The following is a 72,089-nucleotide window of genomic DNA, read 5'->3' as shown; positions in this document are numbered from 1 at the left end:
CTTGTGGATGCTGTGAAAAAAGGGGACTGGAAAAGCTTGTGTCATTCCCTGCTTTGGCAGAAGTGAGGCCTTAGGCAGCCAGAAGTTCTGAACCTGATGTTCTGGGGAGAGTGGTAGATGAGGCTCTGTTCCATGACTTAAAAGTGATTTTAGCAAAAGGGAGCAAGAGCCAACAGCCACAGCTAGAATCAGGAACAGATACCAAAACCCTGAGGAGGCCAGGAACGACGGGCACTTGAGCCCTGAGTTTTTATACTGTTTAAATAAACATGTTCCTGGGCAAAATGGATATGGAAAGAATACCAGTTTTGACTCATCAGAAATCTAAATGGACTGGGATTGCTGTGCTAGCAGTGCAGATCACCACCTGATCATACTTAAAATGCAGACGAATCATTAAAAACAATTCTTGAATATCAGATGAGCTGTTTCTGCACTGAAGACTGTTTGCAATCCAGCATGCAGAGAAAGTGCGTGACCAGCAATCTTCAAGTCCAAAATTCTCATGACTGCACATAAAAATGATAATCTGTCTCTCCCTAGTCAGCAGTTCCTGATATCAGCTCAGGACAAAAATTAGTGAGCATAAGAAATGATGGATGAAAATGTCATTGCATCAAGGAATCTTTCTCAGCCTGGTGCCTTCCAGATGTGTTGCACTAAAATTCCTATCATCTCCAGCCAGCGTGAACATATTGGCTATTGCATTCATGTCCTGCTTGTGGGCTTCCCATAGTGTGTTGCTGGCCACTGTGATGATGCAGATGGAACCCTATTGTGAGGAAATTAGCTTAGTTCTCTTGGTGGCTGAATCTGAGGACTCCATTTCTTAAAGCTAGGCTGCAGACATGAGTGGGTGGGTAGCCCAGCCTGATCTTGTGAGTGTCAAGAGGTCGAGATGTGGGGATTAAGTACTTCGGAGACCCTACCACTGTTGGGAAGGAAAAAGAAAGTGTTTGGGCTGAGCCTGTAAAAGTGGGGAGGAAAGGAAGGATTTGAGGAGGTTTGTCCTACATGGTCACAATAACAAAAGGGGTTGGGGGAAGGAGGTTACCTACAGCTCCAGACACATTCACTCCAGTAGTGCTTTGTGCACTTCCTCTTGTGTCCTCTTCCAGGAGCTTACTGTGCAGAACACGGCTCAGAAACACATTGCGTGTCAAGACAACTTCTCTGGGAGAATTTCTCTTGATACCAATGGAGTGAAATGGAAACAAGGCGTGAGCTTGCCAATGGAAATACGAGACCTGGCCACGAGTCGTCCCACTAGTTGGCCAGGCAAGGCTGCACCACATGGCTCAGGCTCTGACCAAATGAAGTCCAAAATCAGATTGAATTTTTACACACACACACACACACACACACACACCATAGAAAAGAGGGTGCAGACAGGAGACTACGAACTGTAGAAGAGCCTCCAGAAAATAGGACAGAAATTCAAAGATACCCCCTTAGTCTGTGTGACCTGTTTCTTTAGCTGATGTTTGGGGTACACTGAAATACCTGGAGCTCAGCAGACGAAGGAAACATCTGACCATTTAAAGAGGCTTGCAGTGGAACTCAGCCCATGGCTAGGCAAGAACCTAAGCAGCCAGAGTCAGATGAGATGGGCAAAACATAGCAGAGAAGCCACAGTGTCCTGTGCCCCGGTTCTCTCTGGGCTTCCCCATGGGATTCCAGAGTTTGTCCTACTCCAAACAAGCCACTGATGTTCCTTCCAAAAGTGGGTTGGCAAGGAGACCAAGGTGGGTTTTGGTAGCATGGAGCCAGATGCTACTGGTCCAACAGTTACAAATGAGACCGATCCATATAGCTGGTCTGGTCTACAGTCCACCAAGGGCTTGGAGGCCCGGGTTCTTGTACCCATGGGACAAACATTTCAAAGGAACAGAAGGACATCATATCTGGCATAACAGCAAAACGGAGAGGTGAGGCAGCAATGTCCCGATGGCCTCAATATCCATTCTGGACTACAATGGTGGGCTTGAGACAACTCCTAGCTAGAGTCACCTTGCATGCAAAGAGAGCAGGAGGCGGAGGAGGAGTGCTCAGTGAAGAGGGTGCCGAGCCTGCAGCTACCCAGGGACTGAGTTCTTTTGCAGCAGTGAAAATCTTTCAGTCTATACCTGCATATTGGTTGGTTATGCACCGGGAAACCTCTTCAGGCTGGCACATGCCTATATCGTTACATTAGCATTTCACTTATTTCAAGGCTATTGAATATTTGCAGTTCTGGTTAGATTGGTACTGCTAGACTGGACCTTGGGTACATGACCAGCTGAGCCATTCTGCAAGGTTGCTCTGATGCCCCTCTTCCTGCTTTGGCCTCGGCAAGGAATTCTTAAAATTCTTAACCATCTCTCTCTCTCTTTTCAAGCGTCTACAGTACTTGCCCTATGAAGAGCAACCTGCTAACAACCCCACTTATGCTTAGCTTGCACATTTGTAACAGTATCACAGAAGACTACAGATATGCTCAGGAAACCACAGACCAGATACTGAAGCACTCTATGAGGAAATGGAACAGACTTGCTTCTAATAAGTAATCTGTATAAATAAATGTTTGTATGTATGTCCTCGATGGACTCAAAACCCGTACATCCGATTGTTATAAAACTTTTAGGATTTGTTCCACCTCTATCTGGAATGGATGTAGGCATAGTGAAAATTTCAACTGCCATCTTGAGCCACAAAGGCGGCAAAACAATTTTTTTTAAGATATTCTGCTTCAATGTCATTTGATTGATTTCAGCCAAATTTCCCACCATTATTCCACAGTGCGGGGAGCACATTTTGACCATGCAACATTCATATTTGTCATGTTTGTTAGGCATTTTTAAAAAATCAAGTCCCAAATACTGAAAACAAAACATGTTAAAGTACAAAAAAAAAGAACAAGCACAACTTGAGCCCAGGGAAGATTAGTACCCCTCTCTCAGGGGGTTATGGGGTAGACCATGGCAGGGTCTGTGGCTAGGAGTGCCAGCAGGCCTGCCTTCACTCAGACAAGGCAGGCACAATGTGTCCACCTCTGACAGCTGTGTATGTTTGCTTGAAGACTTCTCTGTGTCAACCTAAAGGTAATTCCAACCCGTACGAAGCCATGTCCGTTTGCAAGTAAAGAAAGAAATAAAATAAGATGCTGTGGCAAATAAAATTATTACTGAATGATTACTAGCGGTTGTCATTCTGAGCCCAGCTCAGAAACAGGATGTGATTCAGTCACGGAAACTAGATGTTATGGCAGAGGTCTCGCCTCCTCTGAAGCACAAAAGGGAATGGCCTAGGGGATGGGAGCTGTACCCTCCCTGCCTCCTGACCGTTTTCTCCCTGAGGCTGCCCTCCCAGGTACTTTTCTTCCACCCAGGCCAAGGTATGAATGAGCCTTTCGCCCCTACATGCAGCCCCTTCACTCCTCCCTTCACTGCTCAAGCAGTACACCAGGATGTTTTGTCCAAACTGGAAACTATGGTGACCAGTTTCAGAGCTAGCCAGAGTATTAAACTAATTTCAAACCATGGTTTCTCAACAAAAGAGAGATGGTCATTTTAAGAATTCCTTACTGAGGCCAAAGCAGGAAGAGGGGCATCAGAGCAGCCTTGCAGAATGGCTCTGCTGGTCACATCCTCAAGGTCCAATCTAGCAATACCAATCTAATCAGCAGAACTGCAAATATTCAATAGCCTTGAAATAAGCAAAATGCTAATATACCGATATAGGCATGTGCCAGCCTGAAGAGATTTCCCAGTGCATAACCAACCAATATGCAGGTATAGACAGAAAGGTTTTCACTGTTGCAAAAGAACTCAGTCCCTGGATAGCTGCAGGCTCGGCACCCTCTTCGCTTTAAAAACCTGGCTGTTCAGGCGGGCATTTGGAGTGGGTCAGGGTTTTTTAGAGCAGTGTTGGTTTGGTTGCTGTCATTGTTCAGTTGATTATGTAAATTTGTTATTCGTATTGTGCGCTGCCTAAATCAATCAATCAAACTAATAAACAAAGAATGGTTTAATGTCCTGGCCTGTTGGGAAGCTGGTCACCATACTTTCCTGGTTCAGAAAAAAAACAAGGGACATATCCCATGCAACCATCCCAAGCAACCTGCCCTGCACCACCCAAGGTAGCCTGGTACTTCAAGAAACACCCATTTCCCGGACCTGGGAACCATCCTGCTGCCCTGACTCCATCCTGCCGGGATTCAGTATGAGCCCTCATCCAGGCACCGGTTTAACATCTCAGATTCAGCCTCACCTGCATCAGATGACAAAGATAAACAACATAGTGATGGCACCTAAGTCCAGCTGTCCAGATGACTTCACCCCATGGCTTTGAATAGATGTTTAAAAGCATGGGGGATAAGGTGGAACCATGAAGGCCCCCCTGCACAGCCCTACAGAACACAAGTGAACAGAAATCCCACAATGCTACTTTCTGAATTTGACTCTGCAGGTAGGATCAGAACCCCTATACCCACTGTGTCTCCTTCAAGTTTACAGAGTTGGTCCAGAATTATTCCATGATCACTGAGATATCAAGGAGAATTAACTAGGGATGGACGAAAGGGACTTACCTGGTCCCGCAGCTTGCTTCGCAGTGGGGGGGAGGCACTTCGGTTCTCCCCCCGAAGTTCAGGCGAGGGGGGGGAGGCGCCCCGCCTTGCCCGGCCGAAATTCAGGCCAGGGGGGAGGCGCCCCATCCCTCGCTGCCAAAATTCAGGCCGGGGAGGAGCGCCCCGTCTCCCCAGCCGCGAAAAAAAAAGTAAAGTAAAAAAAAACAACACACACCCCTGATAGGCTACGTAACGATTTATGTAGCCTATCACGGCTAGATTTCCAAAGTCAGCCATGATAGGCTATGTAAATCATCACGTAGCCTATCATGAGTGACTTTGAAAAAAAAAAGCGCGTACGCAAATGGCAGCGCCCATGCGGCGCCGCCATTTGCGTTCCTTAGTTTGGCACGTCTAGTCTACGTAAAGATTTACGTAGACTACGGCGAAAATAAGGGAACGCTATTTGCGTTGCCCTTATTTTCGCCGTAGTCTACGTAAATCTTTACGTAGACTAGACGTGCCAAACTAAGGAACGCAAATGGCGGCACCCCATGGGCGCCGCCATTTGCGTACGCGCTTTTTTTTTTCCAAAGTCACTCATGATAGGCTACGTGACGATTTACGTAGCCTATCACGGCTGACTTTGGAAATCTAGCCATGATAGGCTACGTAAATCGTTACGTAGCCTGTCACGGGTGTGGTTTTTTGTGTTTTTTTACTTTACTTTTTTATTTTGCAATGGCGGCGGCGGCAGCCGGTCAGAAGACCGGCCGCCGCCCCTGCCAAAATGCCACTGAACTGCCGCCGGGACCCGCCGCCAGGAGGGACATTCGCAGGAGGTAAGTCCCATCCCGGGGGGGCGGGGGGGCAGAGAATTTCACCTCCAATTTCGGGGGGCCGAATGTGTTGGCATTCGGCCTCCCCAAGATTCGGGGAGAAATTCTCCACCATCCCTAGAATTAACTGAGTCACATTCCCCATCCCTCTCCCAACAAAGGTCATCCATTGGGGCAACCAAGGCTGGTTCAGTGCCAAAACCAGGCCTGAAAATGGATTGAAATGGGTCTAGACGATGTATTTCAGTTTAAAGTGCCTGGAGTTGAATTGCCACTACCTGCTTGAGTACCTTGTCCAGAGAGGGGATATTGGCAAATAGAATCATAGAATAATAGGGTTGGAAGGGGCCTATAAGACCACTGAGTCCAATGCTCAATGCAGGAATCTACGTCAAAGCATCCCTGACAGATGGCTGTCCAGCCTCATCTTGAATGCCTCCAGTGTTGGAGAGCCTATAACCTCCCTAGGTAATTGGTTCCATTGTCATATTGCTGTGACAGTCAGGAAGTTTTTCCTGATGTTCAGCTGGAATCTGGCTTCCTGTAACTTGAGCCCATTATTCCGTGTCCTGCACTCTGGGATGATTGAGAAGAGATCCTGGCCATCCTTTCTGTGACGACCTTTCAAGTACTTGAAGAGTGCTATCCTATCTCCCCTCAGTCTTCTCAAGGCTAAACATGCCCAGTTCTTTCAGTCTCTCCTCATAGGGCTTTATTTCCAGTCCCCTGATCATCTTCGTTGCCCTCCTCTGAACCCTCTCCAGTTTGTCTGTATCCTTCTTAAAGGTTAAAACAATACAGTGATTATTCGAAGCCGATATGGATTTGTCAAGAACAAATCCTGCCAGAGACTAATCTGATCTCATTTTTTGATCAGGTAAACTCCCTTGTGGACTGTGAGAATGCTATGGAGATAATACATCTCGACTTCAGCAAAACTTTTGACAAAGTGCCCCATGATATCTGGATTAGCAAACTAGCTCAAAGTGGACTAGATGAAACAACTATCAGGTGGATCCACAGTTGGCTACAGAAATGGACTCAAAGAGTGCTTATTGATGGGATCTTCTCAAACTGGGGGGAGTTAATGAGTGGTGCCCAGAACTGGACACAGTACTCAAGATGAGGCCTAATTAATGCTGAGTAGAGGAGAACTAGTACTTCCCGGGATTTGGAAGCTATGCTTCTATTAATGCAGCCCAAAATAGCATTTTCTTTTTTTGCAGCCACATCACATTGTTGGCTCATATTCAGCTTGTGATCTACCACAATTCCAAGATCCTTCTCACTTGTAGTATTGTTGAGCCAAATATCCCCCATCTTGTAACTGCGCATTTGGTTTCTTTTTCCTAGGTGCAGAACTTGGCCTTTACCCCTATTAAATGTCATTCTGTTGTTTTCAGCCCAGTGCTCCAGTCTATCAAGATCACTTTGAATTTTGTTTCTGTCTTCTGGGGTATTAGCTATCCCACCCAATTTTGTGTCATCTGCAAATTTAATAAGAATTCCCTGCAACTCCTCATACAACTCATTAATAAAAATGTTGAAGAGCACTGGGCCCAGGACTGGGCCCTGTGGTACACCACTCATTACCTCTCCCCAGTTTGAGAAGATCCCATCAATAAGCACTCTTTGAGTCCATTTCTGTAGCCAACTGTGGATCCACCTGATAGTTGTTTCATCTAGTCCACTTTGAGCTAGTTTGCTAATCCAGATATCATGGGGCACTTTGTCAAAAGTTTTGCTGAAGTCGAGATGTATTATCTCCACAGCATTCCCACAGTCCACAAGGGAGGTTACCTGATCAAAAAATGAGATCAGATTAGCCTCTGGCAGGATTTGTTCTTGACAAATCCATGTTGGCTTCAAGTAATCACTGTATTGTTTTCAAGGTGCTTACAGATGGATTGCTTTATCATCTGCTCCAGAATTTTCCCAGGGATTGATGTCAGACTGACTGGTCTGTAGTTCCCAGGTTCCTCCTTTTTGCCCTTTTTGAAGATAAAGACAACATTAGCCCTCCTCCAGTCATCTGGCACTTCACCCGTCCTCCATGATTTCTCAAAGATAATAGACAGTGGTTCTGAGAATTCATCTGCCAGTTCCTTTATTACTCTAGGATGCAGTTCATTTGGCCCTGGAGATTTGAACTCATTCAAAGTTATTAGGAGTTCCTTGACTATATGCCTATCAATCTCAAGCTGCAATCCTGCCCCTTCAGCCTGTACTTTGCCTTTGCCAGGGGGGTCATAGACCCTCTTTCGGGAGAAGATTGAGCCAAAGTAGGAAGTGAGCACTTCTGCCTTTTCTTTGTCATCTGTTATCATTTTGCCATCCTCATTGATTAGGTGAATCACCGTTTCTTTCCTCTGTCTTTTATTATGCATGTAACTAAAGAAAGCCTTTTTGTTGCTTTTCACATCCCTCACTAACCTCAGCTCATTCCTGATGCCATCCCTGCAATTCTGTGCTACTTGCCTGTACTCTTCCTTTGTAGCTTGGCCTTCCTTCCACTTCCTACATGTGTCCTTTTTTTGTTTTCAGATCATCTCTAAGCTTTTTGTGAAGCCACATTGGCTTCTTCTGTTGACATCCACCTTTTTTCTTGTTGGAATTGTGTGTAATTGTGCCTTGAAAATTTCCTTTTAAAAAAAACCTCCAGCCATCTTGGATGTCTTTTCTGATTAGAGGTGTTTGCCATGGGCCCTTACTTATCATTGTTTTGAATTTATTAAAATTTACTTTCCTAAAATCCAGGGTACACATTTGGCTACACTCGGCTTTTGCTTCCGTTAGAACCAAGAACTCAAGTATAATATGGTCGCTTTCCCCCAGAGTTCCTGTAGCTGGTACTTTATCCACTACGTCATCTCTGTTGGTTAGGATCAAGTCAAGGATAGCCAATCCTCTAGTTCCTTCCTCCACTTTCTATAGGAGAAAGTTATCAGCAACACAAGTCAGGAATTTCTTGGAGGGACCATGTTTTGCAGTATTTGTCTCCCAACAGATATTGGGGAAATTATAAATAGGTAATAATTATTACAATCTTCTGGGTCCAGGCAGGGGTTGTTAAGGAAAGGCCGCACAACTGCCTCCATCAGGGTGGCTTGGACCACTCCCTCTTGCATGGAAGCATTAATCACCTCCTGAACCCACCAAGTCAATCCCCAGTCAATCTTGGTGATTAACCAAGACAGGGAAGGGTTCAATACACAGGTAGTCAGCCAAACTCCACTTTATCCACTTTCAGGCCACAGTAATTGAAACTGCTCCCATACAACCAGACTGGATGGCACTCTGGATGCCACCATAGGAACTGTTCCAACAGTAGCATCAAGAACAGATATAAGTGATTTTATCTTGAAAGCGCCTGTCAAACATGTCACAGCAGGCACCCAAGGGTTCTAATATATCACTTACAGGGTGAAGTTAACAAGCCATAACCACTTGGAACAGCTCTGCTGGATGACTACTAAATGACAGAATGATGATTGAAAATAAATATTTCTTTGCCACCATCACTGCCACAAACAAGTCCTGATAACAAGCTCTTATTTATGTTTGGTCATAACCATTGTGAGACTTGCACCACTTTCATTCTAGTTATCTAATGGGTTCTCAAACAACATCTTCTTCTTCAGCCCCCCCTCCCCAGTCCAAGAATACCAGGTCCTGAGTGTATGTGCCCTACAGAGTGTGTAAGACATGTATTGAGACATCTGATGTATTGAGATTGTCAGAACTGAAAGATAATGCTCAGATAACTGAGAAAACAATAAATAAGTGTATGTTATGCAGAGAAAGTCCCTTTTATGTCATTAGAAAAATGTGTGCAAATACTAGGATCAGAATACTTTTGAAGTGCGTATAAAGGCCACAGTTCTCTGCATGCTTTAAGATAAATTGAAGAACACTGATCAATATCCAAGGCATCAGCTGTAGAAGTAGAGGTCATGTATACTCTGCAATACAAGGCGCTTCAAATTAGGGATGTCGGAGAATTTCTCCACGAATCTCCAGGAGGCTGAATGCCAACGCATTCGGCCCCCCGAAATTGGTGGAGAAACAGTCCGCCCCCCCACCCCCCCAGGATGGGACTTACCTTGCGCGAATGTCCCTGGTGGTGGCGGCTCCCAGCGGCGGTTTGGCGGCAGCTCGGCGGCGGTGGCTATTTGCGTTGCCCTTATTTTCGCCGTAGTCTACGTAAATGTCTACGTAAACTACACGTGCCCAAATAAGGAACGCAAATGACGGCGCTTTCCCCCCCCCCCAACGTCAGCCGTGATAGGCTACGTAAACATTTATGTAGCCTATCACGGCTGACTGCAGGGACGCAAACGGCGGCGGCTACAGCCGCCACCATTTGCATCCTGGCCAGCCAGGAGGATTCACGGCCGGAGGGATGGGGAGCCTCCCCCCTGGCCAGACTTTCGGCCGGAGGGACGGAGCGCCTCCCCCCCACCGCGAAGCAAGCTACGGGACCAGGTAAGGGACTTTCATCCATCCCTACTTCAAATAGAATCAAATTATCAGTGGAACATCTTCCTGCTTTTCTCAGAAGAACTACAGCTGTTTTCCCTAAGTGACATTTGATAACCATAGAGATAGTAGGAACCCAAGTGTTCTGTGAGTGGATGCATTTTGGCAAAAACTGGGGGAGAAAGGACAGTAGCCATTTCAATTGTCTTTAAAGAAAATTCACCTCTTCAATCTGCCATTGCTTCATTTTATAGCTTGCAAGATTAGTTACACATTTAAATAAATAAATATGTGGTCATAAGAGAATTAAAACAGTGAAGCAAAGAATAAACCATTTTTAAACCAAAAAGCAAAATAATGCAGAGAAGTAGAGGGAATGGAACATGAGTTGTACTACTGATTAATAAAGGTGAGACTTCCATCAGCTATATTTCTTCCTATGGCAAGTGAAGAAGCAATAAAAAGGTAAAGGTGTCCCCAACCAGTCGTGTCCGACTCTAGGGTGCGGTGCTCATCCCCGTTTCTAAGCCAAAGAGCCAGCACTGTCCAAAGACGCTTCCGTGGTCATGTGGCCGGCATGACTGAACACCCAGGTGCACGGAACGCTGTTACCTTTCCCGCTGAGGCGGTACCTATTTATCTACTTACAATTTCTTGCTTTCGAACTGCTAGGTTGGCAAAAGCAGGGACTGAAGACGGGAGCTCACTCCGTCACGCAGCACTCGGGTCTCGAAATGCTGACCTGCCGACCTTCCAGTCTGCAGTTCAGCGTCTTAACCACTAAGCCACTGCGGTCCCGAAGAAGCAATAGAGGTACTTAATTCTTTTCAGTTTGGTGGCAACAGGCAAACAAGGTTGACTTAGCTATGAAGCTCATAGGATGATCTTTTTTAAAAATCCCACCCTATTTCTCAGTCTAACCTAGCTCAAGGGCTTGTGAGGATAAAATGAGGAAGAAAACCTTGTACACCACCCTGACCTTCTTGGAGGAAGGGTAGGATTTTTCTTTTTTAAAAAATGTAATTAACACATAAGGTGTTAATACTTACCTGGTGAATGTATTTTTCTCCTTAAAGGCAGGAGGGCATTCAGCTTAAGGAAGGTCTCCCCTGAGGGACTGGGTAGACAGGGCTAACCAGCATTTCCTGAGATAGCAAAACTTCTCCCTAGATTCACAGGAAGGTCCTGAGATAGGAGATTAGAAAACATATGACAGAAGAATAAGCACAAATAGTTCATTAAGAGAAGAAAAAGAAACATACAATTGACTCTACAATTTCAGCTCTCATAGGGAGCCAGGGCTGCTTCCCAGAATGCATTGCTGACTGCGGAAGGCTGAATGCTCTCCAGCCTATGAGAAGGACAGAAATTCATGAAGTAAAAATCTCCTTTTCTCCCCTTGTGGACCATTATTAGGGTAGCATTGTTTAAAAGCAGTACATGCCAGGTAGGGCAAGTCCACAACATTATTCCGCAAGACAGGATCTTAGCTAAGACCCTTTGCAAAACAATTTGCCTGAAGCTGCTTTGGCTGGGGCAAATGTGCCTAGCTTATAGTCCTTGTGAAAGAATGTGCCAGGTGTCTGTGTGAACAAACTGATTTTTGTGAAGTAAAAGTTTAATATGTTCAAGCGTTATTTTTGTTACAAGGACTGAAGATGAACGGGTTAATAGTAGAAGAGGGAAAAAATATGTCTTTTACTTGAGCCTTCAGCCAGAGGACAGAGATAATAAAAACCGAATGTGCTGGCGGAGTTGCAGTTACTGTTATCGCTGAGAGGAGAATATGGGGACAGGTTTCTGTCTTATACATAGTATGGCTGAACTGAAATTGGTACCATCTGACCGGAGGAGAGCCAGACATTCTAAAGATGCCTATTGGAGCAGGGCCAGCCCTGGTTAGTACTTGGATGGGAGACTGCCTGGGAATCAGGCTTCCTGCACTGAGCAGGGGGTTGGACTCGATGGTCTTGTAGGCCCCTCCCAGCCCTATGATTCTATGAGAGTTCTATGAGTTCTATAGTCTTGAACAGAGGGGGTGTGACCATTGCTGACCGGCTGGAGGGTTCAAACTGGGGAAATATAAGGAGCTGTTGAGAGGCATCTTGGACATCAGTTCATCTGGCAGTGTCACCAGGGAACCATGCCAGTGGAAGAGTGTCTTCAGGAGACGTTCACAGCCTGAGAAAGACAGCAGCTAGCTAGACTCAGAAGCCAAGCTGGAAGGAGGAAAGGTGGAAGCCGGAGGTAGCCAACAAGTAAGGAGAAGAAGACTCCAAAAGTAGGCTTCACTAAGAGGGCTGGGTAAAAGCTGGTTGAAGTCTGAAGACAGAGCAAGCTGCTGGGCCAGACTGACGTCTTCAAGGGGAAGTCTGGTAAACCATCATCAAAGATCCCAGATGGAGTCAAATTTTACCAGAAGGAGGACTATATAGCAAGCCCTCAGTGCAAGGCCTGTGATTTAACTGGGGTGAAGCTTGACAATGGAAGCGTCTTAGGCTTGGTTACGGATAGGAATGGTAACTTCTGTAAGCTGACAGGTGGTAACAGTAACAACATAAAAGCCTTGTTTTAAAGTAACAGTAAGCCGTGTCCGACTCTTCGTGACCCCATGGACCATAGCACGCCAGGCCTTCCTGTCCTCCACTCTCTCCCGGAGTGTGCTCAAGTCCATATTCATTGCATCGGTGATGCTATCTAGCCATCTCATCCTCTGCCGTCCCCTTCTCCTTTTGCCTTCAATCTTTCCCAGCATCAGGGTCTTTTCCAGTGACTTTTTTCTTCGCATTAGGTGGCCAAAATATTTGAGCTTCAACTTCAGTATCTGTCCTTCCAATGAGCACTCAGAGTTGATTTCCTTTAGGATGGACTGATTTGACCTCCTTGCAGTCCAGGGGACATGTAAGAGTCTTCTCCAGCACCACAGTTCGAAAGCATCAATTCTTCAGCGCTCAGCCTTCCTTATAGTCCAGCTCTTAACGACTGAACAACAACAACAAAAAGCAAAAGTTCATAAGCTTTGTTGTTTCACTTCTTTGTAATAAAATATTTCATATTTTGATCTGTTTGTCTCACACCTAACAATCAGCTAACTTAAGTAAAAGGGGTAAATTAAATAAAGAGGTGTAGATTTATGGTGGCAACAGAAGGGAATGGTGGCAGAGCCTATGTGGGGTTTCTTCCACATTGCGGTGGTAGCAGTGGTGGGATGCTGCTGGAAAGACATTTTGCATGCGAAGCGGGTACTTTACCACTGAGCTACACCCCCTTTTGGTCCAGTGGGCCATAATTTCCTCTCAACTCAAGAGGTGTGGGATAACGTGATCTGTGCTCTAATTAAACGTTCCCCAACCAGGTGTCCTCCAGATGGATTAAAATTCCCATCAGCCCCAGGCAGCTAGGTCAATAGTCAAAGATGGTGGGACTTGTAGTCCATCTGGAGGGCGCCAGGTTGGGGAAGCCTGCTGTAATCTCACAGGAACACGTAGCAACGGAAGCCTAATTTCCCAGGACGGTGAATGAAAGACTACCAGAAAGCTGAGGAATGACTTGGTCCTGTCTACACAGAATTGGAGGACTCTGCTGATATTTTACAAGTGCCACTCCGCCACTTGAGGAATGAGGGACTAGCAGAAAGAGGGCAAGACCAATGATGGGTCTGGACACAGGAAAAAATATCCAATCACTTCGCGAGCTATAAGGCTCTTCTTCCACCGACACCGAGTCAAAGATTTGATAAGTTGACCGTATAGCCTTCACAGGGGCAAACACCTCTGCCTTGTAGCATTCGCGTACCTTCTGAACATTACGGTGTATCAAATCATTGCCCTTTTCCTGAGCTTGGCCAAGGGTTGTCCACTTCAGCTGCCATTAAGACCCACCATTCCTCTCTCAATCCTGATCTCCAGGACGTGGTGACTGTGGTTCTCTTTGAAACATCTTTCCTCATACATGTCCTCCCTGATGGATTGTATGTGGAATGTGCCATCTGAGAGCTGCCTGCACTGGTGAAATATTCTCCAGGGATCGTGACCTTGTTGAAAGAGATTGCTGCCTTGCCTCGTTGACTTTGCACAATCCACTGGTTCAATCATAGGTTCTACAAACCTTGCAAGGAGCACTAGAGATACATCATCATCACCACCACCACCACCATCATCATCATTGAAGTGTATATACTGCTTACCATATCTACTTAATATCTCTAAGCAGACTACAAGACCAAAAATTAAAATTCACCATAATAAATGCAAAAGCTCATCATTTAAAATGTTTGAAACATTTACAACCCAAACTAAAAACACTAAGTACTAAAATAGGGGTAGGCAACAGAGTGCCCATGGCCAACAGCACACACTTGGACACCTGTCTTGGCACCCGCTGAGGTGCCCTGCCCCCTTTTTTTTCTTACTGGCAGTTGGGATCATTTCACAGCAAAGTGAGGGCGTCCAGCTGCTGCCATCCTTGTTTCCCGTGAATGCCTCTAGACTACACATGGGGCTCAGAAACATTCTTAGGAAAGGAAGATGGCAGGCAACTGTAGGCCTATGCTTTCCCTGGCAGTGCATCCAGCCGCCAAGAAAAAGAGTTAGGAAGGGCAGCAGTAAGCCAGTTTGGAGGGGCAGTCAGTCAGGGAATCCAGGAGGAGCTGGGGAAGCCAGCTGGGAGCAACACTTGTTTAGTGTGTTGGGGCTCTGACCCTATCTGTGCCTTGTATTCAGTCTTTTGGGCAGGTGATTAGCCACATTTCCCATGGCAGCCATTTTGTGATAGTGCCTAGGACAGTTTCTCAAATTGCCAAATGTGCCCATGGACCCAAAAAAGGTTGCCTACCCCTGTACTAAATAAAACTAACTGGGCGGCACAATCATTCAGGGAAGGCTTGGGTAAAGGGACAGGTCTTTAACAATTGCCTAAAACTAGGGATGTTAGAGAATTCTGCCATGGACTCCAGTGAGGCCAGATTCTGTAGAATCCAGCCCCCGGAGTCTGTGGCAGAATGGAGCAATCTTCACCACCACCCTGCGAAACCTCCCCGGGATGGACCCTACCTTGTGTCAGCCGTCCTCTGCCCTCATCTGTGGGTGTGAATGGCGGCCCCAGTCTGCGGCCGCCATTTCCCTCGCTACGTTAGCCGTGATAGGCTATGTAAGTATTTACGTAGCCTATCATGGCAAAGAGCAGGAACGCAAATGGCGGCCGCTACACCATTTGCATCCTTGCTCTTTTCGTGATAGGCTATGTAAATATATACATAGCCTATCATAGTTAATGTAGGGACACAAATGGCAGCTGCTACGCCAGCCGCCATTTGCAGCCACAGCAGCCTGGCAGCAGATGGCAGTCTGGCTGTGGATGGGCCCAGCCGGCAGCTCCACAGACTCCCCGTGGAGCGGAGCTAGCAGGGCAGGATTCCAGGAGGAGGGACAGATCACCTCCCCATCACCATGGATGCCCCTGAACGGAGCCAGGTAAGGGATTCATACATCCCCACCTAAAACACACCACAGTTGGTGTCTCCCGAATATCGGATAACAAGGCATTCCACAAGGTGGGTCTCACCCTGGAGAAGGCCTGCCTCCAGGTTGCCACCAGATGGCAATCTGTAGGTTGTACTACCAGCATGGCCTCCTCCAATTATCCTTGCAATCGCCCATAACTCTATTGGGGAAGGTGATCTGCCAGGTAACCTGGTCCCAAGTTATTCAGGGCTTTATAAGCCAACAAGAAGACCTTGAATTTGGCTCAGTAGCTAACAGGTAGCCAGTGCAATTGCTTCAACCCCTGTGTAACGTGTGCTCAGCCAGGCCAGGCCAGGCCAGGCACCCCACTCAGCATCATGGGCAACACATTTTGCACTTCTGCTGCAGATGATTTTGTAGATGAGGCACAAGGGTAGCCCTGCATAAATTTTTTTTCTTCCTTCCTTCCTTCCTTCCCTGATAATTTCTTAGCTTCTTAAAGGATCTCTGGGGGAAAATGTCTTTATTTTATTTGCACCCTGCCTTTCTACCAAGAAAAATGACACTCAAGGTGGCTTACAATCATAAATAATGATTAGAACAATAATAAAACAAATGCATTAGAACACAATTAAAAGCCCAACATCAGCAGAATAAAATCATCATCCAACCCAGCAAACCATCTTACACACCTGTTTCCCCTACCCTAACCAAGGCAGGAAGTTGACTAGCGATCTAAGGAGAGATCACCCCTCCTCAGGAAGTGCTTCTTAGCTCTGCCTACCTCTTCCCAGAGGCAGGAGCTTCCCTAAGCTGAATGCATTCCTGCCTACAAGAGGAAAAAAGTCAAGTTTTGATTAATGAAACTGAGGCAACTGTGCACCAAGAGGAAATGTAATGTGAAAGATGTTTCAGAATTGGGCTGTATATCCGCCAGTGATTTACTCCAACCTGCCTGTGCCGTGGGGTCTCTGTGGTTCCATGACATCATGCCCATTCAGCCCAGTGTCGCATTTTATCACTGAAAAAACGCTTCTTCTGAGTCTGCTTATAGACTGACTTTTCCTGGTTATGGTGGCTCCACTACTGACCTGTTTCCACAACCACCAGAGTCCGGTATCATAGTCCTGCCCATGGGGCATGTAGCCCGACCTTTGTGGGTGTGTCACTCTCACCTCAGTGACCCAACCCTTTCTCTCCCTGTTTTCCGGAAGTTTCATTGCCATTTTGGAGCAGGATGACGAGGGACCAACTTTTAAAACATCATTGAAAATAAGCACTAGAACACAGCCCATGACCCCAGTCAAGGAGTGTTTTCTCCCATTGTGCTGAATGAGGCTTGCCCTCTCAATGACCACAGAAATGACAGAGAAGCCCCTCAGCTGACATGGCACATATCAAAGCCCTCAGTTCTTGAAATGCAATTAAGCACAATCTCAAGGCTTCGGTCCATTGCCTTATGACATAACTCCTTCACAGCTTCCATATAGAGAACCTGTGCATTAAAATGGGGGCTGGTTTCACTCTCTTTCCCACAACAAACCCATTACTGTCTTGTCAGAAGTAACTCCCATTGTGGTCAATGAGGTCATCTGGGTTAAAATGGGGACTGGTTTCCATCTTTGTGTTCTCCCCCCGCCTTTCCCAGCACAAGCATATGTGTGTCTGCTTGGAAGTAACTCCCATTGTGCTCAATGAGGCTTGCTCCTGAAATGCAGGTGCATCTGGACTTTCAGGGGAAAGGAGAAAGTGGGGGGGAGAAGGCAAAAGCCTTTTTTAAAATCCCATACTCCACCATTAGCTTCTCCTTCTGTTGTCCTGGAAACATGGCCGAAGAGGCAGGAACACTGAAGTTGTGTGAAGGAGAGCAGGAGATGATCCTGGAGGGAGCAGTCAAGCAGAGATGAAAAGATGCACACATAAGTACCCATTTTAGGGGCAAGAAAGAAAATTTAAAGGGGTGTGGGGTGCTTCAGACACAGCACTTTGATTTTTTGCCACTTCATTAATGCACAATTGCTTTTTAAATCCCCGTTTCAGGGCACCAAGGAAAGGGGGGGATGCTCCAGACCCAGCACTTTGATTTTTTGCCCCTTTGTTAATGCACAATTGTGGTTTCAATCTCCATTTTAGGGGCAACAAGGAAGGTTTGAAGGGGGGGATGCTCCAGACACAGTGCTTTGTTTTTTTGCTTCTTCTCTAAAGCAGAACAAAAGGGCTGGGAAAGCAAGAAGGAGACTGGCCAGAGTGAAAAACTTCAGCAGGGCAGAGTGGGCAAGGGAGGGGGGAATTGGAAACACAAGGAGGTGGGAAAACAGACGGGGTACGGAGACCGAACCCACTCCAAAACGCAATTAGGGCTCCATTAAAACAGCACAGCCCGCCACGGTACAATTATGATAGTGTCCTTTTGAGACATGGAAACACACGGGAGAGAAAATGCGCTTTGGGGAAACAACACAACAAAGTTGGAAAAGAAGCGAAGGTGATAGTGTGGAAACACACCCTTGGTGTACTGTACCCCACAGGCCCACACAAACTCTGCCTTCCAAACAACCCTAAGTTTCTTTTAAACAACGTCTTTCCACTGAACTCTCACAGGCAGCGGCCTCTCTCTCCTCAGGCCAGAAGCAGTGGGGGTTGCCTTCAACCACTTCCTGGTTCCTCCCAGGAAGCACAACCCGCTCAGGCCAAACCAGTACTTCTTTCATATTGCTACAAATGAAGTCACTAGAATTCAGAATAAAAGAGAGCACATATGTCACTGTTTAAAAGCTGTTCAGACAAAACAGTTCAGATAAAATCTGTTCAGTCTTGGGAAGCTCTAAGTCACTTACTAAAAATTGCATCCTGTGTGGCATAAAGCCAGACTATGAGTCAGATTTCTGCGAAAGAATGATTGAACCTTGGGACATGCATGGCAGGAAGACTGACTACACAGGAAAGGAATGGGGGCAACAGAAAAAACACACAAATGGGATGCTTTACTTCAAAAAAAAGCTAAAAGGCACTTTTCAGAGCAAAGGGGGAAAGCAGCAGACAGACAGAAGGGCTGCAGGAGTCTGCAGCCATGGCAAATATCTGGTATATGTTTGGCATCAGCCACAGCATAAATTCCTGTCCAACATACATTCATCCTGCATAACGGCCCTTCTTTTTTGCTTCATGTAATCTCCAGATTCAGGAGATATATTTTGACCACTTCTGCCCCAATCCATTTCACCTGAAGGAGAAAACAATGGCACAGCCTTGACACCCCCCAAGCGCTCTCAATATATTAGGATGGCTCAAGGGGAACAGGAAGGTTAAGCACTTGGTGTCAGGAGTGCCCTAGCAGCCTCTTTCAGTCTACTCCAATAGCCAACTCAAGACACAGACAAAAGGACTCTTTTCAAGGCTTTAATCCTTTTACAACTTAATGACTCTTTCAGATGTTAATCACCAGCAACTAAGCAATGAACAGCAGAGTAGCCTATGCTCCGGGTTAGGCAGTTGGTCCCCGTTTGAAGGAGAATCACTTGCAGACCCTGAACTTATGGGCTAGGGAGAGTTCCTCCCTTTTTCCCTTGGGTCCACAGGATGCGACCGTTGCTTGTGTGCCAAATGGGCGCTACGCCTCCTTTCCACGCCCTCCGTCGCTCGTCGCTCCCTGCATCTGCGCTGAGCGTCTAGCAAGCCCCCCTCCCGCACTGTCTCACTGCCAGGGTCACTATCTATCTCAGGAATGCTGGCAGGAGGAATCTCTGCCAGCTGCTGAGCCTGTGAGGGATGAGCGGGCTCCTCTCCCACGGATTGCTGTTCCTCCTCAGAATCAGAACTGCTCTGGGGTTCTATGGGCTCAGTTTCCACCACTTGGATGGCCTGTTCAATGTGTACAAGCCTCAGGGGGCCATGGACAAAAAATAAGCACAGAGCGTATTGCTCTTGCATACAGACAAAATGTCCTTTGGTGCAGCTTGCTATCCAGTTGGGTTGTGGAACAGACACCTTTGCTGCCCTGAGCACTAATATACCTCTGGAGGACCCAGGCTTCACGCTCCACCTTTCTCTGACACTGCCATAACTTCCTTTCCCTCTGCAGAAGTCTCCTTTGCCCAAAAGGTGCAGCAGCAGATGCTGTACTCAGGAAATGGTCTTCCTACCCTACCTAGGATATAGGCACTGTTCTTTGACATCTGTCCACTCTCATACCAGTTCAGAGCTGGATTTTCTATGAAGTTTTGTTCATCAGGTATGAGAACAGGCAAACCTACCCCAATGTCTATAAAGCTGGTTTCATGAGGGAGGGATACCCCCACACCTTCCCTAAGTACAAGTTGTACTTGAGGTTCTATAGGAAATTGCCTTTTTCCTGTTCTTTTACTGATCTCTTTCTCTGTAAAGTTGCAACCTCCACTGGGCATTTGAAATTGTTGTTCTAGCATGGCTCTTTACCATGGCGATGTGTGCAGCTGTAGCCATATCCTCAAACTGGGATGGGTCCCCTAGGATCTAGAGTTTGCTGGCCCTGCCTGCTGAGCAAGGAGCATTTAGCATTTTGACACCTGCAAAGCAGAAAGAAATTTTGTAGCAAGGCCAACTTTCCATTGGCCAGCACCCACCTCCCAGCAGCAGCACAACTACTCTTGGTTTTGCATGGAACTACCCATGGAAATCAACCTGAGTGAGACTTTTTGGTTTGCACACCCCACTTCTTTCAGGATGAAGGTACTATGCCCAAGCCTCCCCCCCCCCACCCCCAGGATCCTGGAGCCAATACTGGCTGGCTATTGCCAGCATATTGACTTGTTCTGCTGCTACAAAGCACCGCTACACCAGCCTAAAATCCTGCATTTAAAACGGGGCTTTCTGCTTCCGTTTTACATGCAGGATCACAACAACTCCCTTTTTCACATGCTTCCTTTTTCCCATCCCCTTTCCCCCTCCTTTTCCCTCTTATCTGAGTCTTCCATATCTTTCACTGATCTCGCTCCTCTTCTTTCCGCTTTTCCTCTTTTCACAGAGGGAACTCAAGTGGAACACAAGGGTAAGTTGATAACTCATTATCTGCCATCTATTTAAAAATGGAACAAAGAGCATTTAGTGCAGGAGACGCCTTGGAGGTTCATGGCGTCATGTAATGAGCCCGCAAACCTCCATGAGGGAGCAATCTCAATCGCAGGATAAAAGCTCCGTGTGAAGAAAGCCACCGTATCACAGGTCAACACACAACACTGGCACAGTAGGGCATGATAGTACATTGACATGGCATGCTTCCAGATGGACAGCTCCTAGCACTATCAGTCAAAAGTCCTTGTGCAGTTATTTGATCTCTCCCTCATTAACACTTCAAGATTTGGTTTTGGTTGTAAGAAAAAAGACAGAAGAAGCTGTGGGAAAACGTGGGAAGGTTTCAGATAGGAGACAACCATGTCCTTAACCCCTGTAGAATTCCATGTTTGAGGCAGGGCAATTGCACAATGAAAGCCTCATCTGGACATCCTCATGGGTCTGTGACACACAATCCTGAGCATTTATTCCCTTTTTTCCTTTTATTCCATGAATCACATCACAAGCTCAGAAATGTACAGACTTCAACTACAGATTTTGCAGACTTCAACGGCAGATTTTTTTCAACTGCAGATTTTTTTCAACTGCAGATTTTTTTCAACTGCAGATTTTTTTGCAGACTTCAACTGCAGATTTTGCAGACTTCAACGGCAGATTTTGTTTGGGTCTATGCTTGATTCCAGGAGGAGCAGATTGGGTAAATTTTGGTCAAAAACAAACTGAAATGAATATCTCATACATTCCTATTCATTAACACAAGAAGACAAAAGGATCAAACTGTTAGACCTGTCTGGCAAAAACTCAAACCTTTAAAATGGTACTTGGTGGATTTTTATTTTTCTCACCCCGTTAGAAAAAGGTCACTAAATTGGGGGTTTGCTGGGGGTTGAAGGGGCTGTTAACCCTTTCTGCGCTGCCATTTTCCCAACAGAAATCTCTCCCCACAAAGCAGTTAATAGCTTTTGCTGGGGGAAAGGCTATTATGCATTTTTGGGGAGGGGGGGATGAGAAACACATCCTCAGTGCCTTTGTGCAAACAAAACTGGAGCCACCATCCACGCAGCCATGGTTGCCTAAAACAGAGAAAGGGCAGCAGTGTGGGAGGAGGATCAAATTGCAAGGCCTCACACCTGTCAGCCCTAAAAAGAATGGGAAATAGATACCTCGGCTACGGATGTTGGATACATCTGCAATGGATTCAAATGCGTTTGGATTTCTATGAATCTGACCTGTAGATTCCTTGGCAGGCTGGCTTTTTCCAAGTTGGACAGATTTGGTGGACTTACAGAGCAATTTTTAAACTGGGGGGGGTTTTGCAAAAATACACACTTGCACTAATGCACACTTGTGCGTGTGGAATGAAATTCTCAAAGATCCCTAAAAATTGTCTCGTACCTCACTAAAAATTCTCATACATCCCTAAAAAAGAACTGATTCTGTCAATGAGTGGATGATGGAATGACAGACGGTTGACACAGACAAAATGTGAGACACAGACAAAATGGATGTCACAAAATCCGTGCATCCCTAACCTCAGCAAGACCAGGATCTCTCCCTTCCCTTGCCCCCGTGGGCTTTTGCATGTTGATCGGGCACTTCTGAACCAGTTTGTTTCCCAGGAACTGCTAGTGCCATTCACACCAAACCCCTGGAAGAGCTTCTGTTAAGTGCTCCACTTATGGGCTTGGTGGTGTGAAAGAGAGGGTGTAAACACACAGCGTGGTGGTTCTGAAACATTTTTCTTTTTACTGACCACTTGAAAATTGTTGGGGGTCTTTACAGACCACTTAATAAACCTAGCCAAGAGGTAAGGGATTGGAATGCTCCCCAAGGGGGAAAAGCACCTCCCTGCATAAAGAACACTAGCATGTGAGGAAGACGGTTCCTCTGGTAGCCTTCTCCCTGACAGGTACATTTTCTATTTAGGGCAGGACAGAACATAATGACAGGTTGGGCCAACAAGTCTCACTGCCAGAGCTCAACTGCATATTGCCTGTGGAATCTGCATGCTTATGGAAGCTTGCAAATCACCCATGAGACACTGACGCATGGAAGGAGCCTCTAGGAGCCTCTCCACTGCCCCGGAATGCAAGTGCGAAGTTCTTCTGAAGATCTACGGCCCAGCAACCGTGCTGATGTTAATGTGGTCTTGTTAATGCCAGGATGGGACACTGCCAGGGAACCTCATGTACACCAGATGCGGGCAATAACATAAATGCTGCTCTGTGGGACAAGATGTTCCTTCTCAGAGATGTCCTACATGATGCACTGACGAACAAAATGACTGTCTGACAAAACCTCAAAACTTTGAAATGGTACATGGTAGTGGTTATGGTTTTATGAATTCTTGGGGGGGGGTGTTTTTTTGTTGTTTTAAGTAATTACATTTGCTGGAGAGCTTAATGGTGAAAGTTCTTTTCCAGGTAATTCCAAGTCCTTAAACATCTAAGTCGAGGTCTGTCCCTTTTGATTAAGACTAGATTCCCACACTCACACAATATATTATGTATTCCTGATAAGCTGATATAATACAGGACTGACCACGAGTTAATGAGGAAGTTTAAATGTCACTTGAACCATAAATAGGAACATCAAGTAAAAATCATGCAACTGTTTTAACATTTATGTTTCTGCTAGGCACAGGCAACTTTTTTGCTTCCTTCTTCTTCTCCTTTTTGCCACCCCTGGAACATAACACATGGATTCTTCATAGTGCATGAAATTATGCAAAAAATAAAGTGTACTAATTTAGAGCAAAGGTTCTGGGAGCAAGATTACCAATTTTAATTGAGTTAGTGGCAACTACAAATACATCTAAACTAGTACCAACTAAATGTTACAGAGTAGTGATCTAGCTTCCTCCCTCAAAATGGATGCTAAAACAATTACACACACACACAGAGAGAGAGAGAGAGAGAGAGAGAGCTTTTCTACATGAGGCTGTTAATCTGCTGTATCTACTTTCAGTTTTGTTGCAGAATTGAGATCCGAGCACTATGTGTTTTTCATTTCCTGTTTTTCCACTACTTAACCTCTAGGTGGCACTGTGGTATAGCAGAATCGCACAATTACACAAGTGGAAATAGCATTTTATTTTGCTTTCCTTAAATAATATTGCCATTTCCAGCAAAACTGGAGGGTCATAGTGTTGTCTAAATAACCCGCAAAACAACCATGAGTAAGGAACGATGAGCACACAATAAATGCCTCATGCTCACAAACAGGGAAGAAGGGGGAAAAGATGTTGCTAATGGTGAAGGAAGCTCTTTGAGGACTAAGGCTGTAAGCCTATATACTTACCTGGGAGTAAGCCCTATTGAAAACAATGGGGCTTATTTCTGAGTAGACATGCCTAGGATTTCACTGTAATCACTAATTTGTGTCAAGTGCAGGTATAAGAAACGAATTCACCTTGCCTTGGTCTGAAGAACAGACTTTCAAGGTTAATTATTATGTCATTACCATGGGTTTTTAGAATAACAATGACAGCTGCTCAGAAGAGGCAATAGAGGAAACCAGGACTTTATCACTGCTGTGATTTTGCAGCAGCTTGTGCTTTCCCCCTTTCTTACACCCTCCCTGCCCCAGAAAGGGTGGGTTTACTGCTTCTCTATGAAGCCATGTAACAGGTATGTCTTTTCTAATGCTTGCCAGATTGCATTTTTCCTTGTTTGGTCCATCTCCTCCTCCATCCCAATCCCTTTTCCTTTTGTGTTGTGTCTTTTAGATCGTAAGCCTGAGGGCAGGGACTGTCTTTGTAAGCCACTCTGAGAGCCTTTTTCAGCTGAAGAGTGGGCTAAAAATGTCCTAAATAAAATACAATAAAATACATACATACTAGGGGTGTACAAAACCCCACTTACCTGGCTCCGCTGGGATCTCTGGGGAAGCGATCTGTAAGTCAGGTGAGCTGAAGATAGGGATGTTGGAGAAATCCATTTGGGGGAAGGAGTTCATTGAGTTTTCCTAGGCTTGGCCCCTGGACTTGGTTTTGGTTCCCACTGTGGTGCCTGACTCAATCTGCAGTGAGTCGGGCCAGTTTACAGATTTTCTTGGAATTTTGCACATGGGAGGAGGTCCTGCGATTTGCACAAATTTCTGAGCAATTTGCTCAGAAATTTGCACAAATTGCAGAACCTTCCTCCCCCCAAATGCACAAAAACGTTCCTGGAGTTCAGGAAACAGCCCGCAGCTCAGCTCGCAGATGCAAAGCAAGTCATACATGCCGTGGAACTCCATCAAGCCAAAAAGGAACCGGATTTCCCAGCAATGGACACTCCTAGTTGAAGATGGCAGGGGTGGGAGGGTGAGAAAAAGTGGCATGCCTTTAAAGCTGCCTAGCAAATTCATGGGAGAGGCAAAATTCAAATCAGGGACATCCTGACTCAGAGCTCAGTCACTTAGCCACTACACCGCACCAGCTCTCATGCCACTGCATTATCCCCCTAACCATTTCCCTTGAAGTCCAGTAGTGGACCACAGTTCTGCTCACACCCACACAATGGCAAATGTTCAGTCATCCTCTGGTGAAGGTAACAAGGTAAGTCCCATCTTCCTCTCCAGCATGGAGTTGGGAAGGGTCGAGGATTGTCCCCCACAGTTGCATCAAGCTTCAGAGGCTGCAATGCAACAACTGATGACATGCCCAGCATGGAGGCTTGGAGGTGGACATTGGGTGGTGAGTGGCAGAGGTGCTCTGGCTTCAGAGGGAAGGGCTAGAAATGACAGTGCTGAGCAACGGCCAGCAGAGACGGTCTCATCTTTGGCTGCCCAGCACCAGAACAAGTCTCACATGCTCTCCAAGTTTGGAGCTGGAGAGGTGGGAGGGCTCTGAAATCCAGTGCAATTGTGGGGTCACCACTTGCCGCCACCCCACCTCCATCGCCCAGGGAGAGGGAAACAAGAGCTGCCCCTCTCCCATGGAGGCATTATGCGCAGTCAGGCACCAACAGCCCAATTCTAGGTATGCCAACTCAGAAGAAAGGGAGTAAGGCTGCAATCCTATATACCAGGGGTAGGCAACTTCAGAGGGTCGGGGGGCTGCATTAGACCTCCCAGAACCCTCCAGGGGCTGTGCCACTTCCTCACTGCAGCCACTGACACAACCAGAAGTGGCCATGCAGCTGCATTCCACCCCCCTCCTGCCCCCAATTCTGTTCAAAAACAGGGATCACAGGAGCGCACGCTTTGTTTCCCAGCAGAAAGATGGGGGTTTCTTGGGAGGTCTGAAGGTGCTTGACGAGCCTCCCTAAAAAATCCAGTGGAGAGCAGAAATCTTTTGGGGTTACAGAGGTTCCTGGCTTAGTGGATTCAGGAAAGACAAAAGAAAGTACTTCTCTACACAATGACACATTAACGAATGGAACTCCCTGCCACAAGCTGTAATGAGGCCACTGGCTTAGGTAGCTTCAAAAGGGGATTAGCCAAATTCGAGAGTTTTAGTTTAAAACTAGTTTAAACATCCATGTTCTGAGCAAGCATACCTCTGAATTCCAGTTGTGTGGAGCCAAATAATGGGGAAAGGATGTTTATTTCATGCTCTGCTTGTGAGCTTTCTGAAGGCCTCAGGCTGACCGCTGATGGAAACAGGATGCTGGGGAAGAGCAAGGGTGAGCAACGTGTGGCCCTCCAGATGTTGTTGTTGTTGTTGTTGTTGTTCAGTCGTTCAGTCATGTCCGACTTTTCGTGACCCCATGGACCATAGCACGCCAGGCCTTCCTGTCCTGCGCTGTCTCCCAGAGCATGCTCAAGTCCATATTCATTGCATCGGTGATGATATCTAGCCATCTCCTCCTCTGCCGTCCCCTTCTCCTTTTGCCTTCAGTTTTTCCCAGCATCAGGGTCTTTTCCAGAGAGTTTTCTCTTCGCATTAGGTGGCCAAAATATTGGAGCTTCAGCTTCAGTATCTGTCCTTCCAATGAGCACTCAGGGTTGATTTCCTTTAGGACTGACGGATTTGACCTCCTTGCAGTCCAGGGGACTCATAAGAGCCTTCTCCAGCACCACAGTTCGAAAGCATCAATTCTTCGGCGCTCAGCCTTCCTTATAGTCCAGCTCTCACAGCCATACATTACTACTGGGAAAACCATAGCTTTGATTAGACGGACCTTTGTTGACAAGGTGATGTCTCTGCTTCTTACTATGCTGTCTAGGTTTGCCATAGCTTTCCTCCCAAGGAGCAAGCGTCTTTTAATTTCATGGCTACAGTCACTGTCTGCGGTGATCTTGGAGCCCAAGAAAATAAAATCTGTCACAGCTTCCATTTCTTCCCCTTCTATATGCCAGGAAGTGATGAGGCCAGATGCCATGATCTTCATTTTTTTTAAAGTTGAGTTTCAAACCAGCTTTTGCACTCTCCTGTTTCACCCTCAACAAGAGGCTCTCTAGATCCCCTTCGCTTTCTGCCATTAGGGTGGTATCATCTGCATATCGGAGGTTGTTGATATTTCTCCCGGCACTCTTAATTCCGACCTGTGATTCATCCAACCCAGCGTTTCTCATGATGTACTCTGCATATAAGTTAAATAAGCAGGATGACGATATGCAGCCTTGTCGTACTCCTTTCCCAATTTTGAACCAATCGGTTGTTCCATGTCTGGTTTTTACTGTTGCTTCTTGACCCTCGTACAGGTTTCTCAGGAGACAGGTAAGGTGGTCTGGTAATCCCATCACTTTAAGAACTTGCCACAGTTTGTTGTGATCCACACAATCAAAGGCTTTAGCGTAGTCAATGAAGCAGAAATAGACGTTTTTCTGGAATTCTCTTGGTTTCTCCATGATCCAGCGAATGTTGGCAATTTGATCTCTAGTTCCTCTGCCTCTTCGAAACCCAGCTTGTACTTCTGGTAGTTCTCGGTTCGCATACTGCTGAAGCCTAGCTTGTAGGATTTTGAGCATCACCTTGCTGGCATGTGAAATGAGCGCAATTGTGCGGTAGTTTGAACACTCTTTGGCATTGCCCTTCTTTGGAATTGGAATGTAAACTGACCTTTTCCAGTCTTGCGGCCACTGTTGAGTGTTCCAAATTTGTTGGCATATTGAGTGCAGCACTTTAACAGCATCATCTTTTAGGATTTTAAATAGCTCAGCTGGAAGACTGTCATCTCAGCTAGCTTTGTTGTTACTAATGCTTCCTAAGGCCCACTTGACTTCACTCTTGAGGATGTCCGGCTCAAGTTCAGTGACTGCACTATCATGGCTATCAGGGACATTCATCTTTCCTGTATAGTTCTTCTGTGTATTCTTGCCACCTCTTCTTAATCTCATCTGCTTCTGTTAGGTCCCTGCCTTCTTTGTCCTTTATCATGCCCGTCTTTGCACAAAACGTTCCCTTGAGATCTCCGATTTTCGTGAAGAGATCTCTTGACTTTCCCATTCTGTTGTTTTCCTCGATTTCTTTGCATTGTTCATTTAAGAAGGCCTTCTTGTCTCTCCTTGCTGTTCTCTGGAACTCTGCATTCAGTTGGATTTATCTTCCCCTTTCTCCTTTGCTTTTCGCTTCCCTTCTTTCCTCAGCTACTTGTAAAGCCTCATCAGACAGCCACTTGGCTTTCTTGCATTTCTTTTTCTTTGGGATGGATTGAGTTGCTGCCTCCTGAACAATGTTACGGACCTCCATCCATAGTTTCTCAGGCACTCTGTCTATCAGGTCTAATCCCTTAAATCTATTCCTCACCTCCACTGTATATTCAGAAGGGATATGATTGAGGTCAAACCTGAATGGTTTAGTGGTTTTCCCTATGTTCTTCAATTTAAGCCAAAATTTTGCAACAAGAAGCTCATGATCTGAGCCACAGTCAGCTCCAGGTCTTGTTTTTCCTGACTGTATAGAGCTTCTCCATCTTTGGCTGCAAAGGACATAATCAATCTGATTTTGATATTGACCATCTGGTGTTGTCCATGTGTAGAGTCGCCTCTTGTGCTGTTGGAAAAGAGTGTTTGCTATGATCAGCGTGTTCTCTTGGCAAAACTCTATTAGCTTTTGTCCTGCCTCATTTTGTACACCAAGGCCATGCCTGCCTGTTATCCCAGTGATTTCTTGACTTCCTACTTTAGCATTCCAATCCCCTATGATGACGAGGACATCTTTTTTTGGTGTTAGTTCTAGAAGGTGTTGTAGGTCTTCATAGAACCGATCAACCTCAGCTTCTTCAGCATCAGTGGTTGGGGCATATACTTGAATTACTGTGATGTTGAATGGTTTGCCTTGGATTCGTACTGAGATCATTCTATCGTTTTTGAGATTGTACCCCAGTACTGCTTTTCCCACCCTTTTGTTGACTATGAGTGCTACTCCATTTCTTCTAAGGGATTCTTGCCCACAGTAGTAGATATAATGGTCACCTGAATTAAATTCGCTGATGCCTGTCCATTTGAGTTCGCTGATTCCCAAGATGTCGATGTTCAGTCTTGCCATCTCATGTTTGACCACCTCCAGCTTACCTTGATTCATTGATCTGACATTCCAGGTCCCTAAACAATATTGTTCTTTACAGCATCGGATTTTCTTTTCACCACCAGACACATCCACAGCTGAGTGTCCTTTCGGCTTTGGCCCAGCCGCTTCACTCTTTCTGGCGCTACTTGGAAATTCCCTCTGCTCTTCCCCAGTAGTATATTGGACACCTTCCGACCTGAGGGGCTCATCTTCCGGCATCATATCTTTTAGCCTTGTGTTACGTTCCACGGGGTTTTCTTGGCAAGAATATTGGAGTGGGTTGCCATTTCCTTCTCCAGTGGACCACATTTTGTCAGAACTCTCTGCCATGACGTGTCTGTTTTGGGTGGCCCTGCACGGCATAGCTTATGGCTTCACTGAGTTATGCAAGCCCCTTCACCACAACAAGGCAGTGATCCATGAAGGGGCTCCAGATGTTACTGGGCTGCAACTCACTTCAGCCCTCACCATTGACTATGCTATCTAGCATGGTGGGAGTTGGAGGCCAAAACATCTGGAGGGCATAAGTTGACCAACCCTGGGGCAGATGGACCTTTGTTCTGATTGAGCAGGGATTTTCCTATGCTCCATTTTCTTTTAACACTATTTCATTTAGTGTTAAAAGAGTCCAGTCTATGCACAATCAGTTTACTTCCTATTTACTGTAAAATACAACTGTATTTCTTTAATTTTGTTGACTGCATCTTTGATATATACACACATAGCAACAGTGAACAACCTTGACTGAACACCAGTTTTTATTATCTGTTAAATGTCATTAACTCTAATCATAGCTTCCGAGATTTTGTAGATAAATGGACAGCCAGGGTAGTGTACTGATTAGAATGTTGGACTAGGATTTGGGAGATCCCGGTTCTAGCACCCACTCACTCACTCAGCCATGAAACTCACTGGGTGACTTTGGACTAGTCAGTGACTTTCAGCCTCATCTGCTTCACAGGGTTGTTGTGCAGATAAAATGGAGAGGAAGAACATAATGTAAGCCACCTTGGGTTCCTTGCAAGAGGAAAAGAGATGGAATATAAATGTAACAATAAAAAATAAAATAAACTGTATATCTGGGAGGAGGAGCCACTTCTCTTCCCCCCAGAGTAGTAGCACAAGTTTAGGCCACATTGAGTTCCAAAATGCAAGGAAGTGACAGTAAAGGGAAAATCTGTCACTAAAGGACTTGGCAAAAATACAGTTTTTACAGCAAGAAAGCTCAGGTCTGATAAAGACTGGGGGAAATGTCATGTGTCACACCCGTCTGTGAGGCGCAGTAGTACTATAGTAAATTCCCCATGTAGATTGGGCCCTGGTCCTGTTTAGCTTCAGAACCTAGACTATTTGGGTTTGAGACACCCCAGTGGGTAACTAAACCAAGACCAAATGGAGAAACATCACCACAGCATTGGAATTTAATTGAAAGGTATTATATGCTTTACTTAAGAAGAATGGTGGTTGCATTAACATGAATTTTTTCCATAGTTAGATTATCAACCGTGAGAGAAAATGTATCATAAACCTGAGATTAAGAAATGTAGTTGACAAGCCAGCACTATGAACATTGCAATTAAAATAGTTAATTGGACTACTAGCATTGCTGTTTGAGTAATGTGACTCCACCGCAGCAGCACCCTGCGCTCTGCTTGCATTTCAAAAGCTAAATTAGAACATACTAAATAATGGAAATGTCCCCTTTAATTTCCCTCTACGCACTACTTAAATGTGAAAAAACTAAGCTAAAGCATTACTACGTTTCTCTAAGCATGTAAAAGGTGAGGTCTGAAACTGAAATAGTTAAGGATAGATGCTAAAGTGAGAAAATGCAGGTTGATTACATGTTGATGCCTACAGGTTGATTGCGTGGTCATTAGGGATGGCGGAGAATTTCTCCCCGAAACTTCGGGGGGCCGAGCGCCAACGTGTTCGGCCCCCCGAACAAGTTTCGGGGAGAAATTCTCCACACCCCCCCACACCCCGCACACCCCCCCCGGGACGGGACTTACCTTTGGCGAATGTCCCTCCCGGCGGTGGGTCCGGCTGGCGGTTCGTCGGTTCTTTGTCCGGGGTGGGAGCGGCAGCCGGTCTTTTGACTGGCTGCCGCCGCCGCCATTCCAATAAAAGAAAAAAAAAACGCTCCCGTGATAGGCTACGTGACGATTAACGTAGCCTATCACGGCTAGATTTGCAAAGTCAGCCGTGATAGGCAACGTAAATCGTCACGTAGCCTTTCACGGGTGACTTAAAAAAAAAAAAGCGCGTACGGATAATGGCGGCCCCCATAGGGAGCCGCCATTCCCGTTCCTTATTTGGTCGCTGTAGTCTACGTAAAGATTACGTAGACTACGGCGAAAATAAGGGCAACGCTATTTGCGTTGCCCTTATTTTCGCCGTAGTCTACGTAAAGATTTACGTAGACTACAGCGACCAAATAAGGAATGGGAATGGCGGCTCCCTATGGGGGCCACCATTTGCGTACGCGCTTTTTTTTTTTAAAGTCAACCGTGATAGGCTACGTGACGATTTACGTAGCCTATTATGGCTGACTTTGCAGATCTAGCCGTGATAGGCTACGTTAATCGTCACGTAGCCTATCACGGGGGCGTTTTTTGGGGTTTTTTTTAACTTTTAATTTCGCAGCCGGGCGAGGCGAGGCGCCTCCTCCCCGGCCTGAATTTCGGCCGGGCGAGACGAGAAGCCTCCCCCCCGGCCTGAATTTCTTCCGGGTGAGGCGGGAAGCCTCCCCCCCCCGGCCTGAACTTCGCAGGGGGAGCAGCGAAGCGCCTCCCCCCCACCGTGAAAAGCTGCGAGACCAGGTAAGAGACTTTCATGCACCCCTAGTGGTCATCTGTGCATTCACACATGTGGCCTCCGCGCCTGCACTGAACATCTTTGGGGAAACGTCTAAAGCTGACGAACGTTTTGGTAGGAACCCTCCCCCACTGTCCACTGCACATGTACCACCAGGTTCCTGCCCATTCCCTCAGTTCCTTGAGAGCCTCTAGCATGGCCTCAAATCCAAGGGAAAAATCACACCTTGGTACCAACATCAAATTTGACATCAACACCAAATGGGGATGGTGGGTGGGTTGTGTGAATGCACAGATCATCACTTAAAGAGCTACAGTTACAGGTAAGCAACCTGCATTTCTTCTTTGTGGTCTGTGTGCATCACACATATGGGCAATTAACAAGCTCATTTACCTGTGGTGGGTAGGTGTCTCATGACAAAACTGATGATAGCACAGCTCACCCAAAAGCACAGTCAGAACGTGCCTGGATATCGGTAATGCTTTACAAACATTGAGGGTTTTGACCATGTTGTCGCTTTACATAAATCCAGCAATGGCACACCTTTGCCAAAGTCTGTAGACACAGCAGTCCCTTGCGTCGAATGCACCTGGACGTGAGACGGACATTCCAAGCCTAATCAGTCATAGGCCAAACCAATAGTTTCCACAATCCAAGCAGCCAGCCTTTGAGAAGAGACAGGGAGACCCTTCTTGGGACCACTGTAGCAAACAAAAAGTTGTTGCGTGTTATGAAAAGATGCTGTCCTTGACTTATAAAAAGCCAATGCCTTCTTTACATCCAGAACGTGCAACTTCCTTTCCAGTTCAGAAGATGGCTCTGGGAAAAAAGTCAGTAGTGAGATGGATTGGTTGACATGGAAATCAGAGACCACCTTTGGTTAAAAAAAGGCACTGTCTGGCCTCAGGTCAACCGTCAACCTTGTCCTTATGAAATATCATGTAGGGATGAACAATCCATAATGCACAAATCTCACTAATGTTTCTGGAGGATGTGATGGCAACCAAAAAGGCCACTTTCCATGACAGCAACCAAAGATCCACCATGGCCAGAGGTTCAAAGGGCTTCGAAAGAAGGGCATGCTAAACAGCAGAAAGACTCCACTGAAATACCAGAGTTCTCACCGGGGGTGCCAAATTCTTTAAGCCCCGCAGAAACGGATGAGTAGTAGGGTGAGTGAAAAGGGGAAAACCTTGAACGTGCCTTCGAGATCCAGGTGTTGGATCCTGCTTCAATCCCGAGAGATCAGATCTGAGGATTGTGGAACTGCCTTTTGGACAGACACAGAGGGGTTGTAAACCTTAGTTGTCTTGGCCACCAAGGAGTGATCACAGTGCAGTCCATCCTATCGCATGCTAGTTTTTGGAGCACCCTCAAGAGAAGGGGAAATGGAAGAAAAAGGTATAACAGCTCCCCATGCCATTGAAGTTGAAAGGCATCACCCAGTGATGATGGGCCGATCCCCGATCTCATGCAGAATCTCTTGCAGATCACATTCGATGGGGTCGTGAACAAGTCTGTGGTGGGCCAACCCCATTTCATGAAGAGATGATGCAGGATGAAGAAGGTAGACATCTGCCATTTGTGGGATGATTTGTATGACTGGCTCAGGTTGTCCGCCAAAACATTGTCTTCTCCAGCAATGTGAAGAGCACTCAGAAAAATGTCCCAATGGATTGCCCACTGGAAATTGTCCATCGTGAGACTCACAAGTTTGGACAAATGCATGCCCCCTTGCTTCTTGGTGTGCCACAACACCGCTATATTATCAGTCAGGATTTGCACATGCCTTCCTCGAAGGTAAATTTCAAAGGCATGCATCTCCTTCCAAACAGCAAGAAATTCCAGGTAGTTTATGTGATGTTTCTTTTCCACTGCAGACCAGGTTCCCTGTATCCAATGTGGACCACAGTGAGCTCCCCATCCCAAAAAGGAAGTGCCTGTTGTCAATATCCATGTAGGGGATGCTTGGACCAAGGGGACACCCTGACATAGGTTGTGTGGTTCACACTCAGGAGGGAATCTGCTATGTTGTCTGGAATCCTTAGGCAACAACACCAAGCATCAGTGGTGGAATTGAAGTTTTGGAGAAGCCAGTTCTGTAGTGGTTGCATCCAAAGCCTTGCCCATGAAAAACTGTGATCATTGCCGCCATATGTCCTAGGAGTGTCTGCACAGCATGAGCAGTGACTAACCACTGAAAGTAAAGGGTGTCCGCAAGGGCAATCCACTGTTCTTGCCACTTTGGCAAAAGGTAAGCATGTGCAACTGTTGAATCCAGCAATGCCCCTATAAATTGGAGCTATTGTGTTGGCTTCAAAGTTGACTTTTCCCTGTTCACATACAGATCCAGTGCTCCCAGAAGGTTCAGAACAATGTTGATGGCATGAGAAAGGGAATCTTCAGAGTCCAAGATGAGGAGCCAATCGTCCAGGTAAGGGTAGACTTTGATGTCTTGAAGTTGAAGGTACGCACACATAGCTGCCATGCACTTTGTAAAATCTCTTGGGCCAGTTGCCAGACCAAAGGGCAGGACTCGAAATTGGAGCATGTCGGTACTGATAATGAAATGCAAGTACCTCTGGTGAGCCTCTGCAATGGCTATGTAGAAATATGCATCCTTCAGGTCTATGGTCACAAACCAAACACCCTTCTGAAGGAGAGGAAGGATCGAAGCCATTGTGATCATTCTGAATTTTCTGGGAGTAATAAACTTGTTCAAGTTCCTCAAGTCCATAATTGGACAGAGGCCTCCATCCCGCTTCAGTGCAGTAAAATGCTGGCAGAAGAAATCGTCCTCCAGCTGGTATGGAATAACTCTTTGAATTGCTCCCTTCTGGAGCAGGGTGGTCATTTCCAAGAGGAGGGCTTGTGAAGGAGGGTGACGCGAACAACACCCAACTGGGGAAGGGTATGAAACTCTGTCATGAAACCCTGACTGATTATATTTAACACCCAGCTGTCTATTGTTATTATTCTCCAGGTTAGCAAGAACTGAGCCAGGATGGACCCGAAGAAAGGTTGGCTGGAGAGACCAGGAAGGCAAACATCAGGAAATCAAAGCCACCATTTAGAAGAAGAGTCAGTCCTTCACGACCCTGGTGATACTTTGAAGAAGGAGCGGTCTGCCTCTTCTGCTGCTGAGGAAGCTGGTAACAAGGGTAACATTCAAACTGCTGCTTGGTCATATACAGTTGATGGCAGAACCATCTGCATGACTTGTACTGTTGCTGTGGAGGTTGAGGTCCCAAACCCATCTTTCAGGCAGTTGTCTTTGCCTTTTGAAAAGAGTCCATTTGTTCATCAGTTTTGGCACTAGAGAGCCCTTCACCCTCAAAGGGCAAATCCTCAATTCGCAATCGGGCCTCAGGAGTTAAGCCTCCAGACCTCAACCAAGCATGTCTCTGGAGTGTGATTGCATCCACAATTGACTTAGTGCTACAGTCAGCTTCATGACAGGAACTGTTAATCTGCTGTCTGGACAACTTGACAGCTTCCACATGAAAAACTCGGGCGAGATCCCTTTGGTCCTCTGGGAGATAAGCACAAAGAGAGTCCATTTTTCCCATAGGAACAGTTGGTATCCGCCCATCATGGCCTGATAGTTTGCCACACGGAATGGAGGATTAGTTTGCACCACAGGTGAAGGTGGCAGCTGAGTCGGCTTGACCGATATTGTCTGGCTCTGTAGTAAGGATGATGAGCGGGGTGGCACAGGCAGAGGTGGAACAGAATTATCTCCTGTGGGGGGACAAGACTGAGTCACCAACAGCCAAGGACAGTACAGAGGTGAAGTTGCCCTGAGGTATCTTGTTCGATCATAATACTCTCAATCCTGAGAACAACGCCAATCCTCAAAAACACAGCGCTGTGGTGGTGGGTAAGACCACTCGGAGCTTCTATCCCAGTCACCATGAGGAGACCTGGACCTCTCGCTATACTGATAGTCATGATGATGATCACCATAAGGAGACCTGAACACCGCAGAAGGAAGGAAATGATGTTCTCAGTCTCAGGGAAGAGACAGTAATCACTGTTGAGACGCCTCATCTCTCACTGAGGATGACAGCTGGCGAACTTCCCATACAAAAGTTTCTTGGTCCCGGGAAACCAGCAGTGGAGGAGGCAGCTCTAATATTTCACCTTCTGATGCCATAGAAATTGGCTTGATTACAGGAGTGCTTGGTACCAATGGAAGTACCTGGATAGGTGAATCCAGTAAAGGTGGAGGGGTTGGAATCTTAGGATTTGAAGGCTCATAACCAGCCTTCTTCTTCTTTTGTTTCTTGAGGCTACCAGATCCCAACTTTGGAACCTTAGCCTTTTTCAAAATCTTCCTCGCTACCAAGAGTGCTAAAGAATACCCTGGAGTCGGAGGGTAAACCCGCTCAGCAGAACCTGAGGGACAAGGAGACGATGGCTTTGACAAAGACGTAGCAGCCACTGTCTTTTCCTTTACATGAGAGTCGGCCAAGTTTTTTGGATCTGTGGCCAACAAAGCCCTCCTCCACAGCTCCACTTTGAGTCTGTCAGACTTGTTTTTCCATGCCTGTTTAGTGAATGACTGGCACAAAAAGCAAGCATCAAGTAAATGGACCTCACCCAAGCAAAAGAGGCAAAGAGAGTGAGGGTCGGGGGGGGGACTTACTTCTACATTTGCTGCATTTACGGAATGGGGCCTTTGCAACCATATGAAGACCGCAGCCACAGTAGACAACTCAAAGACAAACGGATAATGGAAATCCCTTTTTTCCCCTATGGTAATGATGAAAACTAGAAAAAACAATGCAGAGAAGAAGAAAAAGACCTCAGCATGAGTGTAAAAGCACTGGCAAAAAGTTCTCTACGAACAAAGGAAGCTCCCGAAGAGGCTACCGATAAGCATCCAAAAGAGAACTGAGGAAACAGGCTGGAACCCACTGGTACATGCACAGTGGACAATGGGTGAGGGTTCCTGCAAAAATGTTCCTCAGCTTTAGAAGTTTACCAAAAAAGGTTCAGCGCAGGTGCAGAGCCCATACATGTAATACACAGAGACCACGAAGAACAACTGAAGTTAATTCATCAAGGCACTGATTGTGTTTACACATCATGTTACCCCATGTTTTATTTAATTAGCTTATGGTTTGTTGCCCTACTCAGCATTTATCTGGCAGATGATCAATAAAACCACTAGTTGTTCTCTTGATCCCTGGGTTGTTACTCCACCACTGCCTCTTTTGCCTGCTCCCTCCCCATAACCAAATGCCTTTGTGTCACTGTTGTACTGGCAGGAATTCACTGCATCAGCTGCCTTCTTAACACTAGTCTTCTCTACACATGGTGTGTGGAAGATTCATCAGCTGTTCCTGGCACCGCTGCTAGTTCACGGAGGAAAAGCTGCCTTCCCCCATCCCCAGACAAAGCCCTGGAAACCTTCCTTTCAGAGAGCAGGAGGAAGAAATATGTTTTTTGGGTAACCTCCAGCGGTCTAAAGTTCATGACCTCCAAGGGGCAGGGTGAAAATAGCTTGGTACAGGGATGGGATCAAGTGTAGGCATGACTGGGCACCTGCTGAGGGCCCACACCCCAGCAGGGGCCCACTGGCAAGAGCACCCTGGAATTGCTTCTCCTCTTCACCATTGCAGCCTGCTTGTTCACCTGCCTCTCACTCTGGCCCAGACAATGGAGGTGGCAAGGAGGAGGAGGAGCAGTAGATGCTACTGCCTGCTTCCTCACTGGCTCTCTAACTGTCAAGCAAGCAAGCAGCAGCAATGGTGAGAAGGAGGGTGAGGAGAAATAGCAGCTGATGATACTGGTGGTGAGAAGAATCGCTGACAGAGGGGCCCTGCTGAGGATGTCTTGCTCAAGGGCCCTCAAAATGTGGGGCCAGCACTGGCTTGTTTGGCAATGAGGCACCCTGCTCAGTAACTAGCCCTTGAAAACTCCTCCAGTGCTGTCAAGAGCAGTGCTGAGCATCAGGTTGGGAGGGGAGCAGTTCTGCCAGGCTGGTATTACCAGGCAGACTTCACTATTAGAGTCAGTCCAGGCAAAGGGCAAGTGATACTGTGGCTGTCTGTGGAGTGGCTGTTGTTGTTTTAGCCACTTGCCCACTGCCTTTGAAACAACCCATGAACAGCCCACAGTTGTAAGTTTGCATGTAACGACAACCCAGACTTTAGACAACCCAGAGTTTAAACAACCCAATAACAAACCATTTGTCTTTCTGGTTGTTTGTGGTTCACAAACCATGGTTAGCGCAACCATGTTCACACATCACGACAACCCAGAGTTCAACTGTAAGTTAGCATTATGTGTGGACTAGGTCACTGAAAGCCTTAATTAGGTTTGGTTAGAAGATCAAAGTTCAGAAATGATTCTAAGTTCCATCCTTCAGAAAATCAAAATAAGTTCTAACTTCAGAAAATACTGTACTAAAATTAACTAACAGTTAAAGTATGAAAAGGTTGATTAAGCCTAAGTGTCAAAGAGATCCATAGTTATACAGATCCCTAGATTCGATGGTCCAGCAAGGTTTGGCAGTGAAAAAGTGAAAGCGAAGGTAAAACAAGAGTGAGATATAAAGGAAGAAACAGAGAGATACAGAAAGATGGACAGAGAGCGAGAGAGCAAAATCCCTTGCTACATGAGTTGTATACCCTTGTTCTGACAAGAGGTGGAGTAATAATGGTAGTGGGCTCACCCATCCATCAATCAAAGGTGAGGTCTTTGTCCATGTGTCTCAGTACCCTTATGTGTTACCTTCATGTATTTGGAATGTTACTGGCATATTCTCTCTTGAGGTCTCTTGAAAATTCCATGATTTCTTAGTAAGGGTCTCTTGACACTTCTCTGAAGCTCCCTTATCTGCATATCTTATCTTCTTGACAGTAAATCACAATAAGCCATACATTGCAATCACTTCCATGCGCTTCAACCATTGTTTGCATTATTGTTATGATTACTCAACCAATTGGCATCAAATAGAGAAATTCTCAGTCCCCTTATCACTATAGATGTTGCCTGAGCATGTACAGTAGCTCTGCTCTTCATATCAGCAACTCTGAAGCTTCCAACTGAACCATTTGTGTTGTATATTGTTTGCTTGTTTCTTTGTGGCTTTGCAGAAATCAATACGAAGGCATGCCACACAGTATTTTTCCAATACAATTTCTCATTCCGCTTTCGTACAGCTATAATATCATATATCACAAGTCCAGATCTTCATGCCTATGGGTCTAGGGGCTGGAATATGAGTCTAGGGTCTTCTTCTGGATCTTCATGTGGATCTCCTCGAGACTCTTTATTAAGCCATCTGCCTATTTCAGGACCAGATCAGCAGTTTGCAGCTTCTTCGGGACCTAGTCGATAATGTTATTTAATCCTTTTCAGTGCCAGACTATCAATTTTCACAAATAAGTTTCTTACAAGCCATTTTACATTTTAAATTTTACCATACTACTGTCTCTTCTGGACCAATAAAAATGATTAAATGAAATATATCATGGAAATTAAAGCATTCAAGAATTGAAAAGTTAAACCATCTCCATCCCTCAAATTTTACATTTTCATCTGAAAAATGCATTTCCTAAGAATCATCAAATATTCATAACATGCAAATATTGCAAAAGGAACAAACATTCTTGTGCCATCTTAAACACTAACAAATTCATTATGGCAAGGTGAATAAAGAAACACTTCCCATAATCCTGCTAAAGGCTACCATGTACATATCCCTAATTGGGTGAGGCATCATACATGTAAACTTATGCTGCAGATGGCATTCCCCTTTCCCCCCACCCCCATTATCCAAACCTTTGCACAAAGATTAAATTTCTTTGATAGTCTGTTTGGCAGGGGGCAGGATTTACCACACAGAAGATGCTTAGAAATTCAGCTTTATTTATCCAACTACCCATGCAGCCCCAGGTGAACTGTGGGAATTTGTTAGGAGCAGAGCCATTGTGTGTATCTTCTCTCGCTAACAAGGAGAAACTGCAAAAAAAAAAAAAAACTGCTCAGTGGACCTTTCACATGTCCTTTCAAGTTTATTCTTTTTTGCTTTGAAATGCCAACTTGTTTCTGCACCTGAACGTGCTAATTAGCTAAAAATCAGCACCAGCATGGATGTCCTGTAATCATAGGAGTCCATTTGCCACGTCCAAACTGCTCTTCAAAGCAGTTGCACAAAGAGTTGCTAAAATTGCATACGGCTCACGTTTCTATTGTTTGACGGGCACTGAGAGATGTTGGCACCAAAGGTACATCATGGGAAATATGGTGTTCTGGTGGCATTTGGTACCTGACCTTTTTCCAGAACTTGCTGTTGGGAGAACGAGAGCTTCTCTTTGAGAGGTCCCCTTTCCATCTGATGGCTCCCTGCTTTTGCTTGATGTATCTAATGGATTCTGGCATGTTGCTGTAATCCTTCATTGTATCCATTTCAATCAGGATGACTTTCATTCCATCAGGTATGAGGGCATGGTACACAACTATGTGCTGCTCTGAAGCCTCTTCCGAGCTAGGCAGTCCTGGTACTAGAATAATTATCAGCCTTCTGCTTTGTTGTATGGTTTCATCAACAACACTGACTAAAGCTGTAAAGCACAAGAGATAAAGACAAGACTAGAATACGGTTAAGATTCAAAATTTCATTCTTACTGTAAAGCATACTTTAAACATTCCCATACTATTGCTACTTTCACATACCAAGGTGAACATGACTAGAATGGTTTTTCTCCTATTCCTTAATTATACTATATTTTCTAACTTTAATAATATCACAAGGGTACATTTGCTTTATATCAACCATTCCCAAGATTCTTAGCACCTAACCAGATGTGATGGGAATAGCCACATTGTTTATTCATGTGACTGCCCCATTAATGTATAAGGTGGGAGGTAAGTGTGTGTGGGGAGGAGGGGGACTCAAAATGTATGTGTGACCTAAACCCTCTCCATCCCCCACTTCACCTCACTGTGCTTCATTACTTCAGATGCTTATTTCCCAACCTGGGATCTCTCTCAGTTTCAGAACCAGATTGGCGAAAAAGTGTCTGCAGCAACTGAATGAGAAGGAAGAGAGGTCAGGGTGTATCCTTCCTCACCTGCGTGTGCCTTTTATTGTTAAAATTAGATTCCTCCACGTCCTTCCCAACTTTATAGGCCAGACAAATACAACCACCATCATAACCCTCAGCAATGTTCAACTCATATGGAGTGACTGCATCATGGGTAGGCAACAGTGGCCCACAGTCTGCATGTGCTGCCCACCACTGAATTTCAATTGCCAGCAAACAGCAATGGTGGCCTAAAAGGCCAAATTAGCTTAAAAGCCTTGATTTAAAGCTAAATCTGGCCTTGTTTGGTGGCAAACCGCCAATTCCAATTCAGCAGGGATGCAACCCTTAGTGGGTTCCGGTGGGTTGAAAATGGCCCCCAGAGCCTCCAAAGTGGCACAGCTCTGGACTACTTATTTAGAGAGCAAAACTCAGGCAGGAGCAAAAATTTGATGACAAAGGATATAGATTCAGAGGTGCATGCACACAGCATGTTGTACGTTATTCTAATATTCCTTGTTTCAGTGACATCCTAGAGTGAACGGTGCCAACTCAGCTCCAACTTTTCTTGGATGAAACTGATCTTTTCCATTCTGGGTTCAGGACCTGTTTTGGGAAAGATATAGCCTTGGTGGATAACGTATAGGGGGAGTGCAGGGGGTTCTGCTGGACCCCTCATTGGCATTTGATACCATTAACCATGGTATCCTTCTGGGACATTTGACCAGTATGGGACTTGGTGGGTATTGTTTTGAAGTGGTTCCAATCCTACCAGCTACAGCTGGTACTGGGGGACTATTGCTCAACCCCTCAGCCACTGGAGTCTGTTAGATTCTACTTTGTTTCCTGTGCTTTTTAACATATGCATGAAGCTACTGGAAGAGGTCATCCAGAGTTTGGTGGTTTGGTCCCATCACTATGCTGATGATGCCCTGCTCTATCTCTCCTTTTCAACTGATTCCAAGAAGGCTGTTGAAGTCCTAGACACAGTGATGGATTGAACATGGGCTAAACATTGACCCTCAACCCAGATAAAATGGAGGCACTGTTGGTCAGGAGAAAAGCTAATTTGTCTACTGATCAGCTTGTTCTGGATGGGGCTGCACTCCCTCTGACGTTTGTAGCTTGGGGATACTTCTGGACCTGGCATTGTTCCTGGAGGGTCGAATGGCTGCTGTGGCCAGGAGTGCCTTTGCTCAGCTTTAGCTGGTGCACCAGTTGTTTTCCTTCCTGGAGAAGGAGGAGCAAGCCACAGTGACCCATACCTTAATCACCTCTAGTTTAGATAACTGCAATGCGCTCAGTGTGGGGCTGCACTTGAAGACTGTACAGAAACTGCAGCTACTGAAAAACACACTGGCTAGATTGTTTTCTGGTGTGTGCTTTCCTGAACTATTTCTCCGGTCTTGTATCAATTGTACTGGCTTCCTATTTGTTTCCAGAGAAAATTAAAAATTCAAATTTATTGGAAGTTATCAATAAAGCCCTAAATGGGCTGGAGCCAGGAAATCTGAAAGATCAACTCCTGCCATATGATAGTTTAAAATCTCTTTGGAAGCCCTGTTAGGTATTTCACCACTGAGATAAATTAGATTGATGGCAACACCGCACAGGTTTTTTTCTGTGACAGCACCCCGATTGTGCAACTCCCTCCCTAAGGAGTTTAAACTGGCTCCCTCTTTATTTAGTTTTTGTTCCACCTGGCATTTGAATGGTTTTCAATGTAATTCTGCGCTCTGTTTTTAAAGACAATTTTAAAATGTATTTATTATATTTAATTATTAAAATATTGTTTTATCTAAGTCAAGAGGAATTTAAGCCACAGTTTTGGTGGTTTGCAGCAAGGGAAGAGAAATTCTACTGCACTGTATGCATAAGCCACTGGACCATGCCCAAGATTAAACTAAGATGCCTATTTCTTGCAAGTTATTACCACCCCCGCCCCTATTTATTATTGACAAAATTTAGATTAAACTATTTTATTTTAAAAGCAATTTAGAGAAATGAATGTTACATTTTACCTTTTCCTGGTAAATCATCCCTGCCAAGTATAAATAGATTATACCCACACTGTTTCTCCAAAACCTCAGGAAGCACTTTCAGGGCAAAGCAGTCTTGGGTTTCAGTTTTTGGATACAATACATATGCATCATAGATCTTCCCATCTGAAACTGAACATGACAGACCAAGGTAATTTGCAGAGCTAAACAATATTGCAAAGGTGCTATATTTAAGCGACCTACTACCAGCAGCTAGAATGGCATGTATGTCACATGTGTAAGTGACATTTTATGGGTAATCCAGATCTGGGGTGAGTTTTTTCATTACTGGAGCAGCATGGTTGCAACTTTCTTACGATTCCTTCTCACACTGCTCCAGTGATGTTTCAACATGGGAGTATGCATGGCAAGGACTCATAATGTGACTATTTCTAAATCAACCAGAAAGAAACAGAGGTGCAAAGGTGGGTGAACATTCAAGGTGAACCCAAAAGAGAGAGAATAGTCTCACGTAGGGATGTATGAATCCCTTACCTGGTTCCAGTCAGGGCATCCGCTGGGGGGGAAGGCGCTCCATCCCTCCCCCCGGAATCTTCGATGGGGGGGAGGCAATCCGGTCCTCCCCCCTGGAATCCTGCCCGGCCGGCTGTGCTCCGCGGCGGCTCCACGGAGCAGCCGTCCAGGGCCGTCTGCAGCCAGACTTCCAGCCGCAGACAGGCTGCTGCGGAGGAAAAGGCGGTCGCCATAGCGGCCGCCATTTGCGTCCTTCCAGGCTGCCGTGAAAGGCTACGTAAGTATTTACGTAGCCTATCACGGCATGCCCCCCCCAAAAGGTGTACGCAAATGGCGGCGGCTACGGCAGCTGCCATTTGCATTCCCTATTTTTCGCCATTTTATCCTACGTAAATATTTACATAAGCAATTACGGCGAAAAAAAAGGGAACCGCAAATAGCGTAGTGGGTGCTATTTGCATTTCTTTTCTTTTTTGCCATAAAAGCCTATGTAAATATTTACATAGGATAGAACATACGCCATTTTTGTTTAGTTTTTTCTTGGCTTGCCATGATAGGCTACGTAAATACTTATGTAGCCTATCACAGCAAAGACCAGAATGCAAATGGCGGCCGCAGCAGCTTGTCAAAGACCAGCTGCCACCGCCGCCGCCACCGAAGCCGCCGCTGGAGCCGCCGCTGTCCGGAACATCCACCCCAGGTAAGCCTCGTCCCGGGGGGAATCCGCAGGGGGGGCAGGTCATTCCGCCACGGATTTCGGGGGGGGCGAATGCCAGTACATTCGGCCTCATTGAAATCCGTGGCAGAATTCTCCACCATCCCTAGTCTCACGATGCTGGACCCACTCAGAGTGATTAACCAGGGTTTCAATAAGGCAGCACAAAGACACAAGCTGACCTTTTGAGACAACAGAACAGAGCACTTTCAAACTGGATCAACTGCAGTTTGACATTTAATCATGGCACAAATAATTTACCGGGGAGTATTAAAAAAAAAAAGGCATGTAATTCAGCATATACCAGGCTGCCAGGACAAGCCCATGATCTCTTTCAGAAGAACTAGAAATATTAGAAACATGCTGGTGAGAAGTAAATTCAACGAACATAGTGAGAGTCTACCCAATATTTTAGCAAGTACAAGGGGACATCACCATGTGGACACTGCAGCTATTGTAGATATATGTGCAAAGTTACCATATTTGTAAATCCCGTTAATCAAAAAACATACACTTTACAGCAGTTCACCACTTGCACCAGCAACATTGTGGTCTACACTATCCAGTGCAAGTGCCAAAAAAAAGCATGTGGCAAAAATTGGCAGACCCCTAAAAAGTGGATAGGAGAAAGAGGAAAAAAAGAAAGGTTCCTCCTGTGCAAGCACTGGGTCATTACTGACTCCTAGAGGGACACCGCTTGTGCTGGCGTTTTCATGGCAGACTATAGCGGGGTGGTTTGCCATTGCCTTCCCCAGTCATGACTACCTTTCCCCCAGCAAGCTGGGTACTCATTTTATCGACCTCGGAAGGATGGAGGGCTGAATCGACCTGAGCCGGCTACCTGGAACCCAGCTTCTGCTGGGATCGAACTCAGGTCGTGGGGAGAGTTTCGGTTGCAATACTGCCGCCTACCACTCTAACACCTGAGCAATATTAAAAACAAAATGCCAGGTGCTCTGTTAGTATGTCATTTTGGGGAAAAGAAGCATCTTCCACCAGGCTTTAAATTTGGGGCACTGGAAAAGCTTAATAAAAAAGAAAAGAAGGTACTGAAAAAAGAAATGGAGTGGATCCTGAAATTAAACACCCTGTCTCCATAGGGTTTAAATGAGGAGATAAAATTTTTACCACTCCTGTAGCTGACGTGCAGTTTTGAGACATTTCCTGGTTTTGTAGCTCAGCCCAGATCTACATCTTGTGTCATATCATTACAATCCCATCATGATAACACTATATCCCTCTCACACATTTATACCTTGTAGGATACACAATGACATTTGTTGTGGTATATTGGATAATGTGGAATAAAAAGCAGGAAATAACAGTACAAAGCAGTATATCAAACGTGTAATGTGCTCCAACAGTTATCAGTGCACTTCAATACCATTATAAAGCAGTAGTGTAGATCTAGCCTCAGTTTAGTGCAGAGATGGAAGACTTTGAGTCAATTGCTTTGTCATGGTAGAACCTGTAAGAATGTTTAAGGAAAAAAACCTTGTCTAATAGCGTAAAAAAACAGCCTTCAGTATACTCTTTCCAGTCTTCAGTGAATTACAGATAGAGACATTGCGTTATGAGAATCTCTGCAGACATTTTTATAAGTGAATCTGGATGTACAGGCCTTGCTTACAGTGTGGAATATTTTATAGGTTTTATAATGATTAATTGTATGCACAGGCCTTGTTGCAATGTGCCTTGTTGTTGTTGTTGTTTTAAAAAATCTTATATATGCATTTATGTGTTGTCCTACTTCATGTCATTAGTGTTGTTGTTAGACCCCCTTGTAAGGCCTATAACAAAAATAGAGGCTGAAACATGTCAGGCTTTTTACCAGTAAAACCTTGTCCAGCATCCTGAGACTATTCCCACTATTCCCAAAGCTAACGTTGTCAGCTCCGGAAAGAGGATGACTCATGGATGTGAGAAATGATGTTATAGGCCCTGCTGAAATGATCTCCAGGGTTCAGTCATTACAGTGACTGCATTCGGATGATCAGCAGAGGAAAGGAGCCACTGTGGCTTCTTTTCCCAGCGCTATGCATGCCACTCACACGCCTGCCATTTCCCTAATTAACCCTTCTGCAACATGGCTTGCAACATTGTCTGAACTCAGTGAGGTGAGTAGCAGAGCTGGCTTCCAAACCATGCCTCAAACCATGGCTTGTTGTAGGGGTTAGGGGGTGATTTGAAAGCCATCCCCACCGTGTACCTCGTTGTGTTCGGACAACACAGCAACCTGTGCTGTGGTGAGGGTAATTAGGGAAATGGTGGATGTGCAAGCAGCACGTGTGGGGTGAGTGGCTTCTTCCTTCTGATCATCCAAACCCCAGCAGTAACAGTGCAGAAAGTGTCTAAAAAAGAGTGGAAACTCTTAAAATGGATTGTCTGCCATTATTGATCTCATAAAGGAACTCTCAACCATCCGAAATCTCAGCGGTTAGCCACTGCCTTCTTATCTTGCTACCATTAATAATACTATCAATCTTTCACTACAACTATGCACATATTTGCTGTGGCATGCTTTACTTATTTTTGGACGCTGGATCCAGCGTTCCTTTCCTTTCACAGTTCCTTACAGTAAACAATGTGGCATTACCTTTTTTATGAAGAAATGGGCGGCAAGACTTTCGATACCAAAGTACAATCTCAATCTTGAATAACATGCAGATGAATATAGGAATAACTATTAGTAATACCAATGCAACAAATCCTGTAAGATTTTTAGCTGCATCAGAAAACAAAAAACAACACTGGAAGTGAAATCACTCAGATATAAAGATATAAGCAAAGTAGATAAACAAATGTATTTGAATCTGCTGCAGTAGTGGTGAGCAACTAGAAGCTGCTGGCCAAGGCCATCTCCCCCCAGGGATGCTGCTTGATTCTCCAGCTGAAAAAGCAGCATGCACGGCACCAGAATCTGCAGGCAGAGCACTTTACAAAATAGAGGTTGTGGCACTGACCCACCAGGAAGTGCTTTTGTATCAGACAGAAGAGCAACTTTAAATTTGATTTCTCCCCATTGTTAAATTGACTATATTTGACACTGTATATTCAAGGAGCTAATATTCGTTATAATCGTTGTGATGCAGGCCACAATCCAAGAATAGCCTTTATATGTGGCACGGGGGGGGGGGGAGGCTCTTCTTCTGCACTGAAGATGCACTTGAAATGCACCCACGTTTTTAAAAGCAGATTTTAAATGGCCTGCTCTTCAGCAAAACAGGGTCAATGGTGACCCGGACAGATTTGGCAATGTTTCGTCAAGATAGCATCCATTGGCATTAGTCCAGGACTGCATCTTTGAAGTAAACTTTTGTTAACATGTGTGCTTGTTTTTAATGCAGCTTCAGCATATGAGGAATTTGTCACACTTCCCCACCAAAACTGAGTTTGGAAATTGCAGCATGGCAATTAATGAAAATATCCCAAATGTATAGGCACAGTCCAAAGAAATTTGTGGCACTATTGCTGTTGCAAATTCTCCACTTATTGGAAAGACGTCTCACTGCAGTCAATAGGGATTACTTCCGGTAAGCATGCAGAGGATCTCTACGGCCCATCCCATACTTCCCATTAGTGTACGCAATATATTTCAGACTTTGGAGATCCTGCAGTTTCTTAATTCCTTTGCATGTCTCTAACTTTCCCTTGTTCCTTATTAATTTGGTTTTTTCACAGCTATACATTTGTACTAATAAAAATTAGAAGACATACTTGGACGTTGTATTGTGATGTATGCAGCAACTTCACCAGCGTGGCAAACAAACAACTGGTCATAATCTTCACTTTTCAACTTTGTAATGTTCAGAGACACAATATAAAGCTGTCCTCCTTTAGCAGGATATTCGTCTCTGTACCAAAAAGTAGCAAAGTACACATTGAAGGTATGTATTTTGTTTGGGGCAAAGGGAGTAGGTACAAACATCTCAGCCCAGATTTAAATGAGCTGCTGGATAGACTAGGCCACACCACCCACCCTCAGGGCTGATTCAGATATGCAGGAACAGATGTTGTACAATCCTCTCATTTTACAGTCTTCAGATTTCTTATATAGCCACCTTCAAAGAAGCAGTTCCCATGTGAAATCTCTAATGGGTGCACTTGCAAGACATGACAGTTCCTATGTGGATATTATATGGGAAGAGAGGGCTCTGTGTTCTGTACTAGCAGTGATGTCATGGGTATATAATCCAATAGATGGCTATGACAGTCACTAAAGGCAGAGGATCACATTGCACAGCAACCACAATTTCTGGTTGAGTGCTAGGAAGAAGCCATTTATCTTCATTAGTGGCACAACTTGGATGAAAGACAACTATATCCTCTACAACCAGCAGTTTGAAAGTATACAGTGAACTATCTTCAAACCCATCTGAGTTCGAATTATGCTACTGCATAACTTGGAATCTGGAATAGATGGATGAAAATTTAGACATAAGATTGGAGTTCTCTCTCTTACTCTTTACGGCACACTTTGTCAAATATTCTAGAAGCACAAGGATGCTTAAGAGCTCTCCTGTGGAAGAAATTTAATTGCTTTCAGGGTTTTGATTATGTAGAAAGAAAACAAAACATCTTACTATCTTCTATGAAAAACATTTGTATATCTTCTACAATATGGAACACTTCCCATATAATTTGTCTGCAAAGGAACCTGTGTATTGTTGTAATGGATTTTATGCATGTTCTGGAGACAGTAATGCAGTTTACACAGATCACTGACCAGATCTGTTGGCCTACTTCATTGACCCATGAAATTGAAAGCAAGTCATAGAACATACCCAATATTCCCCCGCACCTCTAAGTTGCAGGGGAATATCAGTGAATATTAGGCAATCTATATATCAAGGAAGCTTGTCTGCCATTATTGATCTCCTTGTGAAGGAACTCGGAGTTCCTGGAACACAGCTTGAAAACACATAGTAGAAAAAGATATAAAGAAACACAAATGTGAAGTTCTGTGCTGTAGTAAACAGTAGTCCAAGGTAGCTGATATTTTCATCTTCTGTTAGGAACCACCAAGACATAGCAACAAAGATGATCAGCGGACTGGAAATAAAGCCCTATCAAGACAGACTGAAAGAACTGGGCATGTTTAGCCTTGAGAACAGAAGACTGAGGGGAGATATGATAGCGCTCTTCAAGTACTTGAAAGGCTGTCACAGAGAGAAAGGCCAGGATCTCTTCTCGATCATCCCGGAGTGCAGGACATGGAATAATGGGCTCAAGTTATAGGAAGCCAGATTCTGGCTGAACATCAGGTAAAACTTCCTGACTGTTAGAGCAATACGACAATGGCACCAATGACCTAGGGAGGTAGTGGGCTCTCCCACACTGGAGGCATTCAAGACGAGGCTGGACAGCCATCTGTCAGGGATGCTTTGACTTAGATTCCTGCATTGAGCAGAGGGTTGGACTCGACGGTCTTATAGGCCCCTTCCAACCCTACTATTCTGTGATTCTGATTCTACTTTACAACCATAAAACTAGTATTCACAGGATTAAAAGAGAAAAGAAACAAGTCAAATCTTGCTTGATCAAGTCAAATCTTGCTTGATTTGTTTACATATGAAAAATGTATACTTACCTAAATCCTTCTTGAATTCTACCTTTATACAAAGCATTAACTAGAGTATTATTGACTTTCCAGGATATAGAAATAACAGCCTCTCTGTAACTTGACACTTTACACTCTGTAAATACATTGGATCCTGAAAAATTGGTACAGGAAAATGGCCATCAGAAGCTTTTAATGAACTGTAATTGTACAATGTAATGAAAACATTAAAAAAAAGACAACCATGCAAACTAACTTGAGCATGCCATTTCTTATCTCCATTAGGTGATAGGCAGATGAAGATTTAACCACTGGGCTGAATGGGGCTTACTCCCTAGTAAGTGTGTTTTGAATTGCAGCTTGATTATGCTACAGAGTAGAGGTGCACAGAAGTAGACGGAGATCTACTGATAGATCTCTGGATGATTTGCAATAGATCAGCAAAGGCTTCTGATTGTCAATAGTTTGACAATAGTGAATAAAAATGAATGTTTTCTTTTAAAAAAATCATGCTACAAGCTGACCTTTTTGCAAATCCTTTATCTCTTAGCCTCAGGGCTTCATAACACAGAGCTTTTATCTTGTGATTGAGATTGCTCCTTCACAAAAGTTTGCAGGCTCTTTACATGACGCTGTGACCCTCCTGCACAAATGGCCTTTGTTCTGTTTTAAAATAGATCGTGATAATAAGCTATCAAATTACCCCGTTGCGTTCCGCTTCAGTTTCCTCCATGAAAAGACGTAAAGCGGCAAGAAGAGGCGCAAGATCAATGAAAGATAATGGAAGACTTAGATATGGGGGGGGGGAGGAAACGCATGTAAAGGGAGTCAGTTGTGATCCTGCATTTCAAACGGAAGCAGAAAGCCCCGTTTGAAATGCAGTATTTTAGGCTGGTGTAGGAATGCCGTCACTGGTAAAATGTGAGTATTAACTGGCTGCCTTTGACTAGGGGTGCTTTCAGATGGAGGGTTCTTAGAACTAGCAAGTAGAAGGCAATGTGCAGCTATTCCAGCTTTTTCTCCTTAATGAATTTCCACAGTAAGAAAAAAAGTGGAAGAAGTGGTGGGAAAACACAGGAGGGTTACACATGGAAGACCACAATGTCTGGACCCTTGGTAAAATTCTATGAATAAGGCAGGGCGATAACACAATAAAAACCTCATCTGGAGGCAGCCCGAGGTATAGTACTGCACCTGGCTCTGATTAGTGGACATAAGGGCTCTAGTAAAGCCCAAGGTGTAGGTTATGACTGGCAAAGCCAGTATGGGGCCAGGATATCTGAAGGATCACCTCCTTCCATATGAACCTACCTGTAATTTACTATCATCGTCAGAGGTCCTGTTATACATCCCGCCACCTAGAAAGCCTATCTTGGTAGGTACTCAGGGTAGGGCCTTTTTGGTAGCAACACCCCAATTGTGGAACTCCCATGGGAAGTGACATTAGCTCCTTCTTTTCTTCCTTTAAATACTGTTCTCTCCGAATGGGATTTTAGTGCTATATGATATTTTGTTGCTCTTCCATTTTAATTTTAATACCACTCTTATTTTATGGTTTTCTGCTCCTGTGTTCTATGGTTATATGTGATGTTTTTAGTCTGCATCAACCTGGTCACCTGGTAGGCAGAGGATGTGATTTATACATCTAAGTAATTAATTAATTAATTAATTAACAAAGTTGATCTTGGAAAGCTGAAGTCTGCTCACATCTGCTATATAGCAGGTAGCAGATGTGCACAACTTAAGGCTATGCACTATGCAGTCAGGTTCATGGCTAGAATGTGGCATTTAAACCCAGTCCTCCCCAGTACAAGCCCAACAATTGGGCCTCAGCAGCCGAAACAGTAATGTTTGCTCTTAATGAAGACAATGCAACAGTGGTTCTGTCAAACTGATGTAGCCGTCATGACCTTGCCCCCGAAAGAATCCAGGGAATTGTAGTTTGTTCAGAGTGCTGAGATCTCTTCAGAGCAGGGGTGTGCAGAAGGTAGATTGGAATCTACTTGCAGATCCCTGCGTGTTTTGCAGTAGACAGGCATGGAGTTCTGACTCATAAGCAACCACAAAATGACTTTTGCCACCTGAATTAGGCTGCTGAAATAAAGGAAGTGTTGGAGGTAAACCACTTTAGTGTAAAAGGACTGTGAGCTCCATTCAGTTTTTTACTGAAAATGAATTCCTAGGGAGGATCTTCACGACAACGGAATAAGAAGCACGTTGGAGTATTACCCAGATTTTCATGGAATCAGCTTTGATTTGTCAGGGACACACAAAGCAAGATAAGCCAAGTGTAGCATACCTTTCAAATCCATTTTTCAGGGGTCACACAGCACTTGAAATGAACATACTTCCGGGTGGGGGGAGTAGAACTGAATGTCATCAACCTGACAGGGCTGCTCAACCAATGAGAGAGGCTAGTTTCCCACCCCTGTTCACACACAAACACCCTGCTACTACATTATTATGAATGGACAACAACTAATTTTTCCCCATGTGTGCAGATTTCCCTGAAGAAGCCAAAATCCCCAGTTCTCCAGTGCAGCATCTGAAGGTTCCCACTGAGCGCTTTCCCCCACCCAAATTTTGCCGCATTCCAGCAATAAAAGTTATTGCTCCCACCCCATTTTTCCTCATGTGTACACTTTTGCATATTGCTTCCACACACACCCCTTCTCCCTTTCTCCTTCTCCCTGCTCACAATAAGTTGTTGTTCAGTCGTTCAGTCGCGTCCGACTCTTCGTGACCGCATGGACCATAGCACGCCAGGCCTTCCTGTCCTGCGCTCTCTCCCGGAGTGTGCTCAAGTTCATATTCATTGCATCAGTGATGCTATCTAGCCATCTCATCCTCTGCCGTCCCCTTCTCCTTTTGCCTTCAGTCTTTCCCAGCATCAGGGGCTTTTCCAGAGAGTTTTCTCTTCGCATTAGGTGGCCAAAATATTGGAGCTTCAGCTTCAGTATCTGTCCTTCCAATGAGCACTCAGGGTTGATTTCCTTTAGGATGGACTGATTTGACCTCCTTGCAGTCCAGGGGACTCGTAAGAGCCTTCTCCAGCACCACAGTTTGAAAGCATCAATTCTTCAGCGCTCAGCCTTCCGTATAGTCCAGCTCTCACAGCCATACATTACTACTGGGAAAACCATAGCTTTGATTAGACGGACCTTTGTCAGCAAGGTGATGTCTCTGCTTCTTACTATGCTGTCTAGGTTTGTCATAGCTTTCCTCCCAAGGAGCAAGCGTCTTTTAATTTCATGGCTACAGTCACCATCTGCGGTGATCTTGGAGCCCAAGAAAGTAAAATCTGTCACTGCTTCCATTTCTTCCCCTTCTATATGCCAGGAAGTGATGGGGCCAGGTGCCATGATCTTCGTTTTTTTTTAATGTTGAGTTTCAAACCAGCTTTTGCACTCTCCTCTTTCACCCTCAACAAGAGGCTCTTTAGATCCTCTTCACTTTCTGCCATTAGGGTGGTATCGTCTGCATATCGGAGGTTGTTGATAATTCTCCCAGCAATCTTAATTCCGAGCTGTGATTCATCCAACCCGGCAATTCTCATGATGTACTCTGCATATAAGTTAAATAAGCAGCGTGACAATATGCAGCCTTGTCATACTCCTTTCCCAATTTTGAACCAATCAGTTGTTCCATGTCTGGTTCTTACTGTTGCTTCTTGACCCTCGTACAGGTTTCTCAGGAGACAGGTAAGGTGGTCTGGTAATCCCATCACTTTAAGAATTTGCCACAGTTTGTTGTGATCCACACAATCAAAGACTTTAGCATAGTCAATGAAGCAGAAATAGACATTTTTCTGGAATTCTCTTGGTTTCTCCATGATCCAGCGAATGTTGGAAATTTGATCTCTACTTCCTCTGCCTCTTCGAAACCCAGCTTGTACTTCCGGTAGTTCTCGGTTCGCATACTGCTGAAGCCTAGCTTGTAGGATTTTGAGCATCACCTTGCTGGCATGTGAAATGAGCACAATTGTGCGGTAGTTTGAACACTCTTTGGCATTGCCCTTCTTTGGAATTGGAATGTAAACTGACCTTTTCCAGTCTTGCGGCCATTGCTGAGTGTTCCAAATTTGTTGGCATATTGAATGCAGCACTTTAACAGCATCATCTTTTAGGATTTTAAATAACTCAGCTGGAAGACTGTCATCTCCACTAGCTTTGTTGTTAGTAATGCTTCCTAAGGCCCACTTGACTTCACTCTCGAGGATGTCCGGCTCAAGTTCAGTGACCGCACTATCATGGCTATCAGGGACATTAAGATCTTTCCTGTATAGTTCTTCTGTATATTCTTTCCACCTCTTCTGGGTGGACCTGCACGGCATAGCTTATGGCTTCACTGAGTTACGCAAGCCCCTTCCCCACAACAAGGCAGTGATCCATGAAGGGGGCTCACAGTAAGAAGCTCCTGTAAACCTGAAAGGTCATTACTGCAATAAAGCGATAAAATGGAGAAGGGACTTTACATAACAACTGAGAAAGGACTTTACATCAGAGAAACTACAGTACATCCAAGAAGCACAACATCACAATAGCGATAATGAAGAAGTGAAAGAGTGCTTTAGGATGATTTACTAAAGTTAGCCTTTAACCCTGCAGGGGAGCGAGATTTATTTCTTACTTCTGAGTAAACATGCACAGAAGGGGGGTATGTTAAAGATTAAAAGTAGGCTAGCTAAGGTGAATGAGTGTCCCCACCACTACGGTAATGTGAGGGGTCACTGCTGTGCTCTGAGGATTTTCTCAATGGCAAAAACAACTTCCATTGGGGAAATAAGAGGGAATGGGGTGTCCCACCTCCTTGACCACATCACTGCTACATCCCAGAGGCACACCCAAGATTTAGTGTAGGGAAGACATGGCACACTGTGGTAAAACCACCAGCGAGTGACTTTTGGTTAAAAAAAAAAAAAAAAAAGTAAAAGTAAAAGAAGTTTCAGAAAATTAGGGGTGTATGGATTCCCCACCGTCTGTTCCGGTGGAGAATCCATGGGGCGGGAGGTGAACCATTCCTCTCCCCCACACCCGGAATCCTCCAGTTCCGCTCCATTGGGATTCTGGGGGGAGGGACCTGGCTTGGGGGTGCTTACCTTCCCTCCTGCCACCAGAGCCATTTGCCTCCTCCCTGTCCCTGCCGATTGCCATGTCTCTTTTTTTAAAAAAAAAATGGCAATCAGGAGGATGTGCCCATAGACTTAAATGCACATAGAGTCATGAATCTTGCGTATAAGTCTATGTGTCCATAGGCTTATACGCAAGATTCACGGCTCTATTTTGCATATAAGTCTATGGGCATATCCTGCTGATTGCATGTGTCCATAGACTTATACGCAAAATAGAGCTGTGAATCTTGCGTATAAGCCTATGGACACATAGACTTATATGCAAGATTCATGACACTATTTGCATATAAGTCTATGGGCACATCCTCCCGATCGCCTTCTTTTTTTAAGACCTGGCAATCGGCAGGGACAGGGAGGAGGCGAACGGCTCTGGCTGACAAGAAGCAGCTGAGTGCCTTTCCGCCTCTAGTCCTCCTGGAGTGGAGGTAAGTGGTCCCAATCCGCTGCGGATTCCTGAGGCCGGATTCCAAAGAATCCAGCCTCATTTGAATCCGCAGCGGATTTCTCTGACATCCCTACAGAAAATGCGGCTTTTCAAGGGGGAAGCGGCTGGTTGGCAGAGGATTGGTGACGACATCATCTGTTGCAAAGGAACGCAAACTGCTCTGGCTTCGCACTAAATCACTCACAAAGACAGCCTGCTAGGCTCAAAGGCACGCTATTCTTTAATTCTAAGTGTATTGTCTTTAACCTGGCTCAGGTAGGCAGACCTTGAGGTTCAGTAAAAAAAAAAAAAAAAGTAGATCCCACAAACCTCAAGTATGTCCACCCCTTCTGCAGAGATCTCTGGCTCCTTTAGAAAACTACAGTTATCAAGATTACGTGGTGGGGATTTATGTCAGCATAAATACATCTTAAGAGGCATGTTCATTACTGACTGCTACCAATAATATTGCCTTTGACCCTGGGAAATAATGGAAAGAGTGCAACCAAACAAAATGGTCATCTGCAGCTCCAAAATGAGACGGGGCTTCTTCCACGCTCATGCCTGTGCTGGCTGCCTTCCACTTCCATCTCTTGGAACAGGAGAACAGAAAAAGAAGAACGTAGTGTTGTCTTCCATTCTCTGTGCTGGTGGGTAAAGGATGACCAAAGATGCAAACTGTCTACATGTCTGTCACTGGGGTTAAAATATTACTTGCAAATTAAGATAGCTGTTTTGTTTGATTTTTTGGCAATTTTCTATCAAAAATCAGAACGTAACCAAAGACTTACCAAGTTCAGCTTCAATTGTATTGTTCCTGGGGAACAGAATGTCTGTTCCCTTCCTCTCTTGATACTCTAGCAGTAAAAGAAACGAGAGGGGTTGCTTTTTAAGAAGAGCTCGTATATGTGTGAATACACACAAAAAGCAATAGGGAGTAACAAATTGCCACAATAGTTCACATCAGCATTTATTAAACATCATCATTTGTATTAGGGATTTGGAGTGTTTCTTGATATATTGCTTAATATACCTTTATCCTAATGCTACATCTGTCTATGATGGTTGTTTCTATTACTGATTGCTCACTACATCTGTACTACATCTATCTTATTCCCATCTTTTCGTTCCTTCCCTGACATCAGCTGTTTTACCCTCCAACTTCCCATAACCACTGCTTTCAGAAGAAATTACCACACCATTTGTTACGTTCTTGCACTTTGTCCTGACCACAAATGGGCACATCTCCTGTTCCTGTACTCTAGTTAGTTCCTCTCCTGTAACTTTCCAGGCCTCACTGCACTGATGACAACTTATACAAACCTAAAGTCAATGGCGGCTGGTGACTCCAGTTCTGGAGGGACAGTAATTCCATTCAGGGTGTTAGTTGCTACCAGCCAAAACCCTAACCGTGCTATCCCAGGCCCTGAAAGGTGCTATCCAGGGTGCTGAACCCATTTTGGGGACAGGATTCAGCACCTTGGATAGCACCATTAGATTTTTGGCTGGTGGTAACTTGTAAAACCCTGAATGGAATCACAGCCCCTCTGGAACTGGAATAACCAGCCACTACTACCTAAAGTCAACTATTGCTATGCCAATGACCTATCGTAGGCCCATGACCTATGGCTTTTGCTAATTTTATGCTACCACTATATGGGTAATATATGTGTGTGTGTGTGTGTGTGTGTGTGAGGGAGGGAAATGTATGTGATATATGTGTACACATTTCATATAGCCTTGCACTCTTACATCTCCCCAGTGTTCCTTCAGCTGTACATTGGTGAGATGAGCCAATTGGTACAAATTGACATCAGCCCAGCTTCAAAATATTTGCATTTTATTCAGTTTTTTATCTTAAAAATCACACTGTCTTTTTAGGTTGGTGCCATTTAAGCTGCCATGTTTAATTTTTCCCAAATTTTCACTAAAAACACTTTCAACTTTTTAAAAGTATTCACATATTTGTGCAATGGTGTTTACATTATAATAGTGCTCTAGTTCATATTTTTTGAAAAGGGAAAAAAAGATTAAAGAAATGGTATGCCCTAGTGAATTATTTCCACTCTGCACACACTGGTATGTCATGCCCACTTGTGTGGATAAAACATAGTGGGATGTACATACACAAAATCTGCTATCCCACCCCCCAAAGTATGGATATTCAACTGCAATAACTCATGTAACTCCCAATGGAACAGCAAGAGACAGCACTAGGAACTGCCAGTCAGCAAACATCCACAGGTCTATATTTTGCATTGTCAGTGATGCACACACACACAAGGATGTCCATCGCCAGGAAATCCAGCCTTTTGGGGATTCACTAAATTTCCATGGCACCTCCAACTTAGCTTGCATTTGCAAACCAAGCCATGGGTTTCTTCCCAAAATCTGAGGACTTTTTCAGTTAAAAAAAATGCGTAAAAAGGGATTTGCACAAATTACACAAATTGTGGTAGCAATTTGCACAAATTGCTTTTCACACTAATAATAATAATAATAATAATAATAATAGCAGCAAAAAACTGCAAGCTGGCCTGACTTGATGCAGATCAAGTCAGGCCAGCTCATAGGAAAGCAAGCTGAAGTCCAGGGGGTCAAGCTGGTGAAGGCTCATTGAGCTTCACCCCCCGGACAGGTTCTTCTGACATCCCTAGCACACACTGAAGCATATCTTACATGGATACACTCTCATTTCACAGTGACTAATCATTTCAGAGGGAGTTTTCAGAAGAAGCAGTAAGATTGGAATTAAAGAGAACCATTTATCAGAAAGTACATTTAATTTTAAAGTATCTGTCTCCTGTTTTCAACGTTGCAGTAGCAACATTTATAAAGGGACATCCTGAACACTACAAATTGTTTCTAGTGTCATCAGGAATAACAGTTTTAAAGCACAATGGATTTCAACTCCTGCACAAATTTGAAATTTGTGACTTGAGCACCTTGAAGATCACACCAGGCATTGCTTGGAAACCGAATGAAGTAAATGGAAGTTCTACATTGACAAAAGGAAGAGGGAAACCATTATCCAGGGAAGATGGGTACAAAACACAGCTTTCCCAGTGAACTAGCAAACACAAACACTTGCCTTTAACAGTCACCAAAATGCTCTTTGAAAAGTTGTAATTATTCCCCAAATAAGTGTATGTTCCTTTGCACTGGTATTTTCCCTCATCATCCTTTGTCACATTGTGTATTATAAGGTCCACTTTTGAGAAGACAAATCGCTCTCCCTGCAGTGGTGTACATCCCTAAACACAAGGAAGTAGAGCTTTTAAAAAAAATAAGCACAGAATATGAAATGTACACTTTATTAAGCTGCAACATGCTTACTATGGACTTCTGCTTATCCTAGACAAATCCCTATAATCAATCAGGGAAACAACAAAGCTTAAACTATTCCTCCTTTTTATATGATGTACAACACGTCTATACGGCTACATGTTCAGCATAAACTGCAATACACTATACTGAGCTTTGAAAATTCTGAGCTTTGAAGGAAGAAAAATCCTGACACAAATTTTCCAGAGTAATTTGACTCCGTTTATTCAGTTTCAGAATCAATATTGGTCAAATGATTTTGCACTAATGCATATTCTGACCATTTGAATAGTTTAGTGCTTTGTGTGACTGTAACATAAATAATTTTATTTTACTGAATATAAACATACACGCATGCATGCGCGTGCACACACACACACACACATATGCATTTCACAGTGACGTTACCTTATGAAGTAACATCTCTGCGTTCTATGAAAAAATAGAATCATATTATCTGTTTTGAGCAGAAACATGTATGTTGCTTTATTGGTCTGTGTGTGTGTGTGTGTGTGTGTGTGTGTGTGTGCATGTACACATAGCTTACATAAGTATCATGTCCTGTATAGTTTATTCTGTAATAAGCTCTGAAGAACTTTTTTTATATCACATTTTTATTCCATCCTTCCTTCAAGGAGTTCTGAGCAATGTGCGTGAGGCTGTCCAATTTTATCTGTACAAGAACCCTTTGAGTTTGGATACAGAGTGTGACTTGCCCAAGGTCACTGCAAGAACTTCACAGCAGAGAAGCATTTAAAGAACAAAAAACACCAACCAGGTATCCCCAGTCTAATCTTCCTGCCTCGTTCGTGGAATTTTATTGGGGGGGGGGCCATACGATTATGTCTTTCCCTTGTAACCCTTCAGTGTTTCCCCATTACTTCTTGCATCTTTTTTCTTTTCACAAAACATCCGTTAAGGAAGAAAAGACAGAACAACGTCTTTTGACTAGCAGCACTAGGAGCCATCCATCTGGAAGAGCCCTACATCCAACATTCTAACCACTGCACCTCAGTAGTGTTGTGGTGCTGTGCAACAGAGGTATACAGACCTGTGGAGAAATGCTGCATATATAATTGATAGTGTCAGAGGTCCCCAACCTTTTTGGACCCATGGACACGTTTGGGAACTGGAGAAAATGGCTCCCATGGTGGATATGGCTAGTTGCATAATGGCTGCCATGAAGGGCTGGCTAGTCAAAAGTGAGGTAAAGAGGTGTGTGGAACGAGAAATAGCAAGGCTAGGGACTGGGAGTGGGGAGAGAGCAAAAGAGAAAGGTCTTCGTTGGCTGAAGATGGGGCATGACCAGAAAGCAACTCTTACCTTCTCTGCCTACCTGCCAACAGCTAATCTGCAGCAGGTGCAGGAACAGGAAGGACAACCTGGTGCCCTAATATATTTCAAGGTTTGTATTTTTATTTTTATTTAAAAAAAAAAAAAACGTTCTGGAGTTGGCAGGGAATGGACAGCTTCATGGCCCCTATTCAAGGTCCCTGTGGGTGCCATAGCAACCAGGGGTGTCACATTGGGGACCCTGGTTTATGTTCTGTTATGTTTTAAAAGGTTGTGTGACCTCTGTGTGGCTATAATGAATCTGACAAAGCCAGAGGCTTAGCTTTGGTACTGTGTATTATATTATTGTTGTTGTTGTTGTTGTTGTTGTTGTATTTATATCCCACCTTTTTCCCAATACTGGGACTCGGAGATTTGTGTACGGAACTTGAAACAGTGGTGGTTGCCTTAGTTATGGTGGCTTATGAAGGGAGGCTTTAGGCAGTTTAAAAGGTATAAGGGGAGAAGTTACCTTTGTTTTGATTAATCAGGTGAGAAAGCAAAAATGATTGGAAGTTGGGAGTTCTATAAGGAACATGATTGGCTAGTAGATTTAGAAATATCTGGGAGAAGTCAGTTAGAGGCTGTCAGGGCCTGTTGGAAAGTGGATGTCAGGGGGTGAGCATTACTGGTGGTCAGTTGAAAAGAGCAGTGCTCAGAGCTGGGAAAAGAAAAAGCCAGTCTGAGAGAACTCTTCTTGAAGGAGACCTGGAATCCAGAGCTGCTTGCTGTGGAGAGCAGGAGGCCGGGCTGTGAGGTTGTGGTGAACGATACTTCAGGCAAGCAGCACAGCCCAGCACCAGGGGATTCAGTCAGAGGTCTGACCAGGGCCAGATCTACATGGGGCTTTTATGCCGGTTCTACTGCACCCCTGCTGCAAGGTGATAGAGTCAGATGATGCGGGCCCTTCTCTGTAGCCAGTGCACTGTTTCCAGCTCTAAAACCCAGCATTTCTGAAACTGCTTTTCTGACAGATTATCCTGTCGCAGCACTTCCATGGTGCTTTCAGGGTTTGTGTGAGCTAAATTGTCCCCGCTGCAGGCTGCTGAAGTAGAGCTGATTGGTGGAAAGGAAAGTGGCAGGGGAAGGAGCAGGCGCAGGGAGAGCGGAGTCATGTCTGCCCAGAGGTAACTTCAAATTACACTCTGTCGAGTACAGGAACAGAGGGGTCGGGAGAATTCCTCTGCCTGTTGTTATAATATTAATTGAGCATGGGAGCAGGGAGGGGGAGTGGTGGAGAGCAAGCCTCAAGCCTGCCATTTTAAAACTACGCATTCCTCCTTGGAAGTAACTCATCCTCTTTTGCAGTTCACCGCTCGTGGGGTTGCGGGGGGGGGGGAGTGGAGGAGAGCAAGCCTCAAACAGTGAGAGAGAGAAGGAATGGAAGGAGTTAACTTTTGGCTTCTCCCCACAGGGGGCTTGGAAATGCGTATCTTCAAATATGAATGGGGCCCAGTTCTCTCCTTTTCTCCCTTTTAATTTCTTTGCCTCAAGGAACAACAAGCTGACATGGATAACCATGTCCACTCAGAAGTTAAAAAAAAAAAAATTCAGAGAGGCTTACTCCTGAAGAAGTCAGCAGATTGCTTTAGGGTTCCCTTTGTAAAAAAATAAATAAATCTCCACACAGCATGTAGTTGTACACTCATTCCTGCAATGCCCTTCCTCTCCCCCCATCTTCCTGATTCTCAAGTAGGCAGAGCTTTATTGATTTTAAGAGCTGATGGCCCCAAATGGCCCCTAATCCTGCTAGGATCATGTTGCTGCTGCTGCTGCTGCTGCTGCTGCTGCTCAGTCATTCACAATATTGCTTTACCAGAGGAGCATTGTTGCACATCTTTACCGGAGGAGCATTGTTGCACATCTTTACATTACTTCACCCAGGCTTAGGGGTGCCGCTGCCACCGGAGGGAGAGAGAGGGGCAGGAGGGAGGATGTTTGCATGTCTACTCAGAAGTAACTCCTCCATTGCAAGCAAGCAGGGCATGGAAAGCCTGTTGATTCAAAGCTGCAGCGGGTTCTGGGTGGGGGGAACAGAGAGCTAAAAAATGGAGATGCAGGTACACAGAGCTTTATTGATTTTAAGAGCTGATGGTTTGAATGTGCGCAAATATGGATGTGCATATATAAATGTGCGCACATTTCTAAGAGCTCAAAAAGCGAGTGTCCCCAACCCCTCCTCATTCTTGTCCATTTCACCTGACTGAGCACGGAAAGGAAAACAGGGGCAGAAGTAACTCAGTGTCTCCTATTGACTTAACAAAGCACAGGAATGTGAAGAGCAGTGTGTGTGGGGGGGGAGCCTGTCTGTCTGCATGTCCACAGCAATTTAATACAAGTACTTTAAGTCTCCCCAACTTCCCCTGAGAGAGGGAGCACGCAAGGGGAGTTGTTCACTAAATGTGCCTACTCGGAAGTAAGTCATGCACGTCCATTGCACTTGACTGAGCGGTTTCATTCACAGAGGGGAAGGAGAGGGGGCGGCCTGTAGCAGGAGCATGGACAGGGCAGAGAACAAGTCTCTCTCATTTGCTGAGCAGCATCTCTGCAGTTGATGACATTCACTTCAACTGGCGGGACTCCAACCAACCCCAAAGTAAGACAGTTTAAAGTGCTCTTGTCTTGTGTAACTTGTGGAGTGGGTTTTTAAGTGGTGTATACTCCGCTTTTCTTGCTTCATGTGCCGCTGATGGACCGAAGTCGATTTCATGAAAATCCGGATAAAAACAAGAAGCACTTCTCATTCCGTTTCCACGTAGACTGGGCCCAGAAGGATCTTCAGCTAGGGATCCTTGATAGAGTATCAGAAGCCAGAAGCAACAGGGGGGGCTGAAGGCAAAGGCAGACTGCTGTCCAGCATCCATTCCGGGTTGTGGGGGATTGGCTGGGCTGGAATTTAGGGAAACTGGATCTTGGCAAAAAGCTATTGACAGCTTATTAGCGGAAAGACTCTCTTATTAAGTACAGTAACCAAGGATATTTAGTTTCAGTAAGTTTAAGCATTCTCATCCTATAATTTGAACGATACTCCATTCCCTTATGTGCAAAATATCCCTTCTTAGTTGAAGAGTTCATACCGTCTCTCGTATTGGTGCCCATCTCACACCTAAGCTACTTATACCAAACTAGTAGGAGGTTTTAAAGTATTCCAGCTGGTAGCAGTGGAAAAGGCTGACTTGTGGAACTCTGAGTTATAGTGGCAGAATGTTCCTTAGGCCCTGAAATATAATATTGCTAAAAAAGAAAAAAGAAATCCATAGGTGGGACCATTTTCCCTACAGATGGTGGACATTAGCAATGAGATACCCAAGTGAAGACTGAGGCCTTCTCCCACAGGTGATGGCAGCTCTGGGAGCAAATCCCCTACAAGACCTCACATTTGAGGTCACAGAGTTGAGAACCCCATAGTTCCTAATGTTCATTACAATGTTAAAATCTTATAGCATTAAACACAAAAGAGGGGCTCTTATAAGATCTATACCTTATACCAATGAATGGACAAATCTTCTATCTCTTGTCCGAAATTATCCATATGATAACACACAGCCTTTGAAGTTGTTGATAATGGTATCTCTTCCTCGTCATAGAAGTCTTCATTAAAACAAAGGCTGGCACTGTTATTGAGAACTGCTATTTGGACAATGTTTTTGTAACATCTTGTTGAGTTCCTGTAACTAAACACAAAAAACACCACTATTAAAATTATTTCAATTTTTTTTCTACAGTTTTATGTTCTCAGATTAAGTGTATTCTTCATATAAGCTCCCATCACCTCGATGGAACTTACATCCACAGAATGTTTTAAGGAAAGCAATGCTTTCCTATTATTTTCTGTTGCTCTTTCCTTCTATCTAAATCTTAAGATTTTAGCAATAGAATGGGAAGCTGCAAATACAAGAATGAGATGTACAGTCATTCCAGGCTTACATTAATTTGGAGAACTTCCAAAACCCATTAGCCATTTAATAGTTTTATGAAGTTTTGAAATTTTCCAGATGGTTCTGTGTTTAGTCAGTATTACCATAATTCTGGGAAACGGGGGGGGGGGGTGAACTGGAGTGTGCACATTCCATATTCAAATAACTGTTTATGCCTGAGGAAAAAAGATTACCATCTAAAGTGATTTTTCAGACTGAATAACCAATTCTGAGTAAATCCAGCTGGATAGCCCTTTTGGCCTTTATAGACCAAAGGAGAGGCATCTTCTAAAAATTCATGACTGAATTACAGTTTTCTAAGACTTCACCCAGCTGAGGAGTAGGTGATGTTTGGGGAAGCTGATATAGCTAAAGATTACCAGCCAACTTTGGCCAAAGATTTATTTGCTCCACTTTGTGGGATGGAGGGGGGAAGGAATTAGTATTTGGGAAATTGCCAGCGAAATCTATTTGGAAGTGCTTGGCAATATTGTCTGTCATACTTCAATAAGAAGAAGGTCCAATGAAAATCTAGCTGGTGAGGGCCAGCTGAGCTTTGGGAGGTAAGAAAAACACAACGGTCATACAGTTTTGAAAGCCTCATCTATATCCTTGAACATAGGTTTGTGGACAGCATGGGATGTAGCAATGCTCGTGCATTCTGACATTTCTTTTATTTATTTATTTATTCATTCATTCATTTCATTTCATTTATATCCCTCCTTTTTTCCTCCTTAAGGAACCCAAGGTGGCATACATAATCCTCATTCATTTTATCCTCACAACAACAACCCTGTGAGGTGGGTTGGCTGAGAGTCTGTGACTAGCCCAAAATCACCCAGGGAGCTTCCATGGCCAAGTGGGGACTAGAACTCAGATCTCCCAACTCCCAATCCCAAATGTGACCCTGAAAGGCTCATGCTTTCGCCAGCACCTGAGTTCAGCATTGCAAATGTTCAGGCTTAGATCGAACACCTGCAAATGGCTCAAGAATGGTCATGGAGCACCCACCTCTGCCACTTTCTCCTTCTCTTGCCCCTCAAGGACCCAGGGACTTACCTTCAGAAACTGGGAAGGTGATGGAGATAACAGCAGGTGCTTCAGCTTCTTGGGGGAGCATATATTCCTGTTGGAGAGGGAACTAGAACTAAAGGCTTCTCTACACGAGGCTTTTATTGTGCACTCATGATTGGTCACTCACATTTTTTTGCAGGTCCTTTACACAATGTTGCCAAGCTCCAGGGCCCCTCCCGTGCTTTCTGGCCCAGGAGAGCAGCTTTATTCTCAATGGGGAAAATGAACTAAGAGATTTTATCATGTGTGTGTGATAAATTTCTGCTGAATTTCCGGAATCCCACTATATCGCAGCTGTACCACAGCGCCATATAGCAGCTGTATAATGAAACATATAGCACTTGCCCAGAAAGAAACGCCCCAGAAAAAAACATGTGTAAAGGTGCTTATCTTCATCCTGCAAGGAATCCAGAAGCAGAAGCCTCAGTAAGTGTGGGATTTTAGAGTGTAGAGCTTCTCTGTGTAGAGAAGCCCTATGTCTGAGCATCCTCTGTGGAAATTGATGCGAATAGCCCGCATTCCTTCTCCCAAGTGGAAACTGATGCAAGTAGCATGACTTTCCTGCTGGGCATGCTGGGCCAGCTGAGAACAGGTCCTGGTGAGAATGGATGGCCCTGGCAGGAACAGAGCACCAGCTTTCACCTCTGCTGCCTTCCATGCAGCCACAGGTAGGTTTCTAGGACGCTGGTGGAAAGGGAGCAGCAGCAGCCTGTGCCTGAGGGTGAATTCAAGCAGGACCCGCTCACAGGGTCCTGCTGCTCTTGAACCTCCTTACAATGAGTCAGATATGGGCACATGGTTTTGAGAAAGCATGTTGCAGGAGTCTGAGAGCATAGTGGAGTCCAGCAGACTCCCCCCGCTTGGTTCCCCAGATGGTGCTCACCGAGCCACCGCCACTTACTGGATGCATTCATGGGGCGCCCACACAGTCCACAAGTGCCCAACAGCTGCCCACCCTCTTAGCAAGCCACCATTTTGCATAAAAATGGCAGCTCAGGTTTCTCTGTAAAAGTAATGTTGTGTAAATGATGGCTGTAAAGGGGCCATGTATGCAACATTTCTTTTGCAGAGAAACCCAAGCCACCATTTTTGCGTGAAATGGGGCTCACTAAGGGGACGGGCAGCCCTGTGGCACTCGCCAAGCACTTGTTAAGTTGTCCAGGAGGTCGTGCAGTGTGGCAAGTGGGTGTGGGCGGCAGCTCAGCAAGCACCTGGTGATCACAGACAGAGGTGAGTCTGTCCATCCCTACTCTTGAGTGAAATGCCATCTCAGCCATTTCTTTCCAAAATATGATGGGCTTTTTATTTAATTAATTTGATTTGATTGACAACATTTGTATTCCACTCCATATCTTGACAGATTCCAGAGTAGTGAACAATAAAAATACAAAATAGGATAAAAGAATAAAACATCACGTTTAAAAAACATAACTCTGATAAAACCATGTCTGGTCAATCAAGGAAGGCTCCCTGAAATAAAGATGTTTTCAGGAGGCACTGGAAACAGCACAATGTTAGAGCCTGGCTGACCTTCAAAGGCAGGAAGTTCCAAAGGAAGGGGGCCAACACATTGAAGGTTCTTCTCTGGGTTGACTCCAGTCGGGCCATAGGTCCATGCGGAACCACCAGGAGCATTTTATGTATCATGGTACTGATGGTTTAGTTGCTTTATTACGTTTTGTTATTTTAATGGACTTTTTTTTAGCTATTTTATATTTTGTATGTTTTAATCATTCTGTTGTAAATTGGGGGGGGGGTTAGGAGAAAGGTGATTAAGAAAGTTAAAATAAAATAAAATTATTATTATTATTATTATTATTATTATTATTATTATTACACATTCCTAAGTAGTGGTTCAACAATATCTGCTTCTCTCTGATCAATTACTGTCCAGTACTTTATTATTGTCACAACACCCTAAACTGACCAGGCTGAGTTGTTCGTTTTCCATCTTGTGACTGTGAATTTTACTTCCATTTGTTACAACTCTCTTGTGGCCTCCCAACCGGCAGCCCCTCAGTTACACATAAGCAGTCTAGCAGAGGGGGATTAAGCACATCTTTGCTACTTCTCACCTCCACTGGCACTAATTGCCTCTTCCTTGGGCAAATGCTGTGTATATGACTTGCATCACCTGCCTATGTGCCCTGACAGTCATTGGCTACTTGAAGTCACTGCTCGCCAAATGGCATAAAGCACAGCTCAGTATCCATTTTTAGTTGTCCCCTCTTTGATCCTCTCCATCCACCATGATGCTCTAAGAAGTCCCAGTGGGGACCTTATGTAAGTTACTAGCTCACCCAGTATATATGTTAGATGGACCAGGATTTCTGGTACATGATTTTTTTTTCTGGTTTTATTGTGCATTCTCACTACTTTCCCTTCCCCTAACCTATTCTTGCCCATTACTTTAATAAACTTGCTTAATTAAGTTACTGAGCTGGATAGTTTTCCTATTTTGCATCTTCAAGGGGAAGATTGGAGTCCACCCCCAGTACCCACCCCCTAGTAGCATGAGTTATGCATCCTCGATGCCAAGCAAGGCTGAGGGAGGGAAGGCAGACTAAGGGCAGGTCTGCAGGGACTCACCTTAACAGGAGGTCTAATCGCAAGTACATGATAGTAAGCAGGAAGATTCTGCCTGCTTCCATGCGAGAGGTTAGCTGGGTAAACGTGGTGGTGGCAGCTAAGAGATCATGGGTTATATGGAGCTCAGTGTCCTACACTGGAGGGCTGGCACTGCGTTACTGCCATCATGAGGGGATTCTTGACAATTACATTAAAAGTATTCACATTCCCAACAGTAGAACAAAAATTACCACCAAAATCCCAAAACCAGCAAGATAAATGCAAGTCCTGACCGTGCAAAGCATTCATATGATCCAGAGTCTTGATATATTGTAGGAAGAAACCAAAGCAAATTATCACGTTGATGAATTCTTGAAGATGTTTGCTCAGTTACAGGTGTTTCATTTCCATTTATATACCAGCTGACACTATAGTTTGTGCGTTTGCGATATGGTATTTTGTAGAAAAGGCACGCAATCCCAAGAGGCTGCCCTTCTTCAACCTGCTTCAGGTACACATTCTTTTCCTGAACAATACATTTCTCTGCAGGGGGAAAAACATAACATAGAACTGACAGATGAGGGGTGTAGCGTTTCTATATGCTTACAGGAGAAAACGAAGCCAGTTAACCCATATATCAATAGGCGGCAACTACATCCAGCCGTGGGCTTTACTGCATGTGAGCATTTTGGTGATCGTCCTTGTTCCTAGGCCTGTGTGACATGTCATGCACACTCCACTCCCAACTCACATTCCACCCCCAACTCATATTCCACAGACATTCTTTGGGCCATAGGGCCTGCCAGGTCCCCGCAAAAGGAGTCTAACAGCAGAACTCTGCGTAGGAGTCCTCCTAAGGTGCAAAGTCAGGGTTCTTCTACGTCATTTCGGCAGCCTGCTTGAGTCCAGCAGGCTCTCTGCTGCAGTGATTTGCCCAGCAACACATGTAGGACTGTCTGTGGGGCCAGGACAGTGACATCAGCAAGGGGACAGGGTTAATGAGCATGTCCCTGCTCTTCCCCCTCATGCATTCTCAGTCATGAGATTGAAAACATCTGTACAGCGCTTGCATTCCCCAGGCAAGTGTGCAAAGGACTCAGCCTAAGGCTGCCATCCTGAGGACTAAGTCCCACTGAACACAGTGGGACTTACAACTGAGTAAACATGCACAGGATTGTGCTATAAAAAGAATTTGGAGAACCTGCAGGCACTTCTCTTGAAGAGTGCAAAGTGCCTTTTCTTTTGCATGTCTTCTCAGAAGTAAGCCCCATCGAGTTCAACCTAGTTCAACTCAGACACCAATTTGGCGATTCGGAAAATGGCTCTCTTCTGCTCAGATCCATTTGGAATCAGTCCGCTTCGATTTGGTACTGAACCCGAATTGAGGTTCAGAAATTCAAGGCTTCATGCTTCCCTTTGACTATCACAGGAAATAAAAAAAATGGCTACAACTTTCTCTCTTTCAGTCATAATTGGATGATGGTTGCAGACATAGCATCCCCCTTAGGAAGGTATTATGCCTGCCCAATGCCTTCATTTTTATTTTTAAGGGAACTGCTAGTAATGTTTTTATTTCTTGACAGAACTGGATGAAAATTGCAGGGATAGTTGTCCTGCCTGAGGGGATCACAGCTGCCAAATTTCATAATGATAGCCACATTTTGTGCAAGAGCAGTCTTGACATTTTGACAATCTCCAAAAGAGGATGCTCTTATCCCCCTATGTTCTTTGAGGACCTGATTGTCCTGAAAGTGACAGATAGCCTAGAGGTGTCCCAAAATAAGAAACATGAAAAGTTTCAGAAGGATAATGGTTCATGTGGAAGGGGAATTCTCTAATGTTGGTATGGAAATGTAATTCATTCCGCCTTCCCTCCCCTCATGGTTTTTTGGTCAATTTGTATGAAAATGGCACATGTCATGGAGGTGTCCCCATGCAAGAAACCTTCCAAGTTTCAGAACGAGAGGTCCAGGGGCTAGGGGGTTATGATGCTTGAAAACCAGTTTAAGACTTTTTCATAGTGAAGCCTAGTGACATTGGAAGAATGGCTATTTCAGGTTCCTATCTATGCCTTTCCCTAAAGCACAGTTATTGGAGCACATGATAAAATGTGCCCTAAGATTAGAAAGTGCACCTGTCAGACACTCAAACAAAACCCAGAGACACTATTTGGAGGGTGTGGATTGTATCCCAAACATGAGGCATTAACAAGCCTAATTTCTGTTGGCTTCAGAGAGAAGCCTGCCTCACCTCAAGACCAAACAGAACTGGACTGAAGTGGCCCAATTCTGGTCTGGTCTGGCCTTGGACTTTGAATCCGATGCACATCCCTAATAAATATTAAGCTATATCTGCTTAATGTTAATTAGCACCTATATCACCTGTCTTTTCTATAATTCATCTCAGGACATAATGGGAACAACTAGCACAGATGGTGTACAGCAACCTTGGAGGTGTCCAGTTACAGCTGCATTCTAGTTTCTGTGTCAGGAAAGTTTGTACCTGATTAAATAGTATTAACTTTCCCAAAATGTGTGTCTGGGACGGCATTGCAAGAAGCAGATGGCCCCTTCAACCATGACTTTTGAAACACCTCTTCTCAGACACTAGAAACAGCAAGCTCGTGCACATACCCCCAAGGAAGTGGTTTCATCTCCCATGACTCCTTTCCTACTCATGCCACAAAAATTAGAAGTACAGCAAAAGAAGAAATGAAGAGCAAGAGAGCAGGTAGTGCAAATCAAAACAAAAGTTAACCATAAAAGAACAACTCTGGTGCATACACGCCACAAGATGTTACTGTCTCTCAGCTCTACCTGCTTTGATTCTGAACCTTAAAAAGTGATGAAATATAGGGATGTACGAAAATCACTTACCTTTTCGAAGAGTGACATTTGCGGTGGGAGGGAGGTGCTCTGTCCCTCCCCCTGAAATTCTCTCTGGCCGGCTCCGCTCCACAGCGACTCTGCAGAGCCACTGGCCAGGGACGCCCGCAGCTGGACATCTGGCCGCTGGGCTGCACAGGGACACAAATGGCAGCCGCCGTAGCCACCGCCATTTGCATCCCTGTAATTTGGCATGATAGGCTACATATATATTTACGTAGCCTATCATGGCAAAAAAAAAAAAAGGAACGCAAATGGCCGCAGCTACGGCAGCCACCATTTGCGTTCCTGTTTTTTACCGTGATAGGCTACGTAAATATTTACGTAACCTATTACGGCAAAAGACAGGGGCACAAATGGCAGCCACTACGCCATTTGCGCCCCTGTCTTTTGCCATGATAGGCTACATGAATATTTATGTAGCCTATTATGGCAAAAAAAAAAAAGGGGGGGGAACGCAAATGGCAGCAGCTACAGCGGCCGCCATTTGCGTTCCCTTTTTTTGCCATGATAGGCTACATGATGTAGCCTGTCATGGCCTCCGCAGGGTATTTACGTAGCCTATCACGGTAATAATGAAGAAGCAAATGGCGGCCGCAGATGCCATTCGCAAAGCAGCGCGAACGGCACTAGGTAAGTGTCCCATTTTGTGAGCCTTTCACAGGGTGGGGGGCGGGGGGCTTCGTTCTGCCACGGATTTCAGGGGGCCGAATGCACTGGCATTTGGCCTCACCAATATCCATGGCAGAAGTTTCTGACATCCCTAATGAAATATCATTCCAGCAGTCTATACTGCAGTCTGAAAGGCAGATGGTATCCTGGGGATTTGCATTGACCCCAACAACAGACCCTTGAATAACTGCCTGCGTATTCAGATATGACACATATGATCTTCACAGAAATTTCTATAACTCAAAAGACCACTCCATAATTTAACCCAATTCTCAACCTTCCCAATATGCATTCCACAGTATTTTTTGCAAAGTCCTTTTTAAAAAGTTATGTTTGCACATACTGAGCATATCAATATAATTTCATATCATGCAAATTTTAGGAGCATATTGAAAAGTCACAGTTCTTACCTAAGGCATTTGGGCAGCCAATAAAAAGGCTCTTGGCTTTTTCAATTGCTTAGTCTTCCATTTCTATATTTTGAAAGTTTTCCACACAGGCACTCACCTGATCTGAGCACATAGAAGAATGATATTATAACAGTACAGGAAACCCCTAATGCAGCCTTCATGTTTTACTACACAAAAGGAAAAAAGAGAACAAGGCTCAATATTGCCAACCCATTTCAAAATCATACAAGACTTAAGTTTAATGTTGTTTCAGTTCCTTGTCATCTAGTTTCATCGCAAAATTGAGAACCAAGATCTACACAAAGAGCTTTTCCTTTCCTACTTTTCTGCTGCATAGGGCTTTTCAACAGGAGGCTTTTAACCCACCACTTTACTAAGGCTTCTGCTTCTGGATTCGTTGTGGGATTAAGATTGGCTCCTTTGCACATGTTTTTTTCCCAGGGTTTTTCTTTCTTTGCCTTTCTACATGTTCCATTACACAGTCTCTAGATGGCACAAATACACCAGGGTTTCATGCCAGCGTTCATAGAAATACCAGACTTTCCTCATTAGGAAACACACACACCCCTCAATGGTTGCAAAGGACAGGAGATGCCCTGGAGGATGATGGCATCATGCAATGCACCTGCAAACCACAGTGAGTGAGGAATCACAAGCACACAATAAATGCCTTGTTTAGAAACCTCTAGGTGGAGCTGTTCTATAGCACAAATACACAAGTAGAAACAGCAGTTTCAGAAATAATACCCCATTTTCCCCATTCTAAAAAACCTGGAGAAAGTGCTCTGAAAAAACAGAAGCAAAACTAGCGGATTGCAACATTGTCTAAAGAACCCATAAGCAACTGTGACTAAGGAATCATGAGCATACAATAAATGCCTTGTGAGGAAAAGCTCT

The 72,089-nt window shown here is 44.7% G+C and overlaps 1 protein-coding gene across 1 annotated transcript; it reads right to left on the bottom strand.

Moving 5' to 3' along the window:
• Positions 1-39,822: 39,822 nt before the first annotated feature.
• On the bottom strand, positions 39,823-71,353 carry LOC146350194 (interleukin-1 receptor-like 2). Its single transcript, XM_084841788.1, has 10 exons — positions 71,290-71,353; positions 67,519-67,768; positions 63,148-63,340; positions 58,102-58,264; positions 55,802-55,867; positions 49,486-49,609; positions 47,613-47,749; positions 46,492-46,620; positions 42,689-42,838; positions 39,823-40,205 (listed from the first exon to the last, which is right to left on the bottom strand). Exons 1-10 carry the CDS (start codon positions 71,351-71,353, stop codon positions 39,823-39,825), a joined length of 1,659 nt encoding a protein of 552 aa, XP_084697914.1.
• Positions 71,354-72,089: the final 736 nt, after the last annotated feature.

Source organism: Heloderma suspectum, chromosome 3, assembly GCF_057233095.1.
Source record: "Heloderma suspectum isolate Gila_16-S chromosome 3, 16-S_ref, whole genome shotgun sequence".
Lineage (NCBI taxonomy): Eukaryota > Metazoa > Chordata > Lepidosauria > Squamata > Helodermatidae > Heloderma > Heloderma suspectum.
Note: the sequence above shows the minus strand (reverse complement) of the source record. Positions and strands in the feature narration are given on the sequence as shown.

Excerpts from the sequence above, each read along its gene's own strand:
- LOC146350194 (XM_084841788.1), bottom strand. The coding sequence starts at position 71,353 with ATGAAGGCTGCATTAGGGGTTTCCTGTACTGTTATAATATCATTCTTC. Across the intron at positions 58,265-63,147 it reads TGTCCATTCATTGGTATAAG|GGATGTACACCACTGCAGGG; the intron begins GTATAGATCTTA and ends CCTTGTGTTTAG. Across the intron at positions 47,750-49,485 it reads AGAATTCAAGAAGGATTTAG|AGACGAATATCCTGCTAAAG; the intron begins GTAAGTATACAT and ends TTTTTGGTACAG.